Source organism: Macaca mulatta, chromosome 16 (genome assembly GCF_049350105.2).
Source record: "Macaca mulatta isolate MMU2019108-1 chromosome 16, T2T-MMU8v2.0, whole genome shotgun sequence".
Classification (NCBI taxonomy): Eukaryota; Metazoa; Chordata; class Mammalia; order Primates; family Cercopithecidae; genus Macaca; species Macaca mulatta.
In genome coordinates this window covers 7,873,273-7,934,220 of record NC_133421.1, presented here as the reverse complement: position 1 = coordinate 7,934,220, position 60,948 = coordinate 7,873,273, and the positions used below count along the sequence as shown (strand labels likewise).

The 60,948-nt window shown below is 49.9% G+C and overlaps 2 protein-coding genes and 1 long non-coding RNA gene across 4 annotated transcripts; 2 read left to right on the top strand and 1 right to left on the bottom strand.

Moving 5' to 3' along the window:
- Positions 1–992: 992 nt before the first annotated feature.
- Positions 993–7,646, bottom strand: PIMREG (PICALM interacting mitotic regulator). Of its 2 annotated transcripts, XM_028835945.2 has the most exons (6): positions 7,563–7,646; positions 6,659–6,987; positions 4,283–4,578; positions 2,644–2,739; positions 1,978–2,022; positions 993–1,691 (listed from the first exon to the last, which is right to left on the bottom strand). In XM_028835945.2, the coding sequence occupies exons 2-5, from the start codon at positions 6,950–6,952 to the stop codon at positions 1,992–1,994; spliced, it is 717 nt and encodes a 238-aa protein (XP_028691778.2). In that variant the 5' UTR covers positions 6,953–6,987; positions 7,563–7,646; the 3' UTR covers positions 993–1,691; positions 1,978–1,991. The 2 variants fall into 2 exon arrangements, with proteins under 2 accessions (XP_028691778.2, XP_014973893.3); XM_015118407.3 differs by lacking the exon at positions 1,978–2,022.
- Positions 7,647–16,706: 9,060 nt separating this feature from the next.
- On the top strand, positions 16,707–27,167 carry AIPL1 (aryl hydrocarbon receptor interacting protein like 1). Its single transcript, NM_001032932.3, is given in 6 exon segments — positions 16,707–16,819; positions 17,747–17,926; positions 23,070–23,258; positions 24,842–25,018; positions 25,143–25,284; positions 26,064–27,167. Coding segments are annotated over 6 exon segments (1,167 nt in total). The 5' UTR covers positions 16,707–16,723; the 3' UTR covers positions 26,447–27,167.
- Positions 27,168–37,724: 10,557 nt separating this feature from the next.
- On the top strand, positions 37,725–57,146 carry LOC144335296 (uncharacterized). The gene is made up of 3 exons (XR_013406047.1): positions 37,725–37,953; positions 38,098–38,152; positions 55,105–57,146. It is a non-coding gene; the product is annotated as an uncharacterized LOC144335296 (long non-coding RNA).
- Positions 57,147–60,948: the final 3,802 nt, after the last annotated feature.

Here is a 60,948-nt window from a genome sequence, read left to right as displayed (position 1 = left end):
TCTGGAAGACATGAGGCTGGAGTTCACGGTTTTTAAACTGGATTTTTACCCCTTTGGGACCCATTCCTGTGTCCTGGAGTCTTTCATGAGGCACATGGGTCCCCTGCATCCTCACACTCCCCCCTAGCCCAGGTGCAGCCCCGGGAGGGTGCCCTGACCCCGCCTTAATCAACCACCTTTCCCACCGAATCCCATCTGGGGGGGGTTTGGGTGCCAAGTGCCCTGGAAACCTATTGTAACATTCCCTCCTTCCTTTCCTTCCGGGCTTGGGGGAACCTTCTTAAAAATCATAGTTAGGGTGAAGTCCAAGCACTGAGGCCTGACCTGGGCTCTGCTCTCCTTGTTGAGAAACTAACAGGCAGTTGGGAGGAAAATCTGAATTTGACTCCACCCTCTTTAGGGCAAAGGAGAAGCAGGTGACCCAAGGAGGGGCAGGGCAGAGGAGGGTGACTCCTGCACAGGGACCCCCACCCTCGGACCCCGCTGTCCTTTTCTATTTGTTTACTTGGCGGTGGCAGCCAGTCTGACCCTGTCTGTGGTCTGACTGTTCCTAAGTGTGTAACTTTCAGTATTATCTGTGACAGACGGCTCTGTGGTGAAAAAGGTTTATTATATTCCTTATGGCTGCCTTGTACAAAATCCGTTAGAAACGCTAATGTAAGATATCAGATTTCTAACAAGACAAAAACAGCGTTATGGAGTTAAAAGATTTTTACAACTGGTCTTGATTTTGATGTGAGCTGGTTTTTAGCTCTCAAATGTTGTCACTTAAATAAAAACCTTATTTGCCTTTACGGTGTGTTTGCGTCCGAACTAAGCTGAGAAGCCTTTCCCTTTATACATGTTCTCCCTGGGATGGGTTTTGGGGGCAGACTGGCTCAGAGCAGAGGTGGATGAGGGCCACAAATGAGACCACAAATGACAGATCTATGGCCCGGAGTGGTGTGGGAGGACGGGGAAGGTTGGAGGTGGCCGGTGAAACGGAACAGATGTCAAATGCAAACAGTCTTTATTATGAGAAAGCAGTGTTATCTAGGAAAGTCACACGCTGGTTTCTTATACAACGACAAAGCAGGTTTCTTAAATAATTTACAAAGGGCAGAAATTGCTTTTGAACAGGGCTACCCCTCCCGGCACACCCACAGTACTCCGCCTTGAGTGTATAAATAGAACCCGTGAGCCCAGGGTCGGAAACCTGGAAATATCTCCTATGCCTTCCTCTGAGTCCCTGGTAGGGAAAGCAGGGATGACAGTGGGGCCCCCAAGAGCCTTGGCACCAGAAACACGGTGGGTGAGTGACTCTGTGGATGACTCCCCAAAAACCAGACACCTGGGTACACAGCTAAGAGCTCTCAAACATCTGAGGCTAGCACTTCACGTTATAGACGAGGCAAATAGAAGGCTCAAGGTCGAGTGTACGATGAGTTTCTAAGCTCAAGAGTCCCCTGGGAAAGCAGAAGGAACAATTCTCCCCCTCTGCAAGGTCTCCCCAAGACACTCTCAGGCTATGGCAGGCAGTCACTGATGGGTCCAGATGTGGCCGGAGCAGGGGGCTCTGGGCCCCTTGTTAGGTGCTTGTTAGCAGTGGCCCGGGGGTACTGACAACTCCTGGGGGTTTCCTCCGGGAAGCTCACGGGGAAGCATAGACATCCTTGAGTACGAAGACTTGGCGGTCAGACAGGGCTTGTTTCCTGCAAGACAGCTGCCTTTGTCACTGTGCTCAAGGTCGGAGAAGTAGGGATACCTTTCCCTGCTCACTGTGGGGTGGGGGCTGCTGGAAGGTGGCTGTAGCTACTCGGGGCCCCCGGCATGCTGTTAATGATGGGGTCTGTGAGGTTAGCAGCTCTGGCTCCAAGCAGCAAGCGGGTCCTACCTACTCTGCTGTGCCCATCAGCTCTGTGGGTTTTTCTTTAACTTGCTCATGCATGAGGTGGAGGAGGAGGACAGTGAGAAAGACGCTTGGGAGGTGGGCATTACCTGCAGGCACTTCCTCAGTCATGAATGAGAGAGATGATGTCACCACTAGAGAGAAGGGGAGGGATTGATGCCACTGGGTGTGGTGGGCTCTGAGTGGGCCCCTCTCAGCCTGAGCTAGACAAGATCAGACCCGGAAACATGGTAGGAATATGGCCCCCCAACACATAGAGCTGGCAGGGCTCAGCCTTAGAGCCCATCATGGCCATTATACAAGTGGAATGGAGAAATAGCCCCAAGTTAGGGGAGATCCACAACCGAGGCCCTGCGCCTAGGATGGGGCCATGAGCAGAGAGACCAGGAGCTCCATAGCAGTCAGGTTGCTTTTCCCTATTCCACAGGCAGGCAGGGCACAGAGGAGCCACGGACAGTTCTGGAGGAAGGGCAGGCTTTTCAGGAACCAGCCACGTGTGAGGTTCCAAATGATGGACAAACGTGGGGGCCCAAGGCCCAGAAGACCACACACATTCAGGCTGCATTCTTTACCATCAACCCAGTCCAGGTTTTTGTCTCTTCTCATGTTTGAGATGAGGGAGACTGAGGCCCAGAGAGGGGCAAAGACTGGCCAGGGTCACACAGCAGGTCAGCGCAGAACCAGCGCCTGCCTACAAAGATGGCCGGAGGGGCCCTGCCGGCCACTTCACTTTGAAGTATGGAATGCCAACTCACCTCTCTTCCGCCATGATGGCTTCCTCTAGCTCTTGGGACAGCTTCTGGAGATGCTGAATTCCCGCCCCCACAGGCTCTGGGTCACTGTCAGACTCGCTGAATGAAAGAAAAAGCCACACCAGTGACTAGCTAGAAACTCCTGGCAGGAGCCCCTTGCAACCCAGTACCGGGGTCTGGTCTGTGGGCCCAGATGACCCTGGTGGGCTGGGCTTCACTCCAGACCCTCACTCCAGGAAGTGACCTCAGAGCAACAAACAGAGAGAAGATCAAGATCCACAAGGCCAAGGTCATGGGCAAGTGATTTTGCAGTGTCCCCACTTGGAAACTGAGCCTCAGCCCTCCAGGAGGCTTCAAAACTTGCTTGTGGGCTCACTAGGAGGCTTGGGTGAGTGGGATTGTATCAGAGCTAAGCTCAGCTCTTCCTTTACAGAGAAACTAAGGTCCTGAAGGATTTTCTCAGGTCCTCTGCTAGCTCTGGGGGCGGAACCAGGTCAGAACACAGATGTGGAGAGTATTTTTGAAGTGTACACAAGCCTTATTTTAGCTTCCAGGTTTGCAAAGAGCCACCTGGTCACTTACATGCATCCTGGTGACCACCTGCCACAATAGACGGGCAGCCGCTAGGCAGCCTTCCCTGAGAGCCCCGAGATGGGAATAGGAAGCTGCGAGGAACTGTGGACTGGGATGAGCTTCACTCTCTCCCCTGAGCCAGGCCACTTGCTGGGCCTGTCTGAGAACTAGAAGATTCTGCAGGGCAGGCCAGCTTGATCAGTGGGGCAGAATATCCAGATGATCTGGACCCCAGCCTTTACTCCTCTGTTTCCTACGGGATGGCCCTCGTGCTAATCACCAAAAGCCTCCGGACCTCCGTTTCATTACCTGTCAAACGGGACAAACAGAGCCTACCTTAATTACAGCTCAAGGTTCCTATGAGACTAAAGAAAGATGCTAGCCCTCAAAGAAATTTGGGGAAAAATTCAACAGCCCAAAGCTACTATGCAGCCTTAACTAACACACTCCATTTCCCCCTAGAACTCAGCCAGAAAGTTGAAATACAATCCTTAGGAATCTAGTTGTTGTTTTGTTTTCTCTCTTTTTTTTTTTTTTTTTTTTTTGAGACAGAGTCTCGCTGTGTCACCCAGGATGGAGTGCAGTGGCGCGATCTCGGCTCACTGCAACCTCCACCCCCTGAGTTCAAGCGATTCTCCTGCCTCAACCTCCCAAGGAGCTGGGATTAGAGGCGTGTACCACCACGCCCAGCCAATTTTGTATTTTTAGTAGAGATGAGGTTTCACCATGTTGGCCAGGCTGGTCTCCAACTCCTGACCTCAGGGGATCCACCCGTCTCAGCCTCCCGAAGTGCTGGGATTACAGGTGTGAGCCACCGTGCCCGGCCAGTTTTCTCATTTTCTAATGAACAAATACACGCACTGGATATCTGCTAAAGCAGGACACACATTTAACAGTAAGAATAATTATAACATGATATGACGCTGCTCAGGGTACCCCTGGCTCCAGGTAGCCACAGGAGGTGCCAAGAAGCCCCTGGGGCCCAGCTGGTGTCTGGGAGGTCAGAGAGCAGGGACTGTGCCCAGGCTAAAAGGTCACCAGTGCCGGGGTGAGGCACTATCCCACTTGCCTGGGAGAGCAGAGGGGCTCTGTTGAGGAGTAGGGGCTCCGGAAGGCAGCCTCCCGCCTTGACCGCCGTGATGGGTGGGCACGTGAGCCCATCCGGGCAGAGAGGTGGTGACGCTCCTTCTCCCGGGGCTCTGTGGCTGAGTGGGCAGGGGCGGCTCCAGACAGCCGAGTGCTCTTCTGGCTCAGGCTGTGAGCTGGGGATCCACTGCCCGTCTGTGCTCCTCTCTTCCGCCTCCTGGCCTTCACGTGCGTCTCCACCAGCCACCTGGTGCCACTTTGGCAGGACTCCTGGATTCTCTGGAACAGGCAAATGGAAAAGTTAGCACAGACACAACCAAAAGTGAGGCCGGGCACCGTGGCTCACGCCTATAATCCCAGTACTTTGGGAGGCCGAGGCAGGTGGATCACCTGACGTAAGAAGTTCGAGACCAGCCTGGCCAACATTGTGAAACCCCATCTCTACTAAAAATACAAAAAAAAAAAAAAAAAAAAATTAGCCGGGCACAGTGGCAGGTGCCTGTAGTTCCAGCTACTTGGGTGACTGAGGCATGAGAATCACTTGAACCCGGGAGGTGGAGGTTGCAGTGAGCCGAGATCGTGCCACTGAACTCCAGCCTGGGCGACTGAGTGAGACCCTGTCTCGCAAACAAACAAGCAACAACAAAAAACCCAAGGGTAAACTACCCTGGTCTCCAGACCCTACCAGCGATCCCTAGACCCACCAAGTGTCCTGTAAATACAGGCTGTTTTAGTCTCCAGGGTGAAGGATGTGACTGACTCCTCGTAGAATGAGTCCACGGCAGGGACCCAGCTCAGAGCTCCTGGATATGACAGCAGCAGTCAGCAGCAGGAGGATCCCCCTGGTGCCTGGAGCCTGTTTGTCTAAGTCCAAACTCTCTTTCCAGACACAGATTGACCCCAGGACTGAAGGAGAGGGCCCAGAGTAGAGCAGGCTCCCCCGCCCAGCACCCCCTGCACACCAGGAGAGCGCCTGTCTTCCTGCCTCGGGTCTCACTCACTCTATCCACCCTCTACAGTGGTCCATAGTGATCCTTCTAAAGGGCAGTTCTGACTGTGACACTCAACTGCTCGAAACCCTTCTATGGCTTCTTGTTGCACATAGGACCAAGCCCCAACTCCTGGGCCTTTCACACCAGCTGGGTGACGGCTGTGAAGGCTCTTCTTCATCAGCTCGACTGTCTTTGCCTTGGCAAGCCAGAGCCCAGGGGTTGGAGCCCAGCCCAGGTTAAATCTGATGAGTTACGTGACCTTGGACAAATTCATTTCATTTCTCTGATCCCTGAGGGTGGCGAAAACAATCAAAAAGTTCTTCCAAATAAAGACTAACATTTGGCTCAGAGAACTCTCTGCAGAGGGTCCAGAAAGAGCCACTCTCTTTCTGGAGAATTCTCTCGTCTTCAGAATTCCCAATGAGACACCGAGGAGAAACCTCTGCAGCCCCCAGTCCTCTCTCTGGAGGTCTGTTCATCCTAATGGCTTCTGTCCTTTCTAAGTGACACGTCTACACCTCCAGCTCTGGGTTTAAAGATGCATCGGTTGAAGGGCCCATAGACGCTTACATCCAATATAAGGACATCTTCCTGCCAGCACCTCTCATTTGACAGCAAATCCCCTCTAACTGACCTTCTCAGCAGCTCCTGAAGTTTATCCTCTGCAAGTCCAGATCCTTAGTCTCCTTCAGGAGCACCTCTGCTTCTATTCCGTTCTCCATCACGTAGATAAAGGACAAATTCTAATATGCTAATGAGACCAGACTTTCCACTGTTTAGAATCCTCCAGACTCCTGATCATTCCTGGGAGAGTCTAAGCTCCTTCATGTCCTTTCTCCCGGCTCTACCTTGCTCTCTGTCCTCTGCTCATACCCAGACTACAATTCTGGCTCTCCTCAGGGGTACACGGCTGAGTTGGCAGTACACCTTGCTTTCCCTCAGCTCTAGGCTTGGACCTGAGGGGCTCTGGACTTGCACTATTTCTCCTACCCTAAATACCCCTTGACCTTTGCTTCCCTGGGTGAACTCTGGAATCATCTCCTCTGGGAAGCCTTCACCGGCTAAGTTTGTGTTTGGCGAGCCCTCGCTATTGGCCACTTGCTTGCAATTTCCTATCACGTACAGCTCTTATCACCTGGTATTGTGAGCATCTGTTTCCTCCAAGACATGTTTTCACTAACTCATTCAACTATTTGTTGAGTGCCTATATGTGCCAGGAACTATTTGGGGTGCGGGGGAAACAGCAGTGAACTAACCAAAATCCCTGTCTTCTTGGAGTCTATATTCTTGAGACTCTTTGAGGGCAGGAACTGTCTGGCACCAAGGAAACACTCCATAAAAAAGATGATTAGTATTGTCACTATTACCTGGGACATGGCACCCAAAGCGCTCTTAGCTGAGCGAGCTGCAGCCTGGAGGCCCTGCTGACCTGGCTCTGGGGTTTCCAGGCGTTTCCAGGAGGGGCCTGTGCAGAGGTTGAGGTTGACGGCTCTCAGGGGCAGCCTCCTTTGGAACTGCCTGCACAGAGACCCCAGGGCCCCTGCAGAGGTCTCCTGATGGCTGGCCACAGGCTGCAGCTCCTTGCTGTCCTCCAGCTGCTCCTGGTGCCGGAGAGATCTCCGGCGCACAGAGGTCCCCATGCTCTGCCACCGAGAAGCCATTTGTCTGGCCAAGAGTCTTCTCTGTCCACTAGACCCTGGGGAGGAGGGCAAAAAAGCAGGTCAGCAAGGCATTCCCCATCCCCATTTCCAGGCCCCACAGAGACCCTGGACACAGGGGAAGAGATGGGATGCAGCGGGGTGGCGAGGGCGAGCGGGGAGCGGGCGAGTTGGCAAGTGTGGGTGCGGGAAGGAGGATGCTTCCTGGAAGAGAGGTCTCGGGTCAGCAGCATTTCTGCTGTCCCGCACTTCAAGTTTCCAAAACAGCTGTCTTTTCATCCCAACCTCCTTCCTCTCTCTGGCTCAGGCGTGGAGGGGAGGCGGGGTCAAGACACGCCGTAGCCGAGCTTCAGCGCTGGGCCCAGGACACGATCACCATCTCCTTCACCAGCTCGCCCAGACCAAACGCGCCCCCACGCAGATCCCGGCCTTCCCACCAGACGCCCTGATTTTGATCCGACGCTTGTAGTACCCAGACGCCTCCACAGGCCGTGCGTGTCCGAACCCAATGCCCTCCCCTCTGAACAAAAAAAATTGTTTTGAGCCGAGATCGCGCCATTGCACCCAGCCTGGGGAACAAGAACGAAATTTGTTGTGCCCCGCCCGCACTCACCCGACAGCACCAACGCGGATCACACGCCCAGCACAGCTGCTCCTCGCCCACCACAGCCGGTTTGAAACTCTGCGCGGCTCCGCCCCAGGCCCCGTCCTCACAGCTGATTGGTTCTGTCCCCGCCCCCGTCCCCGCCCCAGGGATCCGATTGGCTTTCTCTGTCGCAGCTGTAAATGCTGCGCTCGGATTGGCCCGGCCGTCCCCATTCATCTCTCCGGCCCCCTCCCTGCCGCCAGCCTCGTGGCTCCGGGCTTTGTGTTATGCGTCCCGCCCGGGCCACCGCCCTTGCCCGCCCAGCCCCCGCGCATCGCACGCCGGGTCCCCTCCCTGGAGCGCGCACGGGGTTGAGGCTGCTCTGATCCATGGGGTGGAGGCGGAGGTCCTGGGATCTAGGCCTCCTGGCTCAGGCCTCAGGCCTCAGACCCCGCAGTGGGCAGGGACCCTGTCCATCCTGCCAAGGGGTCTGGCTTTTCTTTCTTGCTCAGTGGTTTTGTCCGAAGGAGCCAGGGCCTGGCAGTGCGGAGCCCTGGGTTCCCAGAGACGTTTCCTTTCAAATTTCCCTCCTGACCCTCCCTTCCTGTGACAAGACACTGTCCCTCTCTGAGTTCCCCATACTCGCCATCCATGCTCCGCGCCCCCCTCCCAGAAGATGCGTCCTGGAAGCGGGGATAGACCAGAGTACTCGTCTGCCCTCCTCCCGCCTACACCAGCTCCCCGTCCCCGCCTTGCCCCACGCATCCCTCCCTCTCTCAGCGGAATGCCTGCCTCTCCTCTCCTTAGCATCCAAACACAATCAGCCATTATAGAAGTTCATCCTTCTCCTTTCGGTGACCTCAGAGCTGTGCTGCCCAGTCCCCTGGCTGGTTTCTTTGTTTCCTCTCCGGCACAAGAGCCTGAGATGCTGACTTCTTGAAAGACTGTCTTCAGCCCTCTTCGTTTCTGGGCGGTCTCACCCACTCCTTTGGCCTCAGTGATTTCCAACGAAAGGATGATGATAATGATTAACGTGTATATGGCCCTTAGTATGCACAGGTACTGGTGTTGCAGTTTATTAACTGATTTGACCCTCTGCTGTGGTTTGAATGTGTCCCTCAAATTTCACATGTTGGAAATGTAATGCCCAAATTCGTATATTGGTGGCATTTGTTTGTTTGTTTTTGAGACAGAATTTCGCTCTTGTTGCCCACGTTGGAGTGCAGCCTGACGATCTCGGCTCACTGCAACCTCCGCCTCCCGGGTTCAAGCGATTCTCCCACCTCAGACTCCCGAGTAGCTGGGATTACAGGCGCCCGCCACCACGCCCAGCTAATTTTTTGTATTTTTAGTAGAGATGGGGTTTCACTATGTTGGCCAAACTGGTCTCGAACTCCTGACCTTAGGCAATCCACCAGCCTCAGCCTTCCAAAGTTCTGGGATTACAGGCAAGAGCCACCACGCCTGGCTATCAGTGGCATTTTTTTTTTAGACATATAAATTGTTATTTATTCAAATTATAGAATATTATACAGTACTGAAAAATAAGCGAATTGTAACCAGATGGTGTAACTTAAGTGAATGTCGAAATATAATGCTAGATTTAAAAAAAAGCAATATGCAGACAAACATAAAGTATGACAACCATATAAGTTCAAACACAAAAAAAACTAAACAATATGGTTTAGGAATATGCACACACATTTGTGGACAAAGCTATGATGGAAAGCAAAGGAATTGTAAACACCAAAATAAAATAGGTAGTCATTTTTTGGAAGGGTGGCAGGAGAAGAGGATGTAATGAGGAAAGGGCTCAAAGGACTTCAAAGGTAATGTTCCATTTTGTAGGCTGGGTGGTGACCACATGAATGTTTACTTTCCTCTTTATTATTTTTTTCCTTTTAGACAGGATCTTGCTCTGTTGTCCAGGCTGAGATGCAGTGGTACAATCATGGCTCACTGCAGTCTCAACCTCCTGGGCTCAAGCAGTCCTCCTGCCTTGACCTCCCAGAGTTCTGGGATTACAAGTGTGAGCCACCTTGCCTAGCCTTTATTATTCTTTAAACCATATATGTATGTAATTTTATATGTGTCAGTTTATATTTGTGTGTGTATACACATACCTGTACATATATTATTTTGTAAGTATGAGCTACTTTGTAATTTTTTTTTAAAAGTTTTTAAAAATTGACAAGTAATAATTTAACATTGATGGGGCACACAGTGATGTTTTGATATATATAATGTAAAGTGATCAGCTCTGGGTAATTGGCATATTCATCATCTCAAATATTATCATTTCTCTGTGTTGGGAACAGTCAATATCTTCCTTCTAGTTATTTGAAACTGTATATTATTGTTCACTCTAGTCATCCCACAGTGCTACAGAGTACTAAGCTAATTACTCCTATTTAGCTGTAACTTTGTGTCTTTTAACAAATCTCTCCTATTCGTTCCTTCCACCTACCATTCCCAGCATCCAGTATTTTGATGAGGTGAGGCCTTTGGGAGGTAATTAGCATTAGATAAAATCAAACAGGGTAGGCCCCATAATGGTACTGGTGGCTAAAAAAGAAGGGGAAGAGAGACCTGAGCTGACAGGCACGATTTTGCCCTCTCATCATGCAATGCCTTCTGCCATGTTACCACACAGCAAGAAGGCCCTTACCAGATGCCAACCAGATGCCAGTGCTATGCTCTGGCATAGCACTTCCCATCCTCCAGACCATGAGCTAAATAATGTCTTTTCTTTATAAATTATGCAGTCTGTGGTATTCAGATATAGCAGCAGAAAATGGACTGACACCTTCATTGTACCTACACTTGATGAGGAAACTGAGAATAGAGAATTTGGTTGGGCCCAAATTTCGCTCAGTTAGTCTACATCAGGGCCAAGGATTCAAACTTCAAGGTTCAAGTTTGAAGTTTGAACCCACTATATCCATTTTACAAGAGTCACTAATGGGGTATAGGTTGTGGTTTGCAAAATATTGCTCTAGTTTGCCTGTCCTTCATTTTTTAGTGGATACAGGGTTTCATCATGTTGGTCAGGCTGGTCTCGAACCCTGGAGTTCCTCCAGTCATCAGAGCCATATCAAAACTACAAAGGAAAATAAAAGTGTTTATCATAAAAGTCTAAGGAGAGAGGGAGAGCACACTATCACTTGCAGGTGGCAAGTGTCTGCTTCTGGGATGCTGGCAATGCTCACGCTTGATCTAGGTGATGCTGTTTATCAACCTAGTGAAGTTGTTTATCAACAGTCAGAAATGCTTGTTTTCAAACCTGTTTATAACAGTTGCATTTGTTACTGTAATTAAGGAATTTAATTGATGTCTTTTACCAATGAAATCCAAGGGGGAAAAGAAAGAGTTGTTGTTTCTATGAAAACTAAGTTGAAAGTATGGGAAAGAGTCCATGAAGGGGAAATACTTAGAAACAAGCAAAGTCTCTCAAACCAGAGTGTCTTATCACAATTTGCCTCCCCAGTGCCTGCCATGTCACAGGCATCTGTAATAATAGTTTATATTTTTTGAGCCTTCACCATGTGTCAGACGCTCTGCTAAGTGCATTTACTTTCTTTATTCTTTCTTAATCCTCAAGCAGTTCTATGAAGTAGGTACTATTTTTATTTCCATTACAGATGACAAAAGTGAGATGCAGACAGGTGAAATATCTGGTCCAAGATCGTGTGGAATGTCGGAACTGGAGCTTAAATCCAGTGACTGACTTCAAAGCCTGAATTCTTACCCTCAGATTACACAGCTTTGTTAAGTATCAGGGGTGACACAATGAATGCATGCATGCACAAAGAGGCCATCCCTGCTTGGAGCTTTCCATCCTCTTCCCTCACTCAGAATGGTAACTGGCAGGTCAGGTTAATGAAGGACAGTCTCCATGGCAACAAGTAAAGGAGGAAGAAACATTTTCTTCTGAATGAGAAGCCTTTCCCTTCTGCCTTGCATGGAGTGGTGGCTGGAGGGAGGGAAGGAGGCTGTGCTCAGGGGAAACAGGCTCCTAGTCCAGAGGTCAGTACAGGGGCTTCTGTTCTTGGTAAGGAGGAGAAACCAGTCACTTGTTCCTAGTGGAGGCTTTTGGAGGGGGAGGGAATCCAGCATCACCCTTGCCTCTGTTGGGGAGGGGGATAAAGGAGAAGCTCCAGCCCTGCTATCCAGGGGCTCTTTGTCCAAGAGCAAACATTCCACTAGTTTCCTTGACCTCCTGAAACTGTCAATCTGATGGAAGACATAGACATTAAACACATTATTGTAAACAATTACAATCGGGCAAAGTAGCATGAATGTGCAGTGCTGGGAGAAGTGACGGGGGTACAAGGGGGATGGGGAGATTGACTGGAGCTGGAGGTCAGGGTACTCTTCCCTGAATGTGTGGTGTTTGAAGTGAGGAGCTAGTGGGCCAATGGTTGGGAGTCTGGAGCATTGCCAAGTGTTAGGACTGGGGACTGGGGAAAGTCTGGACAAAAAGGGTAGGGCTGAGATCAGGGGCTGAGGGTAGGGGATGGGGTGGCAAGAGACAGGGTCTGTTGGTCCGAGAAGGAGCTTAAAATTTGTCCTGAAGGTGGTGGCAACTCTTTGCTGAACGTTAAGAGGGCAGTAGGTTATTAGAGCGGCATTTTAATGAAGTCCATGACGAGACTGGTTTGGGAGCGGCTATAGTTTTAATGTGTCCCCCAAATTTCATTTGTTGGAAACTGAATCCTCAAATTCATATGTTGATGATATTTATGGGTGGGGCCTTTGGAGGGTAATTAGGATTAGATAACATCATCAGGGTAGGAGGACCCTGTGATAGGATTGGAGGCTTTACAAGAAGAGGGACGGAGACCTGAGCTGATATGCATGCTCTTGTCCTCTTACCATGTGATGCCTTCCACCATGTTATGATGTAGCAAGAAGGCCCTCACAAGATGCCAACACCATGCTCTTGGATTTCCCGGCCTCCACAACTATGAGCTAAACAAATGTCTTTTTTTTAAAAAAAAAATAATAAATTATGCATTCTGTGGTGTTCAGTTACAATCACAGAGAATGAACTAAGACAGCAGGCAAAGGGTTTCTGGGGCATCAGTCTGTAGCCTGTGGCCCAAGCCCAGGCACAGACCAGGAACGATCATCATTCTTCTCAGCAGGGAAACCAACACCCCTGGCATCAGCTTCAACATCCCCTTTTCTTCTTGCCCCCACCTCCCCCAATCAACCACAGGCTACATCTATCAGTTTTACTGTTTAAACGTCTCTGCAATGTGTGTGTGCCCTTTGACCCTCTACAAAGGGAAGCAATGGAAACAGTGGGAGAGTTTTAAGAAGTGTGAGAAGAGACACAATTGGATCTTTTTCATTGTGAATTATATCACTGATAGAAAACTGCCTAAGACATAAAATCTAGCGTCATGAATACAGTGAGTCCTTACTTAATGCTGTCAATAGGTGTTTGAAAACTGACTTTAGCCTGGGTGTGGTGGCTCACACCTGTAATCCCAGCACTTTGGGAGGCCAAGAAGGCAGGTGGATCACCTGAGGTCAGGAGTTCGAGACCAGCCTGGCCAATGTGATGAAACCCTGTATCCACTAAAAAAAAAAAAAAAAAAAAAATAGCTTGGCAAGGTGGCAGGAACCTGTAATCCCAGCTACTCGGGAGGCCGAGGCAGGAGAATCACTTGAGCCCAGGAGGCGGAGGTTGCAGTGAGTCAAGATCACTCCATTGCACTCCAGCCTGGGCAACAAGAGCAAAATTCTATCTCAAGAAAAAAAAAAAAAAAAAAAACTGACTTTCAGTGAAATGACATATAAGGAAACCACCTTTTTTTCTCATCAACATTATAAGAAAATGATGACATTGATTGAAAGGATGTTATTCGAGGACCTGATGTATGTCCTTTCATTTCAGACTGCAGTTTCCAAGAACCTAAAAGGACATTAAGTGAGGACTTACTGTACTTATAAAGCCAACACCCATGTAAGCATCACCTAGGTCAAGGGTAAGCATTGCCAGCATCCCAGAAGCAGACACTTGCCACCTGTGAGGGATGCGTGTGCTCTCCCTCTCTCCTTAGACTTTTATGATAAACACTTTTATTTTCCTTTGTAGTTTTGATACAGCTCTGATGACTGGAGGAACTCCAGGGTTCTTGGTCTTGCGCCGATAGGATTAACGACTCGGACACACGTGGAGTGGTTTTAAGGAGCAAAAAGTTTAATAGGCAAGAGAGAAGGAAGGAAGAAGAGAATAGCTCCCCCATACAGAGAGAGAGGGAAGGGGGAGATTTGAACAAAGAGAAAACCCCCTGCTCAGGGTGGAGTGGTGGGAAGTGGCTGCTTACACGAAGAGGCTGAGGAGGCGGTGTCTGATTTCCATAGGGCCCAGGGGATTGGTTTGACCAGGTATAATTTACATAGCCCACAAAAACCCTGGCCCTCCCACCTTAGCCCTCTAATATGCAAATGCGGGTCGCCATGATGTTCTGAACACATGCTGTTATCTGGAGGTGACCATGACACTCGGTACACCTGATGACAGGGAAAAGACAGCGGGAATCGCCATATGAGTGAACCCAGTTTCTAATGGCCGGCATTTGCATATTGAGGCTTGCCAGCCTGGCCCTTTAAGCGGCCCTTTCTGTTAGAAAAGAGATGGTTTCGGGTTTGTTTTTTTTTTTTTTTTTTTGAGACAGAGTCTCGCTTAGTCGCCCAGGCTGCAGTGCAGTGGCGCGATCTCGGCTCACTGCAAGCTCCGCCTCCCGGGTTCACGCCATTCTCCTGCCTCAGCCTCCCGAGTAGCTGGGACTACAGGCGCCCGCCGCCTCGCCCGGCTAATTTTTTGCATTTTTAGTAGAGACGGGGTTTCACAGTGTTAGCCAGGATGGTCTCGATCTCCTGACCTTGTGATCCGCCCGCCTCGGCCTCCCAAAGTGCTGGGATTACAGGCGTGAGCCACCGCGCCCGGCCGGGGGTTGTTTTTTATTGCAGGAAAATTTCCACCGAGAACCTTTACCCTTACTATCTGCCTAAAAATTATTTCTTATGAACTCCTGTATTAGTTTTGCTAAGTATCCACTTTACCTATGTGTGCGGACCTCTCTAGGCTGCCGTGTGGCTGGAGAAAGGATGGAAGGCAGGAGGGCAAGGTTTTCTGCGGCCTTCTACCTTCCAGGGATGGAAGACTTTCCGCGGTGCTAGATTTCAGGGTGCTATTCACTGCTGCAGCCCTCCCAACTTCCCCTGAGAGGGAGGAAGGAGAGGTCAGTCTTCCCATTTCAATTGGGAAAATGCAGTGAGAGAGAACGAGAGACCTCCAAGGCCATAAGGTCAGTATATAGGAAAGGGTCAGCCCTTTGAACTCAGCTGTGTCTGGCTTACCCCAGTGTTCTTCTTTTTCTTTTCTTTTCTTTTTTTTCTTTTTTTTTTTGTTTTGATACACAGTCTCACTCTATGGCTCAGGCTGGAGTGCAGCCGCATGATCTCAGTGCACAGCAACCTTCATCTCCTGGGTTCAAGTGATTCTCCTGCCTCAGCCTCCTGAGTAGCTGGGATTACAGGTGCCTGCCTCCATGCCCAGCTAAGTTTTGTAATTTGAGTAGAGATGGGGATTTATTATGTTGGCCAGGCTGGTCTCTAACTCCTGACCTCAGGTGATCAACCTGCCTTAGCTCCCAAAGTCCTGGGATTACAGACATGAGCCACTGCGCCCAGCCTAGTCTAGTTTTTTTTTTTGTTTGTTTTTTTTTGAGATGGAGTCTCGCTCTGTCACCCAGGCTGGAGTGCAGTGGTGTGATCTCGGCTCACTGCAACCTCCGCCTCCTGGATTCAAGCGATTCTTCTGCCTCAGCTTCCTGAGTAGCTGGGATTACAGGCACGCACCACCACACCCAGGTAATTTTTGTATTTTTAGTAGAGACGGGGTTTCAGCATGTTGTCCAGGCTGGTCTCGAACTCCTGACCTAAGGTGATCCACCTACCTCAGCCTCCTTAGTCCAGTGTTTTCCTCTCTCCCTGTAGCAGAGTCCTGCACCCCTTCCCTCTGCAACCAATGAGCCTGGTGTCAGGAAGAGAACGGTTTTGTGGCGGTGAGTCCAGTGCCCTCAGGGTGCAGAGGTGTAGGAGCTTGAACTGGCCACGCGGTGGTGCCAAACACCAGGTCTTCGCATCTGTGTTTCCCAGCCCGGAAGGGCGTCCCTGAGGTCCTGAATAAACTCTGCCTGCTTCCCAGAGCACAGGGCTAAGGCGCTCCAAAGGGGATGGGATACCCACCCTGCCCCCAGCCAGACCTGGCAGGAGAGGCAGGAGCGGGGCTGGGGAGGGCGCCTCAACTTTGCCCAAACCCACCACGCCTTCGTTGTCCATCTTCCTTCCCTCCCAAGCCAGAAATCTGTCCCCTCTTCCCTTGGGCCACCATTGCAGGGCCTCCTGAAGGCAGATCCTGGGGAAGGGATGGGGAACAGGGAAAGTAGGAAGGTGGCTGGATGGCAAAGGGCAGCTGCCACCCCGGCTGGCCTGGAGTCCTCGGGGGCTTAGAGTCTGGGCCCAGCCCAGGTCTCCCCACCTTTTCCCCTTCAGTGGCCTCCAGGCCTCTCTCCACATCGCCAGGCTGGAGTGCAGTGGTGCAATCTTGGCTCACTGCAACCTCCGCCTCCCGGGTTCAAGTGATTCTCCTGCTTCAGCCTCCCAAGTAGCTGGAACTATAGGCGCCTGCCACCACGCCTGGCTAATTTTTGTATTTTTGGTAGAGACGAGGTTTCACGATGTTGGCCAGGATGGTCTCGATCTCTTGACCTCGTGATCCGCCCGCTCGGCCTCCCAAAGTGCTGGGATTACAGGCGTGAGCCACCGCGCGCGGCCCCCTGTCTTCTTTAAGAAAGCTCAGCGGACCTTTTTCCTTCTTGGGGTGGAAGAAAATCCAAGCCTAGCACAGCCCTGGCATGTGTCGGGCAGGGGCCCAGAATCACTGGACGGAGCGGTGGATGGGATAGGAGGCGAGGCTGCCTGCGGACCACAGGCCTGGCCCGAGTGGCTCTGATGAGAAACTGGGGCGCCTGGGGCACCGCCCCCACCGTCTGCCCTTCCCCCACACTCCTCCTGGCTGGGCAGATCCCAGAGTCTCAGCCGCCTAAGTGTCTTCCCCGGAGGTGAGATTATCCCCGCCTGTGCCGGACACCGCCTTTCCTCCTGCAGCCATGGATGCCGCTCTGCTCCTGAACGTGGAAGGGGTCAAGAAAACCATTCTGCACGGAGGCACGGGCGAGCTCCCAAACTTCATCACCGGATCCCGAGTGAGTGGGGCCCCTCCGGAGCGGACAGGGTCCCCTACAGCCGCCTTCCACATTCCAGGTGTGCCCCAAGGCACTGTCAACAGCTTTCAGCTTTGCCAAAAAACAGCCAGGCATCCCCAGCCCTGGGCCTCCGGGGAGCTCCCAGCGTCTACCCAGTCACGGGGCATTTTTGGTACTTTGCAGATTCGACTTTAGCATGGGCTGAGGGGCAGGGCTTTGGGGAATTTTCTGGAGCCCTAAATGTTGAGAAGAAAGGGGGTCCCAGAGGTCTTGGTATTTGTCCCCAAATGTCTGTTGGGCTTCCCTGGACTGAAGGGTGCGTCTGTGGCTACAGAACTCTGACTTTGGCCGGGCGAGGTGGCTCACGCCTGTAATCCCAGCACTTTGGGAGGCCAAGATGGGCAGATCACGAGGTCAGGAGTTTGAGACCAGCCTGACCAACATGTGAAACTCCGTCTCTACTAAAATACAAAAATTAGCTGGATGTGCTGGGCGCTTGTAATCCCAGCTCAGCTACTCAGGAGACTGAGGCAGGAGAATCACTTGAACCCAGGAGGTGGAGCTTGCAGTGAGCCAAGATCACACCACTGCACTCCGGCCTGGGCAACAGAGTGAGACTCTGTCTCAAAAAAACAAAAAACAAAAAAACAAACAAACAAAAACAAAAAAACTGGGGGCTGATTTGAGGAAGGACTTCCGGACACACAGGACTGTGGGGAGTGGAATGGGGTCCGTAGGGAGGGGGTGGGTCCCTACTCCCTGGCGGGTGCAGGCAGGGTGGAGGTGCTCAGGGGATCTGAGGCATCTGATGGGGTGAACTGAGTGAGCTGACCCTGGGGACAGCCCTGAGTGTCGGTGGCAAGGGGGTGGCTTCTGCCAGGCCTTGAGCGGTGTGTCTAGAGCGGAGTGCACCGTCTCCGTGACCAGGTGATCTTTCATTTCCGCACCATGAAATGTGATGAGGAGCGCACGGTCATCGACGACAGCCGTCAGGTGGACCAGCCCATGCACATCATCATCGGGAACATGTTCAAGCTCGAGGTCTGGGAGATCCTGCTCACCTCCATGAGGGTGCACGAGGTGGCCGAGTTCTGGTGCGACACCATCGTAAGTCGGCCTGCGCGCCTGTCCCCTGGGACTAGTCTCTTCTGGCTCACCCACCCGCTTTGCAGGGCTGCTGTGTTTCAGGAAAGCTGGGACTCAAGCAAAGCTCTGCAAAGGCAATCCTGCTACCTTATTCCCCACCACTGTGCATGTGAAGATGGAGGGGACAGGGCTGGAAGGGGTGACCCATGCCTTGGCTGGCTGGTGGGGAGCAGGGCTATCCTCAGCAGGAGTGAGCCGGCCCACTTCACAGTCCTCACATTTGCGTGTGTGTGTGTGTGTGTGTGTGTGTGTGTGAGAGAGAGAGAGAGAGAGAGAGAGAGAGAGATAGGGTCTCGCTTTGTCATCCACGCTGGAGTGCAGTAGCGTAATTATGGCTCACTGCAGCCTCAACTTCCCGGGCTCAGGTGATCCTCCCACTTCAGCCTTCCAAGTAGTTGGGACTAAGGTGCGCCACCACACCTCATTTTTGTATTTTTTGTAGAGACAGAGTTTCGCCATGTTGGCCAGGCTGGTCCTAAACTCCTGGGCTTAAGCAATCCTCGGACTGTCTCGGCCTCCCAAAGTGCTGGAATTATAGGCATGAGCCATCATGCCGGGCCAACTCCTTGCTTTTTATACAGCAGGATTAGACCTGGAGATTTTATACAGCATGATTAGACCAGCCTTGGTCTAATCCCTCCTCCTCACATTGCACATTTTTTTTTGCCCTCCTCCTCACATTACAAGTTTCCCCTCCTATTTATAGCACTCCGTAAATTACCCTTATAAGTTAGCTTCCTTGCCTTGTGGCAAAACTCACTGACTCTTAGGCAACGTTTCTTGTGGGAACTTTCAAACATACACAAAAGTCAACAGGAAGAATAATGAACTCACAAGCATCCATCACCCAGTGCCGGCCACCATCAACCCGTGGCTGGTCTTGCTTCATCTCCCAACCCATCCACTTCCCTTCCTTGTCCTGCCTGGTTAAACCAAATGCCAGACACCATATCATTTCATCTGTAAATACTAAAATTTGTATCTCTAAAATATGAGGATATCCTGGCACTTTGGGAGACCAAGGCGGGCAGATCACGAAGTCAGGAGTTCGAGACCAGCCTGACCAACATGGTGAAACCCCGTCTCTACTAAAAATACAAAAATTAGCCGGGTGTGGTGGTGCACACCTGTAATCCCAGCTACTCAGGAGGCTGAGGCAGGAGAATCACTTGAACCCGGGAGGCGGAGGTTGTAGTGAGCTGAGATCACGCCACTGAACTCCAGTCTGGTGACAGAGCAAGACTCCATCTAAAAAAGAAAAAAAAAAAAAGAGGATATTAAAACAATTTAACCATGATATCATTATGAAATCTTTTAAAAACTCCAGTAATTCCTTAAAGCCATCTAATATCCAGTCACTGTTAAATTTTCTTTGGTTGACTCTTTTATTCTTTATAAATGAATGAGTTTGGTTTGTTTAAATCACCAACCAACCAAAGTCCCTGCATAGCGCTTTGTTGATGCGTCCTTCAAGTCCCTTTTCATCTATAGCTCCACCTCCTTTTCTTCTTTTCTTCCTTGACACGGAAATGTTGAAGGAACTGGGTCATTTATCCTGTAGAAGTCCCACATTCTGATTTTCCTGGTTGTTTTGCCATGGAATTGTCTAACATGCTCCTCTATTCCCCACATTTTTGATAAATTGAAAGTGAGGTCAAGAGGACCTGATAAGATTCAGATTCTTCTCTCTCTCTCCCTCTCTCTCTCTCTTGTTTTCGGAAGTCTGCCATGGATGGTACCATATACTTCCCTTTGGGAGAAGTACATCACACTCGGTTGTCTTTCTTACGATGACGTTAAGAGTGATTGGTGGGTTTAGGTGTTGACAGCCTGATCCATCCATTCCAAAGCTCCCCCTAGACTTTCACCATTGGTGGCAGATACCCAGACTCATTATTTCGTCAGAGGCCACTGACCTTTTAAATGAGCATTTTGGGGACGGTTTGAACTCTGTTCTGTCGTTCATTAGTTGCATGACCTGTGGAAGTCCCGTCTTCTGTCTGCTACTCTATTCCTCCATTTATAAATAAATAAAACTCTAAGTTAAGGAGTTGTTTTGGAGATTACATGATATAACATATGAGGGTGAATCATAATACAGAGCAATTAAAAATGAAAGCTATTATTTTGAGCTAGAATTTTTTTTTTTCCTGAGATGGAGTTTCACTCTGTCACCCAGGCTGGAGTGTAGTGGCACGATCTTGGCTCACTGGAACCCCTGCCTCCCAGGTTCAAATTATTCTCCTGCCTCAGCCTCCTGAGTAGCTGGGGATTACAGGTGCCCACCACCACACCCATATGTGTATGTGTGTGTGTGTGTGTGTGTGTATATATATATATATATATTTTTTTTTTTTTTGTATTTTTAGTAGAGATGGGGTTTCATCATGTTGGACCAGACTGGTCTTGAACTCTTGACCTCAAGTGATCTGCTTGCCTCGGCCTCCCAAAGTGCTGGGATTACAGGCATGAGCCACCATGCCCAGCCTAGAAAAAATATGAGATTTTTTCTAGGAAAAATGAGGAATTTTTCCTAATGAGGAAACTTAAGACTCCAAAAGGGAAAATAACTTGCAGTGGCTCAAACAAGTTAAGGGAAAAGATCTGGGTGAGATGCCTGGTTCCCTCTTCATCCTGCACACGTTTCTTGCAGTGTCTAATATAGCTGGGCTGCAGCACCATCCTCTGCCAGTAGGTGGTCCCACTCAACATGTTATTCATTTATTCATTCATGTAGCAAATATTTGTTGAACATCTTTCCTTTGTAGCAGTCCCTGTGTTTTTCTTCATTTTGATATTTTTATCTTAATTTTTTTTTTATCAAGTCAAGGCTTCAGAAAATTGGCTTCTTTGTGATTTCAGTTAGTTTAAAAATATATCTATTGACTTTGCTTAGAGTGAGGGGGTCCTGTACTTTGATTCATGCCATATGTGAGGCAAGTCTTGGCTGCCACTAAGAGTCCCCTCTCCATAGGATACACGTTTGCTAACACATGACAGCTGAGTGCATAGAAGGCTGTCAATAAATTCTTGATCAGTTGATTGATTTGTTTTTTGCAAAACCACAAGCTGTTGTCGTTCCCGTAATGTGGGCATGGCTCTTTGTTTCCTATGGAGTCTGTGTTCCTTTTTCCATGTTGATAGTCACATGAGTGCATTGCCTATATCACAGGCTGGTAACTGTTTTTTTTTTTTTTTTTTTTTTTTTTTTTCTTTTTTTGAGATGGAATTTCACTGTTGTTGCCCAGGCTGGAGTGCAATGGTGTGGGCTTGGCTCACTGCAACCTCTGCCTCCTGGGTTCAAGTGATTCTCCTGCCTCAGCCTCCTGAATAGCTGGAATTACAGGTGCTCGCCACCACACCGGGCCCATTTTTGTATTTTTAGTAAAGATGTGATTTCACCACGTTGGCCAGGCTGGTCTTGAACTCCTGACCTCAGGTGATCCACCCACCTTGACCTCCCAAAGTGCTGGGATTACAGGCATGAGCCACTGCTCCCATAGTAACTATGGGTTTTCCCAAGTTTTCCATGCCCCCCACATCTCCTCACCCCAGCCCATGGCTGTCGTGATTGTGTGCACATGCACACACACACACACACCCCTTTTAGAGTTAGTTCTTCACCTGCACATCCACCTCTTATCCATCCACCCACCTGCCCAGGCATCAATTCATCCATTTTTCCCTTCAACCAATCTTCATACATAATTCAGGCTTCCATCACTGCATGCATCCATCATCTTCTATCTCCTATCATTCATCCATCTATCTATCTATCTATCTATCTATCTATCTATCTATCTATCTATCTATCTATCTATCTATCTAGTTAGAAAACATTCACTGGGCACCTGATTTGGCCTGTGCTGTATGTTAGGAATGAAAAGCCCCAAGTCCTTAGGGAACTTGAATTCTGGAGGAGGAGCAGACAGCTAAACAATTGTAATGCAGAGCAGCCAGTGCCACGACATAAGTAAGTGAGGGCAGTGTGCTTTGGGGCCACAAAAGCTCAGCTTGCTGGGGGCCATGGCGTGCCGAGCTGGGGGCTGCTGAGTCAGAGCCAGAGGTGGCCCGCCTGGCAGCAAGCTGTTTCTGGGGCTTCTCCCTCCCTTGGTCCAGCTCTAATCCCAACAGGCTCAACAGCCATCTGCTCATCTCTTCCACAAAGAGGCAGAAGGCATTTCGGGCTAATCCTGGCCGGTGGGGCGGGCGGGGTGGCCTCTGCCTCTGTGCTGGTGACCTGGAGGCAGAGCTGAACCGCTGCACAGTTTCAGCCCCTTCAAGTCGTATGTTGCATGTGGAGCCAGTGCTGGATCGTCTCAGAAGCCAGTCCAAGGAGATGGGTTCTCAGGGAGCCTAGTCGGGGAAACTGAGGCCCAGCATACATACAGCGGGCCTCGCTGAGGCTGTACGGCTGATTTTCCCAGCCCTCCTTCATCCCAAGGGTGGCAAACTCAGCTCCCGTGCTGGCTGAAGCTGTGATGAGCCAGACGTATATCTGCACCGTCTCATTTAATCCCTACAGCAGCCCTAATACTGGACAGGAGCAACCCAGGGAACTGGGGTTCAGAGAAGTGCGGAGACCTGGGGTCACTGCTAGCCTGCAGCACTGCCAGGAGACCAAAGTGACTCTCTTGGACCCTGGAGTCTTGCTCCTTCCACTGCCCCACACTGCCCTTCCTGCAAGTCATAGGCTTTGTGGAGCTCAGGGCTTCCTTGGGGCAGAGATGTGTTACAGCGGACCACAAGGGCCAGAAGAGGCAGCCGGAGGCTAAGAGCATATGGCCTCTGGAGCCAGGTTTGAATCCTGGCTGCGTCATTTCCTAGCTGTGTGACCTTAAGCAAGTTGCTTTGCCTCTCTGGGCTGTAGTTTCCCCATCTGTAAAATGGGGATAATGATGCTTCTCTTGAATTGTCGTAAGGATTGAAGAGGCTCATAACAGTGTGAAGTGCTTTGCCTGGCACACAGTTAACCACAGTTAGTATTAGTGGCATAGTGAGGGAGCAGGATTCCTGCCAGGAGGGGCTCTGAGTGGAGGCCTTTTGTGGCCCACCTAGCTCTGAGCAGGTAGCCCAGATGCCATCCATCTGTTTCTCCCCACAGCACACGGGGGTCTACCCCATCCTGTCCCGGAGCCTGCGGCAGATGGCCCAGGGCAAGGACCCCACGGAGTGGCACGTGCACACATGCGGGCTGGCCAACATGTTCGCCTACCACACGCTGGGCTACGAGGACCTGGACGAGCTGCAGAAGGAGCCTCAGCCTCTGATCTTTGTGATCGAGCTGCTGCAGGTGGGGCTCGGGGTAGGCAGGGCTGGAGGGCTGTGCCAGCACCGGAGAGGGACAGAGGGCATCACAGGCACCCCCACCCCACTGGCCACTGGACAGTGCCCTGTTTCTCTTTAGAGAACAAGAAAGGGTTCATAAGCTAGGGGACAATACGAATGTGAAACGACAGTCCTCTGATTTTTCCACAAGAAAGGTCCAATTGGTGCTGGGTGTGGTGGCTCACGCCTGTAATCCCAGCACTTTGGGAGGTCGAGGGGGTTGGATCACCTGAGGTCAGGAGTTCGAGACCAGCCTGGCCAACATGGTAAAACCCCGTCTCTACTGAAAACACAAAAATTAACCAGGTGTGGTGGTGCACGCCTGTAATCCCAGCTACTCGGGAATTTGAGGCATGAGAATGGCTTGAACCTGGGAAGCAGAGGTTGCAGTGAGCCAAGATCATGTCAGTGCATTTCAACCTGGGTGACAGAGCAAGACTCCATCTCAAAAAAAAAAAAAAAAAAAAGTCTGCTTGGAACCACTTTTTTTGTTTTGTTTTGTTTTTGAGATGGAGTCTCGCTCTGTCGTCCAGGCTGGAGTGCAGTGGCCGGATCTCAGCTCACTGCAAGCTCCGCCTCCCGGGTTCATGCCATTCTCCTGCCTCAGCCTCCGAGTAGCTGGGACTACAGGTGCCAGCCACCTCGCCCGGCTAGCTTTTTGTATTTTTTAGTAGAGATGGGGTTTCACTGTGTTAGCCAGGATGGTCTCGAACTCCTGACCTTGTGATCCGCCCGTCTCGGCCTCCCAAAGTGCTGGGATTACAGGCTTGAGCCACCACGCCCGGCTGAACCACTTTTTAAAAATGTGATTTGTTTTCATTTTGGAGGCATTTTACTTCTATTTGTTATCTACTTCCACTTTCATTTTCGAGAGTTGGAGATTATAACCTCTTCGGTTCCTGTGGTTTGTGGGTTCAGACTTGGTTCTCTAGTAGCGGGAGAGGCTGCATGGAACTCCCCATATCCTCCCACCCACAGCCCCAGAGTGATTGACAGCGCGTGTTTGCGGGTTGGTGAGAGAGGGTTAGGGCCAGGGTCAAGGTCAGGTCAGGATTCAGCTTATGGCCAAGACTGAGGCTCAGCCTGAGAGCTATGTGAGTGAATAAAAATAAAATAAGAACTGTGTCAACCAAGAGCCTTTACAGGCTTGCTGTCACAGTTGCGTGGTCTGTGCACTGCACGAGGTGCACCGGCATCTCCTCCAAGGTGCTCATTATGCTCATTATAGACATCGTACATCGGTATTTCTATAATGACAAGTTTCCAGCAGATGGCAATAGTGTATTGTTCTAACAAAATGAGTATTCACGACAATTTTCTGAATATTAGAAGTGAAGTGTCTTGATGAACGGGCACCTTTTCCTAGTTTGCACAAAGGCATGGATTTAGGGCAGGGTTTTTGGCATTTTCGCTTCTTTCCCTTGTCTGTATGCACTTGACCAGCAAGCATGACTTCGGGGAGCTGTGTCAAGGTCCAGTCTTTCGGGTCCCTGATGGGGTGCAGGCCCCTGGGGTCCCTGCCTCACTGACCTGCAGCTCTGGGGCCAGGTTGACGCCCCGAGTGATTACCAGAGGGAGACCTGGAACCTGAGCAATCATGAGAAGATGAAGGTGGTGCCCGTCCTCCACGGAGAGGGAAATCGGCTCTTCAAGCTGGGCCGCTACGAGGAGGCCTCTTCCAAGTACCAGGAGGCCATCATCTGCCTAAGGAACCTGCAGACCAAGGTCAGAGGCCGCTGGCCATGGGTGGGAAGTGGGGCTGACTCTGGGGGACCTGCCCAGCGCCGGCGAGGGTGGGGCGGGGGTTGGGCAGCCGCCTGAGGTCATGGCTGACCTTCTCCCTGGGCAGGAGAAGCCGTGGGAGGTGCAGTGGCTGAAGCTGGAGAAGATGATCAACACCCTGACCCTCAACTACTGCCAGTGCCTGCTGAAGAAGGAGGAGTATTACGAGGTGCTGGAGCACACCAGTGACATTCTCCGGCACCACCCAGGTGTGTGGGGCTGCAGGGGTGGGCAGCGAGGGGGCGCCCGGCTCAGGGCCACGGAGACACCTGCCATAGCCTTCCTGGACTTTTCTTTCCACCCCATCGGGGCACCGAACCTTGTCTCCACCCAGCGGGGTTTCCCCGAGTGTGTAATTGAATCGTGGGTGATGGATGGGCAGTGCTTGGCGTGGGGGGCCCTTTATTTTAATGTGTGTTTGAACACTTACCCAGGAAGCTCACCAAGCTTGTGTTTTCAGTGGAACAGTAAACAGGCTTTTAAAAAAGAGGGGCAATCAATATAGAGAAAAATATTATGCCGGTACTAGTACAGGTGTTGCGAGGATATGGCACCTCCAGTACTACTAGTATTGACTTACCGCTTGAATAGTGCTCACGGTAATACCACCCAGGCCCTGGCTCGTGCGTCAGGCTCAAGTCCTCTGCGTTTATTATCTCATTTAATCCTTGTAATCCTCATAATCACCATGTGGGGGAGGTGCAGGGAAAGGGACTGAAGGTTATCTCATTTAGGGAGCATCTGTAAGAAAAATAAAAGTTATGAATATAAAATTAGTCACAGGGCCTTGAAAAGGAGAGAAGGAGGTACTGCCATTATGATCATCATCTCCATCTTACAGTTGAGGAAACTGAGGGATCGGGGGTACAGAGAGGTTAAGGATCGTGGCGGGGCTAAGGGTCTTGGAGGCTGGTGAGTCCCAGCTGGGCGGGGGCTGCCTCTGAGGCTGGGCAGGGAGCTGCGGCTGGATGCTCCCTGCTCTCCACAGGCATCGTGAAGGCCTACTATGTGCGTGCCCGGGCTCACGCGGAGGTGTGGAACGAGGCCGAGGCCAAGGCGGACCTCCAGAAAGTGCTGGAGCTGGAGCCATCCATGCAGAAGGCGGTGCGCAGGGAGCTGAGGCTGCTGGAGAACCGCATGGCGGAGAAGCAGGAGGAGGAGAGGCTGCGCTGCCGGAACATGCTGAGCCAGGGAGCCACGCAGCCTCCCGCAGAGCCACCGGCACAGCCCCCCACAGCACCACCTGCAGAGCTGTCCACAGGGCCACCTGCGGAGCCCCCCACAGCACCACCTGCGGAGCTGTCCACAGGGCCACCTGCAGAGCCACCCGCAGAGCTCCCCCTGTCCCCAGGGCACTCACTGCAGCACTGACCCCCCTGAGACCCACAGTCAGCCTGACACCTAGGCAGGGAGCAAGTGGCCTGGTCACTTCTGGTTCTGCTGACCAGGATCGTGGTGTCACTTTTTAAAATTTAAAATTAATTTTTGAAATCAAAGTCAGACACGCCCATGGTAAAAAAAAAAAAAAATTCCAAAACGCACAGAAGAGCTCATGAATAAAGTGGTTTTCTCCCCTACCCCTTCCATTCCTTCCATGCCATGGTTTTAATTGACCCTGTTTTTAATTCTTCTGGTGGTTTTCTCTATTTCCAAGTAATCTGTTTAAATCAGTTTCTCCACCCATCGATTTTACTCCATGTCAATGACAAATGAGGATTTGATGCTCTGATCCTTTCTCATCCCTGGTACCCCTCCCTGTCTCCCCATTTGTGATAGTTAGATTTGGGGGTCATCTCTTGGTTATTTTTGTAACTTTATGCAGGACACTTAGAACTCTCTAGAATCCCACTGATTTTAGTGGGTCTTGATGTAGGGTGGGCAAGCCCCGAAACTGGAGCTTAGCCTGAGAGGGCTCTTGGCTTCCCCCAGGATAGATTTCAAAGGCAAGCACCAGTGGTGGGGTAGAAGAAAACAGCTGTGGCCGGGCGCAGTGGCTCACGCCTATAATCCCAGCACTTTGGGAGGCCGAGGTGGGTGGATCACCTGAGGTCAGGAGTTCCAGACCAGCCTGGCCAACATGGTGAAATTCCGTCTCTACTAAAAATACAAAAAAACTAGCTGCATGTGGTGGCAGGCGTCTATAATCCCAGCTACTCGGGAGGCTGAGGCAGCAGAATCGCTTGAACCTGGGAGGCGGAGGTTGCAGTGAACTGAGATTGCGCCACCGCACTCCAGCCTGGGCAACGAGAGTAAAACTTCATCTAGAAAAAACAAACAAAAAAACCAACAACGAAACAACAACAACAAACAAAACAAACCAAGGAACAAAACCAAAACAGCTGTATTGAAGCTGCAGTGTTGCAACTCTGTGACTGCCCTGCAGAGCAGGGCTACCCCATAGGCAGGGAGCAGCAGCAGCTCAGGGCAGTTCTGCAGTCAGATTTACACCCACTTTTAATTACATGTAGATTAAGGAGCGGCGTATACAAAACTTTCTAGGGAAGGGGTAGTAACTTCTGGGTCCTGGGGTCTTTGCCACGGAAAAGGGCGGTATGCCAGGGTGTTGCCATGGCAATGGTAAACTGACGTGGCACCCTGGGGGGCGTGTCTTAGGAAAAGCTGCTTCCACTCGTCCCTGTTTTAGCTCATCTTCAAGTTAGTACGGTGTCCAAGCCCCACCGCCTACCTCAGTCTGGCGACTTCCTTCTGTGTCTGATGAGCATGGCAGCATTGGGACCTTCCCCTTCCAACTCTCTCCCTCCTCTTAGTCTTCCCTAAAGAAGGACGAGTACGAGGAGGTGCTATCACACCAGCGACATCCTCTAGCACCACCCAGGTATGCGGGGTAGGGCAGGGGGGCAACGGAGTATCCGGCCCAGGGTCACGCAGTCAACTGCCAAGGCCTTCCTGGGCTTCTCTTCTGCCCCAAAGCTTGTCTCCACCCAGCAGTGGTTCCCCCAGCGCTAACTGTATCCCTAAAGTTCTGACGTACCTTACTTTTCCATCATCCCTGTTGTTAACATCTACCTTCTGTTCTGTAAGCAAAACTAAGTCTTCTGTGCTTTGTCCGTAGGTGGACTCTACAATCTGAAAATCAATAAACAGCATTTGCATGATTGTGGCCGTGTAGGCGTGCTTCCCCGCCGGGCCCTGCGCAATCCTTCCACTGCATTGCTTTCTCTGTGGTTCCAATTTCCTGACCCCTGGGACACCAGAATGAGGGTATTTCTGGCATCTGGAGTGATAATGTATATTTTAACATGGCAGTGTTTTATGTTTTTCTTCTCTGCTTCTCCTCTTCCTTTTTTCTTTTTCTTTTTTTTTCTTTTTTTTTTGAGATGGAGTCTCACTCTGTTGCCCAGGCTGGAGTGCAGTGGCATGATCTCGGCTCACTGCAAACTTCACCTCCCAGATTCAAGCGATTCTTGTGCCTCAGCCTCCTGAGTAGCTGGGATTACAGGTGTGCGCCACTGTGCCTGGCTGATTTTTTGTATTTTTAGTAGAGACAGGGTTTCACCATGTTGGCCAGCTGTTCTCGAACTCCTGACCTCTGATGATCTGCCCACATCGGCCTCCCAAAGTATTGGGATTACAGGCGTGAGCCACCGCGCCTGGCCTCTTCTTCCTTTTCTCTTGCAGTACTAGAAGGTTTGATGTGTAAGCCTTCCCGCTCTTGAAGAAAAGGGGTTTCAATTTTTGGATGATTAGGCTCAGTGGTCCAGTGGGCCACATGGTAAGAAGGAACCACGTGAGCGAGGAGGTTTCAGAAGAGGTCAGAGGAAGGGGATGTTATGGCCTGCAGAGGGAGCAAGGCAGGAGTGTCCTGAGGCCATAGCGAGTCCCTGGAGCTGCAGAAGGTGGAACAGGGAGGGAGGCTGGGGCCAGAGAGCCAAGGGACCTCCACTGCTACCTCCTGGCGGCACTGCCTGTGGGGAAAGGCCTGGATGTTGTCTGGGCAGTCAGAGTTGAGTGTGGCTCAGAAACAGATGAAGGGCCTGGCAAGAGGCATTGTTTGGGGGTCAGGGACTGTGGCTCGCAGACTTCCCAGTCTCCCTTGCCCTGTCCATTGTCTGAATGTAGCTGTCCTACCAGCTACCCTTTCTCTTGGGGACAACGAGCAGCGAGGCCCCCCCGCCCCCATTGGTGGTGAGAATGTGGCCTGTGGGCTCCCTGGCAGGGCGGAGGCCCGGATGCAGCCTACCTTCTGGCTTGGTCCTGTCTGGCTCATCCTGTGTGGACAGCTCCCCTTCTGATGCCTCTGGATGTCTGAAAACAGGAAAAAGGGGATCGGGATTAGGAAACCCATAGCATGTGGTGGGAGATACCCCGGAGAGAGGGTGCCCAGGGACCCTTGTCCTATTGTTACGGTCCTCCAAAGGCAGAGGCTGGGCCAGTAGAACCACTGTTCAGAAACTGCCACATCCCATACCCCATCTTCCTAGTGCAGAGGAGGTGGGCAGCAGACACGGGGAGAGGCGCAGACAGCCTCCCACCCAGGGCTCTGGCTGCTGCATGGGTTTCCTTCTGCTCCGTGAAAACCAGCCTAAAGGAAGGGTGTGGCTGGCCAGGTCTGGGCGGGCAATTGCAATAGGTTTCAGGGCCTCTCTTTCCAGGGGTAGGGGAGAAATCCACTTTTATTCATAAGCTCTTCTGTGCCCTTTGGATTTTTTTTTTTTTTTTTTTTTTTTTTACCATGGGCATATCTGACTTTGATTTCAAAAATTAATTTTAAATTTTAAAAAGTGACACCACAATCCTGGTCAATGGAACCAGAAGTGACCAGGCCACCTGCTCCCTGCCTGGGTGTCAAGGACCACTAAAGTCAGTGGGATTCCAGAGAGTTCTAAGTGTCCTGCATAAAGTTACAAAAATAACCAAGAGATGACCCCCAAATCTAACTATCACAAATGGGGAGACAAGGAGGGGTATGTACCAGGGATGAGAAAGGATCAGAGCATCAAATCCTCATTTGTCATTGACTTGGGGTAAAATCGACAGGTGGAGAAACTGATTTAAACATTGCTTAGAAACAGAGAAAACTACCAGAAGAATTAAAAACAGGGTCAATTAAAACCATGGCATGGAAGGAATGAAAGGGGTAGCGGCTTCTTTACCTGAGATCCAGCGGGAAGGCTTTGTTTTCAAGTTGCCAGCAGGGGGCAGCAGAGAACAAGCAGACGGGTCCCCAGGGCAGGAGATGGCCGCTTTGGGTTCCAAATGTGGCAGTTCTCCATCAGCCCCGACCATCCCTGACCCCTGCAGATCACCAGGTCAGGCAAGCTGGTGACAGGGAAGGTGGCATTTAGAACTATGGAATGAGGCTGCCAGCAAACTAGGTCCTTGGAGGCAACTCAGTTCCAACCCCTTGTACAGATGGGGAAACCGAGGCTTAGAGAGGGCCAGTAGCTCCCGGATTAGCATCAGGTTTCCAGGAGTCTGGGATGGGGCTTGCTTTTCTTTTCTTTTCTTTTTTGTCCCTGCACTGTGCTGCCTCCTTCACTGGGTGCTTCATATGTGGGTATGATGCATTTTTTTAAAAAAAGGAGAAAATGTGAAACTTAGGCAGCAACCAGGGGCATGCCAATAGCCTTTGTCTGGGGGCAGTTGGAAGGGTCAGCATGAGACAAGCTTGTGTGGGTTTTGCAGCCCCCTTTGACCTGGCTTGTCTTCAGGAATCGTTACTAGTTAATCAAACCAAGGCATTTGCTCCCAGTTGGGAGCCACCATACTGACCTCTGGAGTTGACAGACACCCTGAGACCAGAGAGTCATTTGGGTCGGCAGTAAGGGGCTGAGTGGCCCGAGGGACACCTCCCTCCCTGGGCATTGTGCAGGGGTAATAGTTTCCCATGGTGGCTGCAGCAAATGCCACAGACTTAACGGCTTAAAACAACACACACGTATTCTCTTATAGTTCCAGAGGTCAGGGATTCTAAAACGGGTGGGCAGGGCCGTGTTCTTTCTGGAGGCCGGATGGGAGAATCCATTTTCTTTCCTGCCTGTTTAGCTTTTAGAGGCTGCTTGTATTCCTCGCCTTGTGGTCCCTTCAAAGGCAGCAATGGAGCATCTTCCACTCTGCATCCCTCTGCTTCCATCATCACGAGGCTTCTGCCGGTCCCTCACCCTCCCGTCTCCCTCTGATAAGGACCCTTGTGCTTACATTGCCCACACCTGCTGGGTAATCCAGGCTCACCTCCCCACCTCAAGGAGCTTAATGTAATCACAGCTGCAACATTCCTTTGCTTTAGAAAGTAACCTGCTGGGCGTGGTGGCTCACGTCTGTAATCCCAGCACTTTGGGAGGCCAAGGCGGGCAGATCACCTGAGGTCAGGAAATCGACACCAGCCTGACCAACATGGTGAAACCCCATCTCTACTAAAAATAGAAAAATTAGCCGGGGGTGGTGGCACGTGCCTGTAATTCCAGCTACTGGGGAGGCTGAGGTAGGGGAATTGCTTGAACCCAGGAAGCGGAGGTTGCAGTGAGTGGAGATCGTGCCACTGCACTCCAGCCTGGGTGAAGAAGCAAGACTCTATCTCAAAAAAAAAAAAAAAAAGTAACCTATCCACAGGCTCTGGTGATTCAAATGTGGGCGTCTTTCAGAGGGTGCATTATATAGCCCTCCACTGCTGCTTAGTCTCTGTGGGTCTCCGATCTGTCCTCTGCCTTGCTGGTCTGTGCCCTGGAGGCTCAGCCTACAGATGTCCTGGCTACCATGCCCTCTGCCCTCCCGTTGGGTTTGGCCAGCAGGAGGCAGCAGCAGGAGACCTGCTTGCGAGAGGAGGGTGCTGGGCCATTTGCTTTTCTGATTCCCTCCTTGCTGGGCTGCAGTCTGGCCAGGGTTGTGCTCTTTACCTGTGGTCACAGCAGGTGTCCCGGGCCACGGCTCTCACTGGTCTCCAAGCAGTGCCTGCCCTAGGTCCTGCAGCCTCAGCACGGCAATGGTTTCCCACTCCCGCTCGTCCTCGCTGGCTCCCCCCATTCCTTGCTGGTTCCTCAATCCCTCCCGTATCTTCATTCTGCCTCTGTGGCTACTCCGTTTGCATAAGCCACCCATTGGCTGCCAAGACCCTGCCTGAGCAGGTATCACATCTCCACCAGGATGCAGGGAGTAGAGGAGAGCTGAGGAGACTGAGAACACACACGCTGTCTCCAGCTCCTCAGGGGTGTGGGCAGAATTTGAACTTAAGCCCAGATGCCACAAATGGGTATTAGAGCTGGCATTTTCCAGCCCCTGGGGCACTGCTGCCTCCCACCGCCTCAGTTGATGCCCTCCACGGCAAAGCCACCTGCTGGAAGAAGGTCTAACCGGAAGTGACGTCTAAGGGCCTGGCCTGCATCCGGAGGTTGCAAACATGGCGAAGGAATGCAGCAGAGGCCAGGCGTTGCTTGTCCCGGGGCCAAGGCGCCTCCCTGTCTGTGGGAAATGGCCAGGCAACCTCGGTCAGATTTTGTTTTTCTTTTATGAAAGAATTTTACTTTAAGTTCTGGGATACATTTGCAGAACGTGCAGGTTTGTTACGTAGGTATATGTGTGCCACGGTGGTTTGCTGCTCCTATTTACCCGTCATCTAGGTTTTAAGCCCTGCATGCATTAGCTATTTGTCCTAATGTTCTCCCTCCCCTTTCCCCGCCATCCCGACAGGCCCCAGTGTGTGATGTTCCCCTCCCTGTGTCCATGTATTCTCATTTTTCTTTTTCTTTTTTATTGAGACGGAGTCTCGCTCTGCCGCCAGGCTGGAGTGCAGTGGCGCAATCTCGGCTCCCTGCAACCTCCGCCTCCCGGGTTCAAGCGATTCTCCTGCCTCAGCCTCCTGAGTAGCTGAGATTACAGGCACTCGCCTCCACGCCAGGCTAATTTTTATATTTTCAGTAGAGACGGGGTTTCACAATGTTGGCCAGGATGGTCTCGATCTTTTGACCTTGTGATCCACCCGCGTCAGCCTCCCAAAGTGCTGGGATTACAGGTCTGAGCCACCATGCCCGGCCTGTGTATTCTCATTTTTCAACTCCCACTTATAAGCGAGAACATTCAGTTTTTGGTTTTCTGTTCCTGTGCTACTTTACTGAGAATGATGTTTTCCAGCTTCATCCATGTCCCTGCAAAGGACATGAACTCATTTTTTTATGGCTGCATAGTATTCCATGGTGTATATGTGCCACATTTTCTTTATCTAGTCTAGATGGGCATTGGGCTGGCTCCAAGTCTTTGCTATTGTAAATAGTGCTGCAATAAACTTAAGTGTGCATGTGTCTTTATAGTAGAATGACTGATAATCCTTTGGGTATATACCTAGTAATGGGATTGCTGGGTCATCAGTCATATTTAATTTAGCAAATAGCTCAACTTTCAACAGTGTGGCTCTGCAGGAGGCTTGGTGCAAGCCCTGGGGAGTAACAGCAGCACCTCTTTGTGAGTGCCACCTCCCCACCTCAAGCAGTCATCATTGGTTCCACTTGGCAAAGGAGTCTCAGCTCAGGGAGGAATATGAGCTGCCCAGGTCACAGCTGCAAGTGGCTGAGCCCAGAGTTGACGCACATGAGTTGGATGCAAGCTTGGGGTCCTTCTGCCTGTAGATCTGATGCCCAATAAGTGACGGGATTGAAGATGACTTGAACTAACTAGATCAGAGCATGGTGTTCTAGTTCGTTCTAGTTTTTCTTACGGGGGTTTGGGGGGAACTCAAACCCTTTCCTCAGGGCTTTATGTTTTAAAAATATTTTTATTTTATTATTATTTTTTCAGATGGAGTTTCACTCTTATTGCCCAGGCTGGAGTGCAATGGCATGATCTTGGCTCACTGCAACCTCCGCCTCCTAGGTTCAAGAGATTCTCCTGCCTCAGCCTCCCATGTAACTAGGATTGCAGGCATGAGCCATCACGCGTGGCTAATTTTGTATTTTTAGTAGAGACAGGGTTTCTCCATGTTGGCCAGGCTGGTCTCGAACACCTGACCTCATATGATCCACCTGCCTCAGCCTCCCAAAGCGCTGGGATTACAGGTGTGAGCCACCGCGCCCGGCCAGGGCTTTATTTTTCACCGTGGTAAATCTACTAATGAAGACCTGAGTAAAATTTGGATTAACCAAATAATTTTTTTTTTTTTTTGAGGTGGAGCCTCGTTCTGTCGCCCAAGCTGGAGTATAGTGGCGCGATCTCGGCTCACTGCAACCTCTGCCTCCTGTGATTCCCCTGCCTCAGCCTCCTGAGTAGCTGGGACTACAGGCCCGTCACCAGGCCCAGCTAATTTTTGTATTTTCAGTAGAGACGGGGTTTCACCATGTTAGCCAGGATGGTCTCAATCTCTTGACCTCAGGTGATCCACCCGCCGTGGCTTCCCAAAGTGCTGGGATTACAGGCGTGAGCCACCGTGCCCGGCCAATGGTGTGTTTTAACAGTGGAGAGGGGAGGTTCCACAGCCACCACAGGGCATGGCGTTTGTGTGGAAGAGCAGCTGGGGACCAGCTGACAAGTCATCTTTGTGATGGAGTCCATAGTCTGTTGTAGTGCTGCTCTGACCGTCTCTCTGGACGCCACCTACCTCCACATCACAGGCCACTCTTGCGCTGCTTGAGCTGCACGGTGAGTAAACTTCTTTCAGTTTCCTGCAAGGCCTTTGTTTCTATAGGATCTGAACAGTAGTCTAGGGTGGAGGGAACTTAGGATGGAGGGTCTGCCTGAGCCTTACCCGTGTCCCGATTTCCCCCCAATAACAGATTCTCACCATGTCAGCTGCCTGTGAGGACACTGGGGCAGTCCGGGTGTGATGGCCCTGACAGCCGACATCTGCATGCGGGTTTCTTTTCTTTTTTTTTTTTTTTTTTTGAGACGGAGTCTTGCTCTGTTGCCCAGGCTGGAGTGCTGGAGTGCAGTGGCACGATCTTGGCTCAGTGCAAGATCCGCCTCCCGGGTTCACGCCATTCTCCTGCCTCAGCCTCCCGAGTAGCTGGGACTACAGGTGCCTGCCACTACGCCTGGCTAATTTTTTGTATTTTTAGTAGAGACAGGGTTTCACTGTGTTCGCCAGGATGGTCTCATCTCCTGACCTCGTGATCTGCCCGCCTCGGCCTCCCAGAGTGCTGGGATTACAGGCGTGAGACACTGCGCCCGGCCTGCATGTGGGTTTTTAATCTTCCTCCCTGGGCTTGCCAAGTTTTGTACCTGGAGTGTCCGTCTTGAATTTCACCTTGATGGAAGGGTCCATGAGTGAGGCATCACTTTGACCACCTCCGAGTGCTTGGGATAGGGGGCTGCTTCCTGCTCAGCCTCTCTCCATTCCTCTCCCGCTTGAGGTTTTAAAGGAAAGGTTAAGTAAACCTGCATTCTTATTTACGGTAGTTTCGAGTCTGCAGAGTTCCTGGCCTAATTACAATTGCTCCATTACTTCAGGTATTCTCATTAGTGCGAGAATCTGATGAACAAAGAATCTCGCCTTTCCTCTTGCACCAGTAAAAATATCATTTGAAGATGTAGGGGCGCATTTGTCTTTTCTCAGCAGTCTTGGGGCTGGCAGCTCTTACAGAGTGTGACAGTCTCTGGAGGGCAGAGGATTTTGCCTGCTGTGTTCACTGCTGTATCCTCAGCAGCTAGAAGTATGCCCAACCCATTCCGGGGGCTCAGAAATATTGGCTCAATGAGTCCGTTTCTCTCTGAAAAACATGCCTCGATTCTTACAAGGGCAAGGGCCTTCAGAAATCGTCTAATTCAACATCTTATAGCGCAGATGGGGACACTAATAGACTACTTTGCTGGTGGCAGCTTCAGCTGTGGGCTGGTCTTCCTCCAGCTGGATGAGATTGATTAAGCTCTCCAATCAGTTATCCCTCCTTCTTGACAGCATTCCACCCAGAGCAAAGCCCTGCTCCCTTACCTTCTCTCTCAGGGCATATAACATCAGCCCAAACCGATGATAGGTTCTTTCTGGCACTCTCTTACTGGGACGCCCACGGTTGCCATAATGTGTGTTCTCTCACTGCAAGGGCCCATGAGCCCATGGGTTCAACCAGAGGTGTGATCCTGATGGTCTTCCTCTGAGGGTCATTAATCATCGTCTTGGTGCGTTGAAGAAAGCCACAGCCACCATCGTTCCCACCATTGCAGGTGCGATGAGGGCTCTGTGGGAAGGCCCAGGGCACTGGGGGAGCGTGAAATGGGTCCCCCTCCCCGCCGGCCTGAGCACTGGGATGGCCTCTCCGGGAAATGGATGGACTGGAAGTGATGGAAGCAAAGGGCAGGATGCTTGTTTCAAGAAGGCTCGTGGCTGCAAAGGCTGAGGTGGCATCATGAGGATCCTGAGAGCAATGGGAAACCAGGGCAGGCTGTTAGCTGGAGAGTGGCCTGATCAGACCTGTATTCACAGAGGCTGACCTGCCATTGTGGGGAGTGGGCGAGGGGGACAGGCAGGGAAAGCGGACACCGAAGAGCAGGCTGTTGAGGTGAGGATGAGGAGGGTGACCTGAACCTGGACAGTAAGCAGAGCCTGGGGGCTGTGGGGCCCACACCTCCTCCAGGGTAAGGTGAGGGGGTGTGGCAGCTCCTAACCCCTTTGAGTGACCTGGGCATATAGGGAGGGCTCTTAGGGAGCTGCCGGGTGAAGGGGACGGAGCCCTGATTCTGTGTCACTTGCAAGGGGTGGAGGCACTGCCGGGTGAGGAGCTGGCACTGTTTTCCTTGTGAATCTCCTGCAGGCAGGCCCCGGGGAGCAGAGCGAGGCTGCATGCAGGGGGACAAACCAGCCCCAGTTTGCTTAGGATGCTCCTGGCTTTTGCACTGAGCATCCTGTGGCTGGGCAGCTCCCCTAGACCCATGCAGACTGGGACTGTGGCTTACCGTGGTCCCAGGTGAGGCTGTGGAAGGGTGGGTCTTTTTGCTAACTGTCAGGCTTGCCACCCGAAGGATGGGAAGTTCTGGGGGATAGTGGCTGAGAACCATCCCTGGGGGTGGTCACGAGGCCCCATTGATGCCAATGTCACTTTCTCTGTTGAAATATTGCCTGACCCTTTACCCATCCTTAGACCAAGGCCGGGGCGTCCTTCCCTGGGCCTGAGCCTCAGGGGCCTCCTGCACTTTGGAAAGTCTTCCTTGGCATTTTCTATTCTTTTATTTTTTTCTGAGACAAAGTTTCACTCTTGTCGCCCAGGCTGGAGTGCAGTGGTGCAATCTTGGCTCACTGCATCCTCTGCCTCCCGGGTTCAAGCGATTCTCCTGCCTTAGCCTCCTGAGTTGCTGGGATTACAGGGACCTGACACCATGCCCAGTGATTTGTTTTATGCGACCACTGGAGCAGGCGCCAGAGTTGAGGCAAGTAGGCAAGGTAAAAAAAGCATTATTAGCTAGCCAATGTGAAGGAGGAAGGCGGCGAGGTTCACCCGTCTCCGGCGGAGGCCGAGGAAGTCGCTCCCGCGTTCTCCGGCGAGGTTCCTAGGTCCGCACATGAGGAGGGGCTGAGGAAGTTCGTGCCGCACGGCTGCCGGGAGCGGCTTTTCTGTCTAAGGCTTGGGAGTGGGAGGGCAATAGGCGGGACACGGGCGTGTCGGGGGTGTTCGGTAGGTGCGACCAGGTAAGTTTCGGTTTCCTCGATCGGACGCCATGTTGCGCCTGCGCAGTTGGTCTGTATTTTTCCCGGGTGTGGGCTGCATTTTCCCGCGCGCGGGTAAGTTGGTGATGAAGAACCCGGAAATGCGCCATCTTAGTCGTCTTTGTCCTCTCCCCGCGTCCAGACACCCAGCTGATTTTTGTATTTTTAGTAGAGACGGGGTTTCACCATGTCGTTCAGGCTGGTCTGGAACTCCTGACCTCAGTTGATCCACGCGCCTCGACTTCTCAAAGTGCTAGGATGACAGGCATGCGCCACTCGCCCGGCCTTTCCTTGGCATTTTGTAAGTGCCCGAGCCTGGACATGGGTCCTAGGACCCTCTGGCGAGGGAGCCCCAAGACCAGACTGAGACCTGGGTGGGCCCTTGTCTTAGTGCCCTAGGGCTGCAGTTACAGAGCCACAAACTAAGAAGCCTCTTGTCTTACAGAATTGAAGATGGGAAGTCTGAAATCAAGGTGTCGCCAGGGCTCTGAAGATCCCAGGTAAGCGTCTGCTCTGGCCTCTTCGTCTTCCGGTAGCTTCAGGCGTGCAGTGGCTTGTAGATGGCTGTCTTCGCCCTGTATCTGCTCACATTGTCTTCCTTCTGTGACTGTCTTTGTGCCCAAACTCCTTCTTTTTATAAGGACACTTCTATTGCGTTAGCACCTACACCCAAATGACCTCATTTTAACTGGATTATCTCTGCAAAGACCCTGTTTCGAAATCAGATCACATTCTGAGGTTCTAGGGCTTAGGACTTCAACATATCTTTTGTGGGGAGGACACAATTCAACCCAAAATAGTCCTGGTTTGGTCCCTGTTCTTAGGGGCACTGTCTTATCCTCTCTCCCTCCAACCCCTTCCCACCCTCAACTGTCAACCAGATGGGGAGAGCCAGGGTGCGTACCCATGGGGCTGTCCCAGAGCCCTGTGGCTGGACACTGGTTCCAGAAGGGAAGCCGAGAGAGCAGGTGGCTCCTGTTGGCTGGGGTGGTATTTCTGTCACGGGATTGTGCAAGACTAGGCAGCCAGCGTGGTGGGACATGCTGAATTTGGGGTGACTCGAATTTCTGATATAGATGTGTATTTCCATCTTAGATAACATTTTCCCTGGGCCCTGAACACCACGGCTTGGCCCTCTTCTGCCAGCCCCTCCCACACTGGGGAATGGCCCTCCCAGGGCCAGCGTCTGCAACCCCAGGGATGTACAGCCTGGGTGACAGGCTGTACCCCATCATTCCCTGTCTTTCCCCTATGTCATGTCTCCACCTCCCAACACTCCCTGAAGGACTGCTGGAGTCGAGTGACCCCCAATGAGAGTATTAATTATGCAGCCACAGTGAGACTCTCTCTGGGTGATTGGAACAGAGGCACCAAGGTTGCCCTTGTCTCTGAGCAAGAGGAATTACTGATGGTCCTCAGAACACTGCAGCCTGGTCCCTGCTGCCACTCCTGCCCAGACCGGAGACAGCACACCTGAGGACTGGCCCTCCTTATATTGGGAAACTGCTTCTTCCATCTGTGGGAGCCTGAGCAGGGCCAGGGCCGGGGGCCGGGAGCCGGGGGTGGTGGGGGGTGGGACTCGAGAAGGATCCTCAGCCTGTGCAGGTGGGGCTCATTGTCCCTGACGAATGGGAGTGGCCCAGACAGGAGAAGAGGTAAAAAGTGTAAGGGCACAGCTGGGATGGGGAGGCTGGGAGTTGAAGTTGGACCAGAGTGGCATCTCATATCGTCCAAGGTTGCCACAGCCCTCACTTGGGAGGGGGCTATTGGCACCCGACCTGGAATTTGTCCTGCCTAGGATGTGGGTTGAAGGTCAGAGCAGGCACTGAATATGGGGCGAGTCTGTGGCCAGGGTAGGGCTCAGAGAGAGCCCAGGTGGAGGCCAGTATGTACCTGTATAGGACAAGAGTCATAGGAGAAAAAGCTGCCAAGATTGAACAGGACCAGATCCAGGGGACCTGAAGGGCTTCTACTGGCAAGGGGCCATGATCAGATGAATATTCTAGAAAGATGACTCTGTGGTAGGTGTAAGGTTGCATTGAAAGGGGGAAACCAATTTGGAGACTACTGTAATAGTTTCGTCAAGAGAGCAGCATTGGAAGAGAAGAGGCCCATGTAAGATGCTGGTGCAGTGGAAGTCCCCTAACATGGTGGAGGGAGTTTGGGAATGGTGGCCACTTACAGTTGTGCAGGTTGTGCACTGAACAATTCCAGCACTCTCTCCTCCACCCCCTATTCCCACAATTTCATTGTTATCTATCTTAGCTATGTGTAGTTACTACAGGTTCCAAATAGATGGCAAGAAAGTGTTTTGAGGAAGGGGGTACCTTTTTCTAATTTGCAGTCACCGTATTGGCTAGTGTTGAGGCTGTGTTTGAACTAAGTTGATCTGTAAATGTTAGTTTCTGAGGGCAGGGCCTGAGGATGTCCAGATCTGACACTGGACAGTATCAGCTGGCCAGAGCCCAAACTAGGAGCAATGGCCAGTCCAGCTGATGCCTGGAACCCTGGGCTTTTCTCTGTACCCAGCAGAATCTCATCCATGAAGGGCATGGCATTGAGGAGGGATGGCCAGGGCTGGGATTGGGTGGTTAAGATAGGATGAGGGGTGGTGGTCTCTGGGTTGGTCACCCTGCTGGCTGGCCTCCAGCATGGCTATTAGGCTCTTGAAGGACCCCTTTCCCAGGAAGCTCTGGGGGGATTTCCATCTGCTGTGCCCCAGATCTGTGTCTGTCTTCTTGGATTCTGTCCTAAGGGTAGGGTGAGTCTTAATTTCCAGCTGGAGTGCAGGTGTCGTGCTCCTCCTTCTTGGGACCCAGCTCAAGACTCCCATGTAGCGTCTTCCTCTTGGATAATTAATACGTTAGCAAGCAAAGAGTTTGGTCAAGCTGCCGTGCTGTGCTGGTTGTCTCCCGATGGTCTCTTCAATCCACTCTCCACCCTCCTTCCTGCATCCTGCTCTGGAAGATGATCCTGTGGGTGATACACCGATGGCTCCCTCTGGCTTCTAGTGGGTTCTTCCCATGGAAGCCCCCGTAGGAGATTTGGGGCTGGAGGAGAGTGGGGTCAGGGCTTTTGTTCCCTCAGCTTTCTTCCTTGGGTCAGTGGGGGTCTTCTGTCCTGACTATTTAATACACTGATCTTCTGTTAGGCAGCCCTCTGCAGCCACTCACTGCCTAGTTCGTTTCTTCCCTCCTTTCCTTTCCTTCCCTTCCTTTCCTTCCTTTCTTTCCTTTCCTTCCTTTCTTTTCCTTCCTTTTCTTTTTTCTTTTCTTTTCTTTTTTCTTTGTTTCAATGGAGTTTCGCTCTTGTTGCCCAGTCTGGAGTGCAGTGACATGATCTCGGCTCACTGCAACCTCTGTCTCCTCAGTTCAGGGGATTCTCCTGTCTCAACTTCCCAAGTAGCTGGGATTACACACAGGCGCCACCACACCCGGCTCATTTTGTGTCTTTAGTAGAGATGGGGTTTTGCCATGTTACTCAGGCTGGTCTTGATCTCCTGACCTCAGGTGATTTGCCTGCCTCGGCCTCCCAAAGTGCTAGGATTACAGGCATGAGCCATTGCACCCAGCCCGTGCTGATTTCTTATTGCTGCTATAACAAGTCTACATATCCACATTTATTATCTTCTAGTTCCAGAGTTCAGAAATTTGAAATGGGTCACTTGGGACTGGAATCAGTGATTGGTTGACTTTAGTCCTTTTGGCAGGACTGCATTCCTTCTGGAGGCTCTAGTGGGGAATTTGTTCCTTGCCTTTCCCAGCTTCTAGAGGCTCCTGCATGTCTTGGCTCGTGGCCACATCCCTCCAGCCTCGGTTTCTGTTGTCACATGTCCTTCTCTGACTCTTCTGCCTCCTCTTTTTCTTTTTTTGAGATGGAGTTTTGCTCTTGTTACCCAGGCTGGAGTGCAGTGGCGCAGTGTCAGCTCACTGCCACCTCTGCCTCCTGGGTTCAAGCGATTCTCCTGCCTCAGCCTCCCAAGTAGCTGGGATTACAGGCACCCACCACTACATCCAACTTATTTTTGTACTTTTAGTAGAGACCAGGTTTCACCGTGCTGGCCATGCTGGTCTCGAACTCCTGACCTCAGGTGATCCACCTGCCTTGGCCTCCCAAAGTGCTGGGATTACAGGTATGAGCCATCGTGCCTAGCCCCTCAGTGGTCCTCTTGCATGGGACATTGAGGCCATTGCTATCATTGGTTTGGTTGTCAAATTAAAGCCGACTGTGGCTGTTACTCATTGGTGATAATGGCTACTCAGGGTTTCCCTCAGAGATGGTCTCGGAGGTATCTGTCTTGTTATCTCTAAGGCCACATCAGAGGTCGAAATAGAATGAATGCTAACAGAAAGGGCTTTGGAATCGGGTGGGCTTGGATTCCTAACCCAGTTTGACTACTCACCAGCTGTGTGCTTTTGTGCAAGTTACTTAACCTCTCTGAGCAATTGTTTCCTCATTTGGATAATAGAGATCATAACTGTTGCTACTTCAAGGGGTTGTCAGAGGCTTCAATGAGTCAATGCACATAAGGTCCCTTGAAGGGCTGACCATGACAATACACTCCAGCGGCTTCTATATATATATATATTTTTTTTTTTTTCTTTTTTCTTTTTTTTTTTGAGACGGAGTCTTGCTCTGTCGCCCGGCTGGAGTGCAGTGGTGCGATCTCGGCTCACTGCAACCTCTGCCTCCTGGGTTCAAGTGATTCCCCTGCCTCAGCCTCCTGAGTAGCTGGGACTACAGGGGCATGCCACCATGCCTAGGTAATTTTTTTTGTATTTTAGTAGAGACGGGGGTTTCACCATGTTTGCCAGGATGGTCTCGATCTCCTGACCTTGTGATCCCCGCGCCTTGGCCTCCCAAAGTGCTGGGATTACAGGCGTGAGCCACCGTGCCCGGCCCCTGTTCTTAGAATCATTATACATGCTTCCACCCTGGGGTCACTTCTGCACACCCCTTGGCTGCACCCCGGCATTCCTGGCCTTCCATTACCTTCTGGGTGTCCTGTGTTCAGGTGCCCTCTGTATTCTGGCAGAACCTCCACTTCCTGGCTATAGATGAGAGTGAATTTTCACAGCCTTCTCGTAGCCCTGGCAGCTTCTGCCAGTGTGGGAGTGAGGGATGCATAGCCTCAGGGAGCCTGCTGCATACTCTGTGTCAGTGTGAACACCATGACCTTTCACAGACGTCCTTTTTTTTGTGATAAATATTGCAAACAGCCAACACTGAGTCTTCAGTTCTTTCTCAGCTCCTTTTCAGGACCCCTTTGGGGAATTCTAAGCAAGGCAAGTGACACTGATCTCAAAACTTTGTACTCATCCTGCTGACAGTTTTGCATTTGTCTCTTAGAAATGCCTTTTCTTGTTCTTGGATGTTGCATCTTTGGCCAGACCCTCAGGGCTGCCCAGTCCGTTCTTGGGGCCAGCATCAGAAGCCCCCATCTCCGGGACTTGCAAACGGCCCCAAGTTCAGATCTGAGGGAAGAACATGAAAGATGTCCTTTGGCCCATCGGGAGCAGAGGCTTGGCAGCGGGATGGCAGCAGCAAAGAGGCTTCCTCTGATTCAGTGAAGCCATCAGCTGTCTCTCCAAATGTTTCTTCTCCTCTAAGCCTTGTTTTGGTTAATTTAAGAACAGCTGCCCTCAATGGGAACCAATTTTTGACAGTGTGTGGAAGCAGCTTCCCAGGAAAGCTGCCGGAATGGGAATGGAGGATTAGCTAGGGATTTAGAGGTGGGGACCTCTTGGGGTGTGCCACTTAATTGCTTTCCTTCCTTAGTGAGGAGCCCCCATTATGGAGGATGAGTAAATAAGCTTGGTTATTGCCAGGGAGCGTTCAAAGCAGCTCGAGAACCTGGAACTATGCTGGAAGGAAACTTGCGATGGACTAGATAAGTGGTCAGCAAAGCCATTTTCTTTGATCCCTGGACAGGGCTGGCCTGTGTTTCCCAGCTCCCTTGAAGTTAGGTGGGCCCCTGAGCCTGAGCACCAGCAGGGAGAGTGGGTGTGGAAGCGACACATGCCGCTTAAGGCTTGGCCCCAGCAGCCCTTCGCTCAATTCCTTCCTACCTGGTGACTGATGATGCCAAAGTATCAGTGAGGCCCTTTATGTGAGACAGTGGAACCCTAGCATGGAGAAAGCCTGGACACCCGAGGGTCTACTATTTTTTTTTTTTTTGAGATAGGATCTTGCTCTGTTGCCCAGGCTGGAGTGCAATGGCATGATCTTGGCTCACTGCAATCTCCACCTCCCGGGTTCCTTTGATTCTCCTGCCTCAACCTCCTGAGTAGCTAGGATTACAGATGAATGCCACCAAGCCCGGCTATTTTTATTTTTGTTATTGTATTTTTAGTAGAGATGACGTTTCACCATGTTGGCCAGGCTGGTCTGGAACTCCTGACCTCAGGTGATCTGCCCACCTCAGCCTCCCAATGTGCTGGGATTACAGGCGTGAGCCACCATGCCTGGCTGTTATTTATTTATTTATTTTTTGTATTTTTGGTAGAGATGTATTTTCACCATGTTGGCCAGGCTGATCTCAAACTCCTGACCTCGGGTGATCTGCCAGCCTTGGCCTCCCAAAGTGCCGAGATTACCGAGGGTCTACTCTTAAAACTGTTACACGAATCAGAGAAAAGCCTGTACTATTTCCAGTCAATACAGTCTTTTGAGATCTTTCATGTGGTTGGTTACAGTAGTTAGTGTGCTGTGATGAATACTGGCCCTCGAGGTCACGGAGTCCTGCTCTTTTATTTGGGATGTGGTAGGATAGACTGGGAGACGTTCCTCCTATAAGGGCATAGATTCCAATGGCAGGGCGGGATTATTTGGGCTGGCAGTACACTCCTATGTACAGTGGGTACACACAGAGTGCAAGGGGCTCCACTGGAGTCCAGTATGCCAAAGCTGGGATCGCAATTTGCATTTAGCACTTTGAGTCCTCTTTGTAGAGAGATGTGCTTGTTCCTGGGTAATTCAGGGTAAAACCAGCTGCAGCTCTTGTTGGTGGAGGGACGAAGTCAGCAACCAGAGCCTCCCCATCGTACTGCAGTCTGTCAGACTGGAGCCCACTTCTCTATTCTTTGGAACAGTAGAAATGGCCTGTCTCCCTCTCTGACCTGACGCCAGAGGCCTTTTCCCTCCCAACTATTAGGAGGGAGCACGTTGGATAAAGCCTGAACTCCGGTGTTCCTTGGGTGTGGGGTTTTAGGGTGCCCGCCTTGATCCTTTCCTCCAAACACCTGCTTTCCCACCACTTCCCAGGGGCTGTGATCTGACTGAGGATTCCCCTGGTGAGTTCAGGCCCCCATCCTTTTAGTAAGGAAAACACCCATAGAACCAAATGGGCAGGCTGCCCGCCTCGGGTCCTGAGGGAGAAGAGTCTCAGACCCTGTGGGAGATGGGCCTTTCCCAAGGTCACACAGCAGGTCTGTGGCAGAGCAGACGCAGGTCCAATTACCCTTGGCCCCTTCTTTATGAGTGATCACTCCCCACATGTGTGGGTCATTCACGGGATGGACATAGGACAGATAGGGCCCAGAGGTCCCCGATGGGATCTCACAGAGCTGCCTGCTCCGTGATTGGCTGGTTCTCCTCACCAGCATGTGGTGGTTTCTCAACATCTCCCTCAAGGGAACCAGAGTGGAATTTTAGGTTTTATCAGCCCAGCTACAGGGAGTGATGATTTTATTTATTTATTTGTTTAGAGACAGAGTCTTGCTCTGTTACCCAGGCTGGAGTGCTGTGGTACGATCTTGGCTTACTGCAACCTCCGCCTCCTAGGTTCAAATAATTCTCCTGCCTCAGCCTCCTGAGTAGCTGGGTTTACGGCACCCACCACCACGCCCAGCTAATTTTTGTATTTTTAGTAGAGACGGGGTTTCACTGCGTTGGCCAGGCTGTTCTTGAACTCCTGATCTAAGGTGATCCTCCCATCTCAGCCTCCCAAAGTGCTGGGATTACGGGCGTGAGCCGCCGTGCCTGGCCAGGAGTGATGAACTCTTGGATGAATTCATTTGTCCCTTCATTCATGTTGGGCGGTGCTAAAAGCCTGCTGCGTTCCAGGATCCTAGGCCCTGGGTTTATGGAGGTCGGGGAGAGACAGATTATGTCTTGATCTCACTGGAGTTCAGAATCCAGTGGGGATCTTGGTCAGGCTGAAGACCTAGCGTGGTCTTACCTGGAGGAGAAGGTGGCCTCATGCCAAGTCAAATGTGGAAAAGTGAGGAAGAATGAGAGCTACAAGGCCATGTTGGCATGGGAGGGATCTGGAGCTTAGCTTCAGACCAAAGACAGAATGCAAACATTGGTAAGTGAGGGAGGAGTGGTGAGCAGTGGAGGCCGTGGGTTAGGGGAGCTCACCAATGAAGGGGAGTGGAGAACTGGCTCGTGGATGCTCCACCATGGAAGGGGAAGTCCATACCTGCTTGTGGGCAGAAGGAAGGAGGCCGGGAAGTGCGTGTGTGTGAGAGACGGAAAATTGACAACTAGGCAATGACAGATCATCAGAGGGTGACTTGTTTGAAAGAAGGGACCTACCAGAAGCAAGTACCAGCTGCCCTCCCCACCCTATGAGATAGAGAATTATTATTATCCCCAGTTTCCAGATGAGGAAATCAAGGCTCTTATCAGGACAGTGAAGTCAATGCCTATGATAAATGTAGCACATAGTGCAAAAAGTGCTGAACTCTTCAACCAATCGGGTTTGCCTTCTAGTAACCCTGCTAATACCAGGTGTTATTCCCCCATCATACTGATGTGGAAACCGAGGCTCAGAGAGGCAAAGTAAGAATGTTGATTCGTGTCTGATGTTCTGCACCTGATTATGGGGAGACGCGGTGTTGAAAGGAACGAAGAAGGCTTTGGGGGTGTTTATTGTGGCACTGTTCACAATAGCAAAGACTTAGAACCAACCCAAATGCCCATCAACGACAGACTGGATAAAGAAAATGTAGCATATATACACCATGGAATACTATGCAGCCACAAAAAAGGATGAGTTAATGTCCTTTGCAGGGATGTGGATGAAGTTGGAAACCATCATTCTCAGCAAACTAACCCAAGAACAGAAAACCAAACACCGCATGTTCTCACTCATAGGTGGGAATTGAACAATGAGAACACATGGACACAGGAAGGGGAACACTGGGGCCTCTTGGGGGGTCAGGTGACTGGGGGAGGGATAGCATTAGCAGAAATACCTAATGTAGATGATGGGTTGATGGGTGCAGCAAACCACCATGGCACGTGTATACCTATGTAACAAACCTGCACGTTCTGCACATGTATCCCAGAACTTAAAGTGTAATAAATAAATAAAAAAAATCCTTCTCTTGTGCATTTACTCTCTTTTTGTGTTCACCTTATACCATCTTGTTTTTCTTTTTTCATGGTGAATCCCTTTGTTAGGCTTTCAGATGAGACGCTAGATGGATAGAGTCATGTGTGTCAGTCAGTAGCATCAGTAGAACTTGCCACCAGAAATCCTCTTTCCCATCTCCATATCTGGTTCAGCTACTTCTTTGAGGGAGGCGTGGTCCAGACCCCATTATTGAGGAACTGGAATTCTCCATGTTAGGCAAGAATCACGGCCTCCCAAAGATGCCCATGTCCTAATCCCCAGAACCTGCAAGTAGGGCAGGTTACATGGCAAAGGAGAATTAAGGTAGCAGTTGGAATTAAGTTTTCTAATCAGCTGACCTTAAGGTAGGAATATATGTTGGGTGGATCCAACATAATCCTGAGGGTCCTTAAAAGGGGAAGAGGTTAAGGGAGAACCAGAGAGATGGCATCAGGGAAAGGACTCCCCCAAGAAATGTGGTCAGGCTGGAAAAAACAAGGACAAAGATTCAGTCCTAGAGCTTCCAGAAAGGAATGCAGCCCTGCCAACATCTTGATTTTAGCCCAGTGAGACCCCTTTTGGGATTCTGAGCTCCAGAACTATAAGATAATACATTTGTGTTGTTTTAAGCCAGTAAGTTTGTGGACATTTGTTAGAATAGCCATTGAAAACGAATTCAGTATGGTGGTGTATATGAAGGTGATGGTCTCAGGGGAAAAGAACAGCCCTCAGATGGAGAGAAACATCTCTGACAGATTCGTTTCCGTTTCAGTTGCAGCTTTTAGAGGGCAGCAACACCCAGGGGAAAACCAAGGCCGAGGATTTGGCCTGAGCTTCATCCCCCAGTGAATCTCTTATCTGGGTTCACTTCCTTCATAGGCCATGTAAACAGATGCTTCAGTTAACATGACATCTCTGCCTTTCTCTCTCATCCTGCTTATATCTGTATCTTCATCCTTGTCCTTCCATTTTTCAATGGTCTCCTACAAAATGTTTTACTCCTTAACATATGAGATTCTTGACTTTCAAACTACTCAAGACTGATACTTTCCATATCAGTCCATGTATTCCTACTCACATTGCCAAGAATCAGATCAGCAAAGCCATTTAAATCCCACATAGAGGACCCCATACTTCCAGAATGAGAATATCCAGGTACCCTTGTGATAGGTAAGCCATGGGCTGTCTGCTGATGACATCGTTGCCTTCCAGGTGCAATTCCAAGCAGTCCCTCAACATGGTGAAAAATTAGTTCCCAGTTATCTTTGGACTACCCAGGACATCTAAATTAAAGTAACATTACTTCAGGCCAGGAGTTCAAGACCAGCCTGGGCAACATAGTGAGATCCTATCTCTACAAATACATTAAAAAAAAAAAAAAAAAAGAGCCAGGCATCGTAGCACACGCTTATTGTCTTAGCTACTCAAGAGGCTGAAGCCAGAGGATTGCTTGAACCCGGGAATTTTAGACTGCAGTGAGCCATGATAGCCACTGCACTCCAGCCTAGGTGACAGAGTGAGATCCTGTCTCTAGAAAGAAAGAAAGATCCTCTCTCTAAAAAGAGGGAGAAAGAGACAGAGAAAGAGGGAGAAAGAGACAGAGAAAGAGAGAGAGAGAAACAGCTATTTAGCATTTCTTAGTAAATTCCACTGCATTCTGGGCACAAGAGTTCCAGTTGGTAGCAAGGAAGAAGGACTCTATGCCTGGATCCCTAACTTCCCATTTTGTAAGGCTTCATCCTGTAGCCGCCAAAGGCAAGTAAGAATCCATAGCAGTCATCAAATTCATCAATAAGCATTTCTTTCCATTAAAACTAAGATTGCTCTGTAAGTAAATCTCAAACAGGGGAATGCATCTAATTAGAATTAAAATAATATTGCCCAACCTGCTTTCTCCCATTGCACTGTATATTCTGAACAATTTTATTCTTTTTCAAATTGCCAATTTAAAAAATGCATCCATTCGAAAGGTACACAAAGATTAGCTCTCAATTTTCAATGTTGGCTTCAATCTTACTTTAATGGAGCATCTTTCTCCAGTGCGGTTTTATTCTGCAGCCTGCAGCAGCTGCGTTAAAATTCACTTGGGGAAGGAACACCCATCCTGGTTTTGAATAAAGGAAAAGCAGAATTGCTAAATAAAACATGAGCATCTATTTAAAGAAATACGTGAAGCTGGAAAACAGAGTGGAAGAAGAAAGTCAGTTATCTCCTGTTCATTATCCCTGCAAAGCTCAATGGGTCACAGGTCTGTGTTTCATTAAAAAAAAATCCATCTACCAAATGGTTTAAGTTAATAAAATCTGAAACCTCACATCATCACTTCATCTTAGTGAGTGGCCAGTTCATAATAACATTTTGTTTCAGACAGTTCTGGAGTTTATTTTTCTCTTGTAGAACTGTTTGTAGCCTTGAAAAAGTACAGAATCACAGGAAAAAAGTTGTACTTCTTTCAGGAATGAACTTCTGGCAATCAGCATGTAATGGAAGAAAGGGTGTGTTTAAAACCAAAGTATCCCTTTGATATGACTTGGATCTGTGTCCCCACCCAAATCTCATGTTCAATTGTAATTCCCAGTGTTGCAGGTGGGGCCTCATGGGAGGTGATTGGATCATGGGGCTGGATCCTCCATGAATAGTTTAGCACTGTCCCTTTGATGGTGTTCTCCTAATAGAGTTCTCACGAGATCTGATTGTTTAGATGTGTGTAGCACCTTCCCCACTCTCTCTCCTCCTCCTGCTCCAGCCATTTGAGACTTGCCTGCTTCCCTTTCGCCTTCCACCATGCCTGTAAGTTTCCTGAGGCCTCCCCAGCCATGCTTCCTGTACAGTCTGCAGAAACATGAGCCAATTAAACCTCTTTTCTTTATAAATTACCCAGTCTCAGATATTTCTTTATAGCAATGCAAGAATGGACTAATAACACCCTTTAATATATATCCAAACATGAATTCCAACTTAATTATTCAACTGTGTGTCCAGTAGTGGTATTAGGCCGCTGAACAAACACGGTATCCTGACACAGGTTTACTTAAATAGTAATGCTAGAAGTTGCAATCGCTGAGTAATTACAGCACACACACAATCACATTGCCAGAAATGTGCCATTTACCCAGCTAGAGCTCTCCCGGCTTTCCTCCCAGGGATCTGGCCACCTGCAGGTCTGGACAGAGCTGTTGAGGGTGCTCAGCGCACACGGAAGGGGAATTGCAGTGCTTTCTTTTAGGGCACTTTTCAGCCTGCTCTGAACCAGGTGTATCTTTTACTATCCAGTCTTGAGTGAGAGATTTCCAACACGATCTGTTTCTTTTCTAGTATAAAGACCAGGCATTGGCACTCTTAGATCTTACCTCCCAGCTCTTCCTTTATTTTCCAACTTCATTTTTCCATCTTCCCAGCACAGTGACATCACAATTTTGGTTAAGTCACAGTCTTGTGTTTCTATTATTATGACTCTATAACTGTTGTTCACTGTCAAGCCAGCGATACGCTATGATGAGGCTTCTTTTCTCGTAGTTGTTTGGGTTTTCATTTTCTTCCTATTTTGTTCAATCTCATCCTGTCTCTGTGGCTTTGAATACCAAGAACGTACTGATCACTTCCATATTCCCTTCTCTGCCCACACCTCTACCTTGTGCTCCAGACCTCTGTACGCAATGACCTCAAATTCTTCATTTGGGTGTTGTGTTAGTCAGGGTTCTCCAGAGGGACAGAACCAGTAGGATCTATCTATATATGCAAGGGAGTTTATTAAGAAGAATTGGCTCACATGGTTACAAGGCAAAGTCCCACAGTAGGCCGTCTGCAAGTTGGGGAAGAGAGAAGGTGGTAGTGACTCAGTCCAAGTCCAAAAGCCTCAAAACCAGGGAAGCTGACAGTGCAGCCTTCAGTCTGTGGCCAAAGGACCAAGAGCTCCTGGCAAGCCACTGGTGCAAGTCCCAGAGTCCAAAGGCTGAAGAAACTGGGGTCTGATGTCCAAGGGCAGGAGGAGCAGGAGAAAGCATCAAGCACAGGAGAAAGATGAAAGCCAGGAGACTCAGCAAGCAAGGCTATCCCATCTTATTCCACCTGCTTTGTGCTAGCTGCATTGGCAGCTGATTGGATGGTGCCCACCCACACTGAGGGTGGGTCTTCCTCTCCCAGTTCACTGACTCAAATGTCAGTCTTCTCTGGTAACACCCTCAAAGACACACCCAGAAACAATACTTTACCAGCCATCTAGGCATCCTTCAATCCGGTCAAATTGACACCTAATATCAACCATCACAGGTGTCTGATAAGCTTTGTTAATATGCCTAAAGCACAACCTCTATGCTCTCCACCACCCCACAATATTCACCTGCATCTTTCTCTAGCTTAGCTACCAGTCACTCCAGCCTGCAACTGTTCAGACGAGGAGCTTTGAAGTTCCTCTGATGCTCTGCTTGCTCTTACACTCCACATCCAATCTTGGCAAATTCTCATTACCTCTACCTGCAAAACACAGCCACAATCTGTCTCTTACCTTCTCTGACTGCTAGTGCCTTAGCCCATGCCACCATTGACTCCCATCCAGATGTTTACAATCTGCCTCATAATTGGTCTCTCTCTACTTCCACCATTGTTCCCTGACAGTCTTATTTCAGCACAAAAGCTGGAGTGACTGTTTTAAAAGGTAAGTTAGATCATGTCACGCTTCTATTATATTGCAATGCAAATCTTCTTCTCTGGTTCAATCCACTGCAGCCACACAAGCCTCCTTGGTGTTTCCTGACCTGCCAGGTATGCTCCCTTTGCAGAAACTTTGCAGTTGCTATGCATTTGCTTCCCCAGGTATCTGCATGGTTTTCTCCTTCCCCTCTTTCAGGACTTTTGCCGTGGTACCTTCCCTGACTATCTAAAACTGAACCTCAAACCTCATGCTGGCATCCCCATTCCCATTTTACTTTTCTCTGTAGCACAGTGATCATCTAATATGCTATAGATTTCACTTATTTCCATTATTGTCTGATTTCCTTCACTAGAACATATGCTGCATGAGGGCAGGGATTTTTATCTGCTTTATTTACTGCTGTGTTCCCAGTGCTTAGAATGATGCCAGGCATCTAGAAGGTGCTCAATAAATCATTGTCCAACAATGCATTTGCTGAGTTTTCTAGGCATCAGTCAGTGACGTTTTCTAGATATTCCTTTGATACTGTAAAATTCTTCTCAATATTATTTTCTATATGGTCAATAATTAGTTAATGTCTCTGTTTTTAATGTTTTTCCTTCTGATTCTGGTCCTTTTACATTCTACTGTTCTAGTCTGGACTACTTGGTCTTCAGGCTTCCTGCCTAGTTGCAATTCTGGGACATCTTTTTGCCTCCTGTGTGTTATATTCCTTATTTCGTGGAACTTAAGTCTTCCTCTTTCATGATCTACTCCTTTGTTTGGTGTAGTACATCCTCCAGTAGTTTTCTGAGAAAAGGTGCATGGTAGGTATTCTTATTTTTTGAGATCTTACATGTCTGAAAATGTCTTTATTTTGCTTTCACACTTGACTGATATTTGGCTGGTTATAGAATTCTAGATTAGAGATGACTTTCAGAATTTTGAAGTGGCTCTTTATGGTCACTTCATTTGTTCACATAATATATTCATTCCCTAGGGCTGCTGTAATGAAGTATCACAAGCTGGTTGGTTTATGCAACATAAATTTGGCTGGGTGTGGTGGCTCATGCCTGTAATCCTAGCACTTTGGGAGGTTGAGGTGGGAAGATTGCTTGAACCCAGGAGTTTGAGACCAGTCTGGGAAACATAGGGAGACCCTGTCTCTACAAAAAATACAAAAATTAGCCGGGCACGGTGGTGTGTGCCTGTAGTCTCAGCTACTTGGGAGGCTGAGTTGGGAGAATTGCTTGAGCCCAGGAGGTTGAGGTGATTGCTCCACTGCACTCCAGCCTGAGACAGAAGGAGACCCTGTCTCAAAAAAATCCAAGTGTTTTCCCTCCACTAAAACAAACAAACAAATAAACAAAACAAAAAAAAAAAACTAGAAATGTATTGTCTCACAGTTCTAGAGGCTATGATTCCAAGATCAAGGTGTCAGCAGGGTCAGTCCCTTTTAAGGACTGTAAGGTAGAATCTGTTCCACGCCTTTCTCCTAGCTGCTAGAGGTTTGCTGCTCTCTTTGATTTTCCCTGGCTTCTGCTGAATCACCCCAATCTCTGCCTTCGTCTTCACATAGCATCCCCCTGTGTGCATGCCTGTGTCTAGATTTCTCTTCTATATAAGGACACCAATTGTATTGGATTAGGGGCCCAGCCTGCTCCAATGTGACCTCATCTTAACCAGTTACATCTGCAAAGACTGTTTCCAAATAAGGCCTCCTTCTGAGGTTTTGGGGTTAAAACTTCAACATATGAATTTGAGGAGAGCACAATTCAATACATAACATATACAAAAGTCATTAGTATTCTTGACCCTTTGTATGTGACTGTTTTCCTCCTCTTAGGAGCTTTTGCAATCTTTATTCTTGATATTCTGAAATTTCATGGTGATATGGTTTGACTGTGTCCCCACCCAAATCTCATCTTGTGTCGTAGTTCTGATAATTCCCACACGTCATGAGAGGGACTAGGTGGGAGGTAATTTAATCATGGGGGCGGTGACCCTCATGCTGTTCTCATGATAGTGAGTGAGTTCTCATGAGATCTGATGATTTTACAAGGGGCTTCCCCCCTTTTGCTTAGCACTTATCCTTGCTGTCGTCATACGAAGAAGGACATGTTTGCTTCCCCTTCCACTGTAACTGTAAGTTTCCTGAGACCTCCCCAACCCCGCAGAACTGTGGGTCCATTAAACCTCTTTTTCTTTATAAATTACACAGTCCCAGGTATGTCTCTTGAGAATGAGCTAATACACATGGTAACATGCTTTGGTGGGCCTTTTAGTTTCCTTGCTGTGGGCCCTCAGTAAACCCACTCAATCTGGAAATACTTGTCATTTGATTTGGATAAAATTTCATTTAGAATTTCTTTGATCATTTTTCTTATGTTTTTTTTTCTGTTCCCTCTGAGACTCCTATCAGCTAAATATTGGCTCTCATAGATTGATATTCTCAATTTTATATTCTTTATTTCCTATTGACCATCTTTTTTCCTGTCCTGTTTTTGGGATATTTGTTCAACTTCATTTTCAAACCTTTCTACTGATTTTCATATTACTGATACCGTATACTTAATTTCTTTTTATTTTTTTGAGACAGAGTTTCCTTCTGTTGCCCAGGCTGGAATGCAGTTGCATGATCTCAGCTTACTGCAACCTCTGCCTCCTGGGTTCAAGCAATTCTCCTGCCTCAGCCTCCTGAGGAGCTGGGATTACAGGCATGCACCACCATGCCCGGCTAATGTTTGTATTTTTAGTAGAGACAGGATTTCACCATGTTGGCCAGGCTGGTCTTGAACTCCTGACCTCAGGTGATTTGCCTCCCTCGGCCTCTCAAATTGCTGGGGTTATATGTGTGAGCCACCGCACCTGGCCTCTGTATTTTTAATTTCTAAGAGCTCTTATTTTCTGATTGCCTCTGTCTTATGAGATCTTGTTCTTGTTTCATGGGAACAATATCTCTTTTTTAATCTCCCTGAGGATATTCATTATAAGGTCTTTGAAGTTTTCCTTTTGCTTCCTGTATTGGCTCTATTTCAGCAGAGGTATTTTTTCTATCTATGTCTGTTTTGGTCTCTTATATTGAAAAATTTCCCCAAATGTCTAGAGATTCTCACCAACCCATGCGTATTTAAGAGCGAGACACTAAAAGGTTGGTTGGACTCTCTGCAGGTGGGCTAGGCTTGTTGATGGGTGAGGGGCTTTACTGTAGAATAAAGGATCTGAGGCCCAGCCATTTGGGGGACTCTCAACTTCAGCATCTGGTAGGGGTTTTCTCATGGGTCTTTTATTTCACCAGAAACAAATAATCCAGTGTCCTGTTTGGAGATATGTGTTTGACTGGCAAACAAGCAAGCCGATGGAGCTGGAGAACTTAGCCTTTAGGATGCATCCTTTCTCACACTGGCCCTCTGATGTGCCCGTATCCCTGAGTCAGGAGCTCTCCTGGTCCAATTCCCTAATCAATTGCTTCTACCTTGCAGGGAGGGCAAGTGAGGCCCCTGACTGCTGGGGATGAAGGACAAGACCTGGGAGACACCAATTCCTTTTTTCAGCCTTGGTCTGAGCCACCACCCTCAACATTACCAGATGTCCCTAATTCCTGAAGCTTCCTGGGGCACGGCGGGATTAACATTTGCTTGTCATTGATCTTCCCTCTAAAGCAACTGAGGCTTCTGTAGAAATGAACTCTCTCTCATTTCCTGGGCCAGTTGTCACTGTCCCGCCTGTCTCACATTCGCCATATTCTCTCAGCTGCTCCTTTCTCCTTCCTCCTTGTCTGCCCAGTCATGTTAACAGGGTTTTGGGGAGGAGCAGAGATTGTTGCACCTGGTCACTCTGGCTGTGCACACTCCTCTCTCGGGCTGGATGCATCCATGGGCCTCTCCATTCTTGTCCACTTCTCTCCGCCCCTTGCGAGGTTGACTCTGTGAGCCTAATCTAGACGATCCTATGCTTTCTGGCTTCCAGTTGGGTTTGGCCAGAGGCAGGCCTTGGCAGGCGATCAAATGGTGGGGAAAAGAGCGTGGTCAGTGTTTGCCTCCCCAGGTTCTCCCCTGCTGGCCACCTTGGGCAGGTTGTATGTCTTGGTCCCAGCAGCCCTCTCTCCCTGCAGTTCCCTTCAGAGACTCTCTCCTTTTGATGTAGGGATAGCAGGGGCACCTTACTGTTACAAACCCCAGGGGACTGCACTATCCCTTCTTGATTTCTTTTGACTCTTCCCTCTTCGGTGTAAACAGTGCTCTCACCAGGGGCTCCCGCATTATCCCATTGGCTTGTGCTGTCCGTTTCCAGTGCCACCCTCCTGATCAGTTTCATCCATCTAGCACCTCCTCAGCATCCCCATCCCAGCCCCAGTGCTACTCTTCTTAGGAAGTTCCCCTGAACCCCCAAGACACGATCGTTTGCTTTGCTTTACTTAACCCTAGAGCCCTCTTTTTGTCCTTTAGGGCGCTTTTTGCTAGGTTTAATAGATGACTGTCTTCTCCACCAGATGATAAATTCCAGCCTGCAGGGACCATGTTTTGTTCATCCTCAGATCCGCAGCCCCTAGCAGAGTGTCTGTGGGGACTTAGTCAATATTGCCTTGGTGAGGGAGCGAGTGACTGAGAAGGCCCCTCCTACAAGAAGCCTTCCAGGATCTCCAAGAGGAGAGCCATGTTTCTCATCTCTCAACATCACCAGCGATGCCCCCGCTCTGCTCTTGTAGCGTTTGCCACTGTTGACCTTGCTCTGTGATTGCTGACCGCCACCCCTGTCCATTCTCGTTACGTGGATCTCCCTCTGGACAATCCAGATCTCATCCAGTTTGAATCTCCAGTCCTTTGCTTTTCCAAAGGTCTGCTTCTCCCTGAACCTGCAGAGATTGCTTGAGCCAGGCTGATCAAACGCCGGGCAGCTGTGAGAGGAGGGAACTCATGGCTCAGGGGAGAAGGAAGCTCGAGCTGGCAAAGCTGGAGCCTTGGAAACAAGAAAAACCTCAAGAAGGCAACGGTAACAATGTCATCCTGCAGATGCCACAGGCAGAGAGGCGAGCTGAGCCTGCAGCCCTAAGACCGGAGTTTCCTTTTGGGGAGGCTCAGAGAGAACAGCTTGGCAATGCCACTGGAGGTCCCTGAGACATCACCTTCTCACCACTGCCTGCCCCTGCCAGGCAGCTGTCTCCAAATCCAGCGGATTCCTTCCTCCAGGGGCAAAATGGTAGCAAAAGCGTGGGCTCTGAGGTCGAATGGGTCTGAGTTTCTGTCTTGGTTCTGCCACCGCTGGTTGTGTGACCTTGGCCTTAATCTCCCCAAGCTGCAGCCCCCTCATCTGCGAAATCGGAATTATAATAATGCTTGCTGCAGGCTGTTGAGAGGGTTAGGGGAGGTCACACATAAAGACTGACTAGCGCTGCGTGTGTGACACATAGGAATTATCTGCTGAAAGTAAGTTACCGGTGCTGTCTCCCTGTGGTCAAGGGTAGAACACTGAGAACCATGCCTCCGTAAACCATAGATTTGATTAAAATTAATGCTATTATCAACCTTTGCCTTTTGGTTCTTATTTTAGCAGCCTGAACCCACGCCTTCATGGTTTTCTCCCCTGATTGCTAACACTGACCCATTACTGAACCTTCATGTCCAGCCAGTTGGAATGAGTTCCCCATCGCTGGAGGTATTCAAGGAGCAACCTGATGCTTTCTTGTGCTTCATGCTCTGGGTGGGAGGAGTGAGGGCCCAGGTGGTCGTCCCGGATGGCCTCCAGTTAGAAACTGAGGAGAGGTTTGGATCCTGTTAAACCGCGAGCCGGGGGACTCCATGTGTCAGCGTGCTGCCTGGCAATTAAAATTGGGAGCGTTTAATCTGAAGAGAGTTCCAGCTTCGTTGTTTGCCCTTTTAATCTTGTCTGTTGCCATGGGAACAGCGAGTGATTGCAATCACCACTGTTTGTATTGTGAGCTTGTTCCCATCAATGCAGCTTTTGAAAAGTAAGAAATAAAAATCTTGACTTTGGCGTGCCACTCATTACTCTTCAGAACAAACCCCTGAGAAGTTCCGTCCAACGCGTCCTTCCCAGCATACGGGCTCTCGTTTGGAAATTCCCACCAGCCCAACTTCTGGCCGGATTTCTTTCCTCCCCTCTTAGTCACGTGGCTCTGCAGAGGACGTACTCGAAGCACCGCCTGCTGGGGCAGATTCTGGGTGAGCCGGAGGTGCAGCTCTCTGTGCTCGTGGGGAACTGGCTGCCCAGCTTCCCTCCCTGTGTGACAGCAGAGGCCCAGGCAGTACCCTGGGCCACTCCATTGCCTGCTGGTTATTATTACATTAATAGCTCATAATCACAATAATTATCACTTTCTGAAGATGAAGAGAACGGGATGTTGCCCAGGGTCAGAGTCCTTGCAAAGTGATAGTTTGGGAATAGCAGCTTGTGATGTGGGTCTGAGGAGTCTACGCAATGTTCTGGCTCACGGCAACCAACTTAACTGAAAACTCAGCAGCAACCTACCTACCTTCCTGATGCCCCCAGCTCTATCTGGCTGGACACTCAGGTCCAGAGGTCACCTGCATGGCCTGGAGGGAGATCACCTGGGCCTCCTTCCAGTGAACCGCAAATACCTTTGCCTTCCCTTGAAGCCTACAGAATGGGTTATTGAGAGAATGTAACAATGTTGGCCGAATGCCCAGAGATAATTGATTATAGCATTTTTCTTTGAGTTGAGAAAGACTCCAGAGATCCAGGCTCCCACCCCCTTGTAAGAGCTGAGAATAAACTCCCGAGTGAGGAAGTGGCTTGCCAGAGGTCAGAGTATAAGAGAGTGTCTCCCAGCCCCATCTCTTGATTTTGTGTAAATTCAATCTCATTTGTGAGACATGCTTCAGGGTGTTTCATTTCATAAAGTTTACAAAATTAGAACTCCTTTTATTTGAAATACACACATGCCTTGGACCAATTCTTTTCAGAGAAGATGCAAGTTGATATAAAAGTTTTAAACATGATCAAGACCATCTGGCTAACACAGTGAAACTCAGTCTCTACTAAAAATACAAAACAATTAGCTGGGCGTGGTGGCGGGCTCCTGTAGTCCCAGTTACTCGGGAGGCGGAGGCAGGAGAATGGCGTGAACTCGGGAGGTGGAGCTTGCAGTGAGCCGAGATCAGGCCACTGCACTCCAGCCTGGGCAACAGAGCGAAACTCTGTCTCAAAAACAAAACAAAACAAAAAACAACTCACACCTATAATCCCAGCACTTTGGGAGGCCAAGGCGGGCAGATCACGAGGTCAGGAGATCCAGACCATCCTGGCTAACACGGTGAAACCCCGTCTCTACTAAAAATACCAAAAAATTAGCCGGGCGTGGTGGCGGGCGCCTGTAGTCCCAGCTGCTCAGGAGGTTGAGGCAGGAGAATGGCATGAACCCGGGAGGCGGAGCTTGCAGTGAGCTGAGATGGTGCCACTGCACAGCAGTCTGGGAGACAGAGTGAGATTCCGTCTCAAAAAAAAAAAAAAAAAAAAGTTTTAAACATGAGCTAAATTCTAGAAACCCATACTTACTGGCTACTTTGTTCTCAAGCTAGAGCTGCAGGTACAGGTGAGGAGAAGGGATAGGACCTTTGTAATTCAAGATCAGTCGTGGCCTCCAGGCCTGGTTCAAGGACCTTCTAGTTGAGTTTCCTTGAGGGATCCACTTTATCTCTCAGGGCTTCAGTATTCTCTCCTGTAAAAGGGGAAGAGTGGAGCTTATCTTGTCCACCTAAGGTCGTGCATGAGGTTTCACATCAGCACATGCGTATAGGTGCATCTTAGAAGCTGCAAAATATTGTATAGTATTATGGCTGGGCATGGTGGCTCAAGCCTGTAATCCTAGCACTTTGGGAGGCAGAGGCTGGTGGATTACCTGAGGTCAGAATTCGAGACCAGCTTGACTAATATGGTGAAACCCCGTCTTTACTAAACATACAAAAAAAAAAAAAAGTTAGCTGGACATGGTGGCAGACACCTGTAATCCCAGTTATTCAGGAGGCTGAGGCAGGAGAATTACTTGAACCTGGGAGGTGGAGGTTGCAGTGAGCTGAGATCACATCACTGCACTCTAGCCTGGATGACAGAGCGAGATTCCGTCGCAAAAAAACCCACAAAATTGTGTGGTACTATGCTGTGGCTATTACTGTCACAGATCCTTACAGTGAGGTCTTCTGGACCAGAATTCCTCTTACAGACCAAATGTCTACATGATGAGTCTAAGTTTTTACTCTTCTGTTTGGATACAAATGATCCTCCTTTGATATTTTGACATTGCACAGATCTAAGACAGATTCCCTGGTTTAGATTCTAAACCCATCGAGTACGAAAAGTGTCCTGCACTCACCCTCAAGGTTCCAGCTTTGCAGATGAGTCACGATTTCATTCGTTCATTCAGCAAATACTGACACCCCTCTGTATACCTGGCCCTATACTGAGCTCTAGGATTCAATATATATACTGAATATATAAATATAGAAGTATAGAAAACAGAATGGCCCCTGCCCTGTGAAGAAGTCTCTACCAGTTCTCTACCTCTTCTTTTTTTAGAGATGGGGTCTTGCTCTGTCACTGAGGCTGGAGTACAAGTGGCCCAATCATAGCTTACTGCAGCCTCAAACTATTGGACTCAGGAGATCCTCCCACCTCAGCCTCCCGAGTAGCCGGGACTACAGTTACATGCCATCATGCTCGGCTAATTTTTAATTTTTTTTTTTTTTTTTGTTGTGACAGGGATAGGGGTGAGATCTTGCTGTATTGCCCAGACTGGCCTTCACAACTCCTGGCCTCAAGCGATCCTCCCACACCTGATTACAGATGTGAGCCACCTGTAATCAGGCTGGCATTTTTGGGCACCTGTTTGAAAGGTAAAAGCCTCAGACAAAGAGCTGAAATCTTAGGAATAAGATCTTTTGGCCGGGCGCGGTGGCTCAAGCCTGTAATCCCAGCACTTTGGGAGGCCGAGATGGGTGGATCACGAGGTCAGGAGATCGAGACCATCCTGGCGAACACAGTGAAACCCCGTCTCTACTAAAAAATACAAAAAACTAGCCGGGCGAGATGGCGGGCGCCTGTAGTCCCAGCTACTCGGGATGCTGAGGCAGGAGAATGGCGTAAACCCCGGAGGCGGAGCTTGCAGTGAGCTGAGATCCGGCCACTGCACTCCAGCCCGGGCGACAGAACGAGATTCCGTCTCAAAAAAAAAAAAAAAAAACTTTTTCTTTTTCAATTTAAATTAGACTCTGATCCCTCTAGGGCTGGAGCATCTTTTGAACCCCTGTGTGCCCAGACAGAGCACACAAGCTGCCACACACGGGAGACAC

Bases quoted from the DNA above. Each gene is read 5' to 3' on its own strand.
- PIMREG (XM_015118407.3), bottom strand. From the start codon at position 6,952: ATGGCTTCTCGGTGGCAGAGCATGGGGACCTCTGTGCGCCGGAGATCT. The intron at 4,579-6,658 runs GTAATAGTGACA...TGCCTGTTCCAG, and splicing joins CTTTGGGTGCCATGTCCCAG to AGAATCCAGGAGTCCTGCCA. The intron at 1,692-2,643 runs GTGAGTTGGCAT...GCTGTCTTGCAG, and splicing joins GCCATCATGGCGGAAGAGAG to GAAACAAGCCCTGTCTGACC.